The following is a 72,089-nucleotide window of genomic DNA, read 5'->3' on the forward strand; positions in this document are numbered from 1 at the left end:
TTATAATATATCGTTGGAAAGCTCTTGTCAAGCCCCATCCAACTACACTATTATTGGACCCATATCATGGACCAAAAAAACTGGATTGGCTGTTTTTTTAAAATAAGTTTTCAAAAACAGAGAGAAGAGAAAAGAAATTAAAACTATCCGCAACACTAAACTTTCCACACTTTCACTTCATTCGATTATGATTCGACGTGAAAGGTACTCATCACCGGGTTTGGTTTTGGGGAGACACAAATGGGTGTCTACAGGAGGGTTTTGACTTGAATAAAGACCCTCCTGCTGAATGTACCATTACCGAGGACGAATGTAGTGTGGATTTATATAATGCAAGCTTAGAAAGTTCAGGTAGATGTGTAGTTGGAGGAGTATGTAGTACCCCTAGAAGTAGGAATGGAGTTTAGTACTTGGGATGACATGAATAATTATTATCGTAGTTATGGAAATCAAGAGGGATTTGGTGTTGTGCGTATAGGTGGTGGGAAGATAAGATCTTATAGCACTTATGTTTGGAAGTGTGAGTGTTACGGTATGACAGCATACTGGAGGAGGGTTAATGGAAAGAGGGTTGTGGTTTATGATGAGCCATCTGTGAAGAAGAAGAGTAAAAAATGCAACTGCCCAATTTTGATGTATGGGCAAGGCAACGATGAAATTGGGTGGCAGATCAAGAAAGTAGTGAATGAGCACAATCACACAGTGAGTCCCGAGTTGTCAAGACACATTTCAATGTATAGGAAGGAAAAAAATCACTAAACATTTGGAGCATAGGATTGAAACTGACCATGCATCTGGTGCCCTGGTAGGTCAAATATTTAACAACTTGGCGGGCCAAAGACATGGTGTGGAGAATGTGGGATTCACGAAAAAGGATATTCATAATTCGGTGAATAGAGAGAGGAGGTTGAAGTTAAAAAAATGGTGATGTCGCGACTATGTTGGAGTATTTTGATAAAATGACTGCGGATAATCAAATTTTTTTTCACATGCATCGCCTTGATGAAAAGGGGAGATTGAAAGACATCATGTGGGTTGATGCCTGAAGTAGGGAGGCATTTTAGTATTTTGGAGATGTTTTCTGCTTCGATTCAACATACTTGACAAACAAGTATAAGCTCCCCTTTTCAAACATTGTTGGGGTGAATCACTATGGTCAGACAATCCTACTTGGATGTGCTTTGGTTTCCCATGAGAATGCCGAGACGTTTGAGTACCTATTCAAGACTTGGGTTTCTTGCATGGGTGGAAAGCCCCCTGCTGCAATCATGACAGATCAGGACCCTACAATGAGGAAGGCAGTAAGAGCGGTGTTCCCAATGCCGCAAACACGCCATCGGTGGTGTTTGTGGCACATCATGAAGAAGTTTGGTCAAAAACTTGGTGCTATTGCTAATTATGAAGATGTTAAAGAGGAATTGCAACATGTCATCTACAATAGCATTACTCCAGAGGAGTTTGTTGATTCTTGGTGGGAAGTTGTCAAAAAATTCAAGCTAGAAGAGTATGAGTGTTATGAGTGGCTGGAAGGTGCGTTTTCCTACTGTAATAATAGCTTTGTTAATATTGATGTTTTTGCTTATGCTGATGCTATTTTATTTTATGTTTGCTTTAAGAAATTCAGATTGTTTGCATGCTGAAATTCAGTCAGCATATATTATGTATGATGAAATTCAGTCAACGCATATATTATGAAATTCAGTCAGAAATTATTTAAGTGTGATGAAATTGTTTGGGTGATGAAATTGTTTGGATGATGAAATTCAGTCTGAAATTATTTTAGTATGATGAAATTGTGTGCAGAAAAAAATCTACCCATGTTTATTTATTTTTCTTCGGGTTCTTACTCCCTAATTTGTTTATAGGATTTGTGTTGTTACCGAGTTGTTAAATATTTGGGTATAATTAGTTTCAATTAGAGCTTGCTGGTACAAAAAATTCACATGAAATTGATACTTTTGATAGTAGTTTGTTTATGAGGCCGAGCCGATCATAACATACTCCTATTCTACATTATAACTAAGATAAGTGTTAATTACCTTATACTGTATAAATACCAGCATAGTATATAATAGTATGCTATAAATACTAACATAGGTTATGGTGGTATAAAGTAAATACCAACATAGGATTTGTTGCCCTATCACTTGAGTCCATCTACTAATGTTTCCTATCACTTGTTTGATATTATATCTTCCATGTGTATGAAATATAGATACATATACTATGATAGAATAGTACGAAATATTGTTGAGTCTTTACCATAGATACATATTTGGTGAACCCAAGACATAAATCTGTTAACACGAAGGCCTTTTCAAGTTACTATGGTTCCTATATTCACAATGTATAATGTGTGATGCTGATAAACAGGCCTAATTAGTTATTTCAGATTAGAGCACCACAATAACTCAAGTAATTTTAAGAAATTACAAGAAATGAAGCATTTTACCACAATATAAAACTGTTTATGCAGTAGATAATGTATTAGATAATTGGTACTCCAATATCTTTAAAATAGGATGTGTTTGCAAGAAATATAACAAACACTTTATCTAAATTCTCCTCTTTTCTGATCCCCTTCCTCTTCTCCAATATATATCTCTACAATCCATCCTACCCTCATTCTCTAGTTATATCTCGTCCCAAAACTTTTCCTATCTCCATATCCTGTTAAATGTTGAGTTATAGGACTTTAATTGATGGTTAAAGGGTTTGTTAATTGTTAAAATGCCATATTTATTTGGATAGGCCTATACGAGGAACGAGAGATGTGGATTCCCGCATATGTGAAAGGTGTGTTTTGGGCAGGAATGTAGACAACTCAAAGGGTTGAGAGCATAAATAGCTTTTTCGATGGTTATATTAAAAGGCACACCCGACTATGTGAGTTTGCTCCTAATTACTGTAAGGCGATGGAAAGCCGAGCAAACGATGAGAAGGAAGCGGATGCAAACTGTGCACGTTTTGTGAAGCCATTGATATCAGAATTTGGGTTGGAACGTAAATTTTAGAAGTTGTACACGGATGCAAAGTTTGTAGAAGTGCAAAACCAATGCAACCGAGTCGCATATGTTACTCTTGTATCAAAGAAGTCAGTGTCACATAAAGAGGAGGAGTATGTGTTCTCAGACCGTGTATGAATACATTACAAGAAAAAAAAGGAGACTCCTCTTAAAGGTTGGTTGAAAGGACTATACTGTTTTGTACAACACAGAGAGACAGGAGGCGTACTGTGATTGTCGCCACTTTGAATGTCATGGGATAATTTGTAGGCACATAATCAAGGTTTTAGACATGAGTGGAGTAACTAATGTCCCTCCCATATACATACTAGACAGGTGGAGAAAGGATATTAGTAGGAAACACACTCTCGTTAAAGTTGCCTATCATGATGCCTCAAAAACAGAAGAGGTTCGAAGATATGATAAGCTGATGTTAGCCCTTGAACCTGTTGTATTGCGTGGTTCGGCATCAGATGAAGTTGTTGAAGTCTTGATGGACTTGATTCAGCTAATGAGCATTAAGGTGGATGAACTTTATGTGTTGGCACAAGGGTCGGGCTAAGGTTCCGGTGGGGATGAAAGGCATAGTGTTGATGTGGAGGCAGTGAAACATGCTACACCTCCAACTCCCCAAACCCCAAGCTCAGTTAATAAAGCAAGAGTTGCAGGTTCCTTAGACACACCCAGTTCCACATGTGTGAAAGATCCAGAACCTCGAGGAGGTAATAATAACAAAGGTAGACCTCGAACAACACGGTTTGTATCCCCAGCCACTACAAGAATCAGGTCAAATAGCGACGGATTGGTTCCGACGGATTCCGACGGAAAATAAATTCGTCGGAATAATTGGACGTTCCGACGGAATAATCCGTCGAAAAAGGTCAATTCCGACTAAAAAATCCGTCGGAATTATAATTAAAAAAAAAAGGAAAAAAAATTTATATACTAACCCTAATCTTCTTTCTTCTGCCACTTTTTTTCCTTCTCCTCTTTCCCCTCTTTCTCTCTCTCTCATCCCTCCTTCTTTCCTACCTTCTGTCTCTCTCCTCCTGGTCCTCCTCATCTCCTCTTTCTTTCCCTGTTCATTCTCGATCCGCCCCTACTCTCCTCCTTTCCTTTTTTTCTTTTTCTTCTATTCTTCTCTCCTCTTCATTTTCATCCCCTCTATCTTCTATCACCACCAACAACGCCACCACACTGCCTTCACCACCAACAAAAACCAACATCGCTCGCTGCCATCACCACCACCAACAACACCGCAACCACCGTGCAATAACAACGACCACAACAACACCGGCAACGCCCAACAACATGAATTGCAAAGCCACCGTCGCAAGAATCGTCAACCGATTGTAGATCTAGTTTAAATTTAGGTTAGATTGTAGATCTAGTTAATTTTTATGTAATTGTAATGTTAATTTATCAATTTTATTGGATAATTGTATAATTATATATTTCCTTTATTTTTTGTTGTTTAATTAGCCTTTTTTTTTCTTATGAAATTCTTGTGAAATATGTAGATCTAGTGGTTTTGATTAATTTGTGTGGTATTTTTCGATTTTATTGTCTTTATTTTCCTATTTTTGTGTTAATTTTCGGTTTTTTTTTTTGCTAAGTTTTGTGTTTTTGGGGTTCATTATTGGTGTGGTGGTGTCGGTGGTGGTGTTTGAAGGTGGGAAGGGGCTGGTGTCGGTGGTGGTGTTTGAACGTGGGAAAGGGTTGGTGTGAATGTGGTGGTATCGGTGTGGTGTTTGAAGGTAAGATAGGGGATAGATCTACAATTGTGTGGTGGACTGGTGGTGGTTGGGGTCGGTTGCAGTGGGGGCTGGTGGTGGGGGGTGGTAGCTGGTGGTGGGTGGGGTTTTTTTTTTTTTAAAGAATTTTCCGACGGAATTTTCGTCGCCAATTTCCGGCGGTATACAGTTCGTCGGAAATTTCCGACGGACTTTATCGAGCCTGAAAATCACTTCCTACGAACTGAATATCCGTTGGAATAGTGTTTCCGACGGAAATTTCGTCGGAAAAGGCCCTACAAAAGAAAAGGCCAAAGCCAAGGTTCCAAAGACATGTGGTAAGAAGAAACAGGCCAAGGGGCATGATGATCACTTACAATATGATCATGAGACTGTGCAACATCATCCCTCTGAGTTCTTGCAACATCTGGCGGAGTTCCAACAAGTAAGGTTTTTTTGATTTGGGTATAATAAGTGTATCATGTATGTCATATGTTCATTGTTTTCATTAATCAATGTTGTTAACAAAGAGTATTGCGTGTAGGTTTGTTTCCCCAACAACGTGTTACCTACTCAGCATACTCCCATTTCTCATTTTAGGGGGGATATGTTACACCTCCAACAGCAGCATAACAATGGTTTAATTCACAATAGTCAGGTATTTGTCGGCTAGTTAAGTAATACATTTAGTGTCTTACCTTTGCGTTTTGATTTTGGTGTATTAGATGATACAAATAAACATTTACCACATATTTGTAGGTCAACCAAGGATATTATGGTGGAATTGGGAGCAAGGGGCCTTCAGCGTTGAACGGAAGGGTATTAGCTGGTGGGATTCATATCAATCCGCAAAGTGAGGCAGTTGGTTACTTTACTAACAATGCGTACCACGGAGAACTGCATTTTGGGAATGGTGGCCAATTTATCAATCCTGGCTTTGTCCCCAACATGCCCATACAAACTCATTATAATTTCTCTAGGAATAATAATTGATTAATTACTTAATATGCCTGTAACAAATTCATTTCACAAGCTATTGAGTACTGTTAGTACTGACATATTGTTATTGTACCCTATTTATGGCTTAGATAGTACTGACATATTGTAATTGTGCCCTATTTATGGCTTAAATAGTATGAACTACAAAAAAAAAAATAGGATTTTTGGACAGGAAGATGGACTTAGTTGTATGCAGTAATTTAGGTTTCATTAACCATTCATATTGCCTTCATCTATAGTTATACAATTTAAGCTCACTATAAATACCAACATAAGGTGTAATGGTATAAAACACATACCAATATATTGTGTGATGGTATGATGTGGTATGATGTAAATACCAACATATGGTTGACGTTATGATGTAAATACCAATATATGGTGTGATGGTATATGATTAATACCAACAATAGTTTTTTTTATTACCAACATACCGAGACATTATTAATTACCATATTAGTTGTGGTTGTATTCATTTGAATCATGTAACAAGTAAGCCTTGTGATGGTTGTATTTAATTTAATCACATCAATTTATTCACTTATGTTTCGGTTTGTTTATGATTTGGAAACTAACACACGTAATTCACGTTAATGAAATAGTTGATGGTATACCATATATACGAAACATAGGTTTTTTTATTTATACATCCAAGTGAAATGATATCATACCAAACAAAAATATTAATTAAGAATTACAATAAAACGTGATACCACATAGTAGCAACAATAACCGTAATACATATTATAGCACTAATACATAAAATTAGGCCGATATCCATAACAGATTATACAATAACAACAGAATTCCAGAAGCATAATTTTTCTTTTACTAAATTTTACAAAATACACCCTTTTATTGTGTCGAATGGTGGATAATCAACTGATCCAAGCATGTCCATACTTGAGTTGTTTTCAACTTTAGCCTGATAGTGCTGCATAAAGTAACGTTGGACATTAGTTGGTATACCAACAGAATGCATATATCATTGTTTTAGTAGCACAATTACCTGAGTTGGTATAACTGGACACCAACCAATTACCTTATAGAGAAAGAAACCTGAAACAACTCATTGTAGTACAGGTTGGTGGTGAGAGTTGTAGCATCTGCGAAACTTGGTTCAAATAGACGGTTCCAAACAACAAGGACACCCATGAGGACATGTACACATGACACGATACTTCCCTGGCATTTCAGCAACAAGTTTCACAAGGGTTTCCCGATCCACTCGAGATTCGGTAATGACCCACACAACTGTACAGAGCTCATTAAATAAGGTTCTAAAGTTGTGCATGAATAAAGGACGATCCACACCCCTCGCATTCCAGTGCAACGCAGTTGTATCTCTAGGGATCAACTTGGCATTATCCGCGTCGGGGCGACGTTCACAATGGAGATCTACTTGTAAGTAACGTCGTGGCTTGTAGTACATTCTCCTCTTTGCAACACCGAAGCATAACAAGTGGCAAGTGGAATCCACTCGAACTACATGGAGAGAATCGGTGCTGGGTGCCACAAACAGCGTAACGGGGGAAGTTGGGAAACTTTAGACCACTGGATTGTGAACCTGGAGATCGGGAGTAGGATCTAATACTGAAAGTAAATTTTGTGGAAACAAATAGCTAGAACCAGATTCTCGCAACTTAGTTGAACACCACTTGAAGAACTCCCAAACACTCGGATGGATGTCAGGATGATCGTCGACGTAAGGAAGATGTGGAACGGTAGCCTGTTCCCCATCAACCGTCATGACCCCAGCTATGAAACCATTCCGATCATTTTTGCTAGAGAACATAGCCTTGATTAAGTCGTCCGGATTGTGTGGGTTCCCATGATAGTATTCATTGTCACTTAGATAATATTTTGTTTTATTGTAGTCAATCTCAGGTTTGGTGTTTGATTTCAAAGGATTAAAGTAGATTAAAGCTTTAGGGTGGTAAAATATGTGGTTGCCACCTCGAATCTCATTCATGGTTGTTTGCTTGGGAAGGGAGTTGTGGTTTTTCCTCCTAAAGAACATTTTGTGATATTGAATCTATTCTCCCCTACTATAATTTCATAATATTTAGTGTACTATGTTTCTGTAATACTAATACATTGCCTATAAATGACATCACCCATTTAGTGTCCTTATTTTAGTACCATTCATGGTTGGATGGTATAGTGTAATAATACTTTCTACAACATACCCTTATATAATACTTGTAACATGCATACCCTTATCTAGTATTGCAACTGATATACTTTCAAATTAATTAGCTATATTTATCTAGTAATTTTAATATGCATACCATCCTTTATAATTGTACTTGCATGCAAACTTCCTGCTTCCATTTGGTATAATATAATCCAACGTTGAATATCATCCTGATTGCATTAGGTATAAGTTAATACAAACATCAACAACATCCTGGTTGTAATTGGTATTGGAACAGTGGGCATTGTGACGGATGCGAACTCAGATTCCAGCACCACCACTAATATGGATGGGAGTGAAGAAATATAATCATGCATTTTGATGGTACCGTCGTAATACCATGATACAAGCAGATGGTATCACTCGTAAATATATTGGTAGCTGAATTACAAGTTATTTTTTTTAAAAAAAAAATCAGTTTATCATGGTATTTAAAGAATTACACAAGTAATTACTCCAAATGTTTGTTGGTGCAAAATTTTGCATTTGTAATGGTTGTTATGTTTTGTTTTAGCAGAAATGGTGTCACAAGACGTTTATTAAAATACATTGCTTTCTCATACAAATCCACAATACTATGTTTACATAAATAGTATGATCAGATGACATTTTGAATACCAACATACCACAATGTCGGTATGAATTTCAAGATTCCAAGCCATCTAACACCATCAATTTCACAACTGGTACCAATTTTAACCGTAATGGTATGAAAGTAAGATACCAATATTCCTGTTATTGGTATCAAATTAATACACCTTTAGATTCATTGGTATAAGTCATAACACAATGATACCTTTATCAAACATACTGATATGTTAATATTTGTACACATAATTCCTAACATCATCATATAAATTGATACCAATATTTAGGGAAATTTTGTTCACTAGTAGAAAAAATGCTATTTGTAACGCTCTACTAGTAACTGACATAAATTACGTTAGTTACAATTAGCGTATTAGTAACTGGCATATATAGTGCGGGTTACAAATAAATTAGTAGTAGTAACTGGCATAACCAATGTCAGTTACAAATAGTAGGTCAATGATAGGCTAGCCAACTATTAGTAATGGGCATAAAAAAGGTTAGTTACAAATAATAAGTCAAACTTTATTGACCTTATTAATTGTAACGGGCTTTATTAAGGTTAGTTACTTTTTTTTTTGTTTAAGACAATTAAGGTTAGTTACTTATGCTAGCACAATACCACATCTGACTCACATTTCACTCAATATGTTTTTTTTTTTCTTTTGAGAAATATTATGCGCTTCCTCATTTAGTCATTTCGACATTTCCCCAATTTTTCATATATAAACCCACAACTTTTCTGTTTCCTCTTAAACTGCTCTAAACTCCTCTAAACCTTCTCCAAAAATCGTTCATCAGATCAAGAATATCGTTAAGGTATGCTCTCGATCTCCAATTAATTTATGAATATGTAATTAATTATAAGCAACTATTCTATTAGAAGGACTAAAAAGAATTCTAGGGTTTGTGCTTTTGTTTGTTAGATTAATTTAATGGAAGTATTGGGGTTTCGAATCTGCTCTAGTTTGTTAATAATTAATACTATCCAATTTGCTTGAATATGTATGTATTTTAACTATAAGACAGTTGAATCGGATAAATTTCTAGTTGAGTTTGTTAATGGTTGTGTTGCGATTCATTATCCTATAATACGGAAGTAAATTTTGATCCGTTTGAGTTTAATTTTCGATTATGCCTTTTATGTTTGAAATTTTATGGAAAATTATTTTGCTATTAAAGACTTGATAAATTGATAATCAATCTTAATTATAATAATGGGCAATGTGCTGATTCTTTCAACGTAAAGCCACACTCTTAAAACCTGATTTTTCCATGGGGAGAGTATTAAGCCGAACTAAACTTAGATTGAATCAGAACAACAAAGTTGAATGCCTCATTTCAACCTGCCTCTTTTTTTTTGTTTTCACAACTTGTTAAGTAAAATACTATCTCGCATCAAATTCAGTCCAAACATGCAAAATTTAGTTGTTTGCAACAGACTGTGATAAATTAAAATAAACAGAGTAAATTCTGCAATTCAAACTTGAACAATGGAACCTATGATTAAGATGATGGTATCGACGATTCTAAGAAAAAATAAAACAAATTTGAGGCCTATCCTACATGCTGACGACGAGCCCTTAAATATGAAATAGGTGAAGCACATTCTTTGAAAGTGGAGAAATTCTATGACTTAATATAAGCTCTTAGTATTAAGATGTCATAGTCTTTCAAGTATTCTAAATATATGACTTAATATAAGCTCTTAGTTTATAGAATTTGTGAGTTATCTTGTAATTTTTTCTTTGATTATGTCAAATTTGATTGTAATTGCTAAAATTGTCTTGTTTTGACAATGCTAATCCCTTGCTAATGACAAAGATTGGCCCTGATGTTATGTTTTGTGAAGCTCTTGTATGTCATCACTTTCACTAAAAAGGTTTCTCTCTCCTCCTCTTCTTTTGTTTCTTGCATTTTATTTTATATTATTTCAGTCTCATTTTCTAATGGTAGGTTTTCAGTTTTGATGATACATTATCAAGCAGGAAAAAAGTTCAAATCCATAAGTAAGTTTTGATTTTTTTTTTGTTGAATTTAACTTAATGATTGCATTGTTAATTATAATTCAAGTTACATTTGTGAAATGAGTGGAAATTTATCATGTTTGTGCAGAATGGTGAAATTAATTCTATTTTCTTGATTATGCAGCGTGTTACAAGGCCCAGTGGAGAAATCAATGAGTGGCTTCGTTGGGTTCCTGTTTCGCTCCATAAGAAATTGGGTTACATCATTAGACAAATGTGTGTTTATTCACATGTTTGGTTTGCGTCAAGAGAAAAGAAATCCATTTCTATTTCTTCAACTACCTTTGGCAATGTTGGCTTATCATCTGTTTTGGAAGCTAATGTGAAGCAGATAGTGAGTATGGCCCATAAAACTTTTGAAAAGTATACTCTTTTCCTCTTAATCATACTCCTATTTTTGTAAGTGTAACAATTGACTTGCACATAGTTTTAAGCATTTTATTTGACTTTATAAAACTTAGAATAATATGTAAGTGGGGTTTGTTAATTGGGGAATTAAAAATTATACTAGTAAAAAGGAGATAGTGAGTGAATAATTTATTTAAAAGTAAGTAATGTGAGAGAAATAGAATAAAAAATAAAAAATTAAAAGTGTGAGTGAAGAGAGAAATATTAAAAAAAAAAAAGTATAGAGGATTTCTATTTTTGGAATTGTTTCACTTAACAAAAAAAAGTTCTTTATGGAAATTTTTTCTCTTTTAAAAAAATAAAAATAACGGAGGAAAGTATTGAGAAAACTATTCTTGTTTTTAGTTCTGACATGCATGACTGTGATTCTTGTGAACATTAAGTGGAGCTTGAAGGAAATGATGTATGTAAAGCATAATCATAATTTGGATTTGGTGTGCCTTCAACAACTTTTTATTTACTACATTGTCTTGGTCCAAAGCTAGATAAAAGATGCGTGATTGAACCAATGAAAACCAGCTTCTGAAATTACAGTTTAGTGCCCACTGCCCAATCAAATGGTTTGAATTTGTCCCACAACCCATAAGACAGAGGTATTTGGAGGGGGGTGAGGTAGGGGATAAAAGAGTTTAGGAGATACTAGGAAAAATCTCAAGATTTCTTACAGGATTGGATACAAAAACATTAAATAATTAACCTCTAGGCCTAACTTTCCTAGCTCTAAATTAAGAAAAGCAATTGTGTGCTCTAAGCTAGTTGGAGTTGTGAGATTGTGCTACTGAATACTGGTAATTTTCAAATAGAAAGAAAATGATGACTTTCATGGAACTGTAGTTACTGATATCATAAGAGAGTAAATTTTTTCCTTCTACAGGAAGGCAATAGAAAATGCAGCTTACTTGATCTTCTTTTTGTATATGCTGGGTAGCATTTTGGAGTAGTGATCTATATCAAACAGCGTGTCTTCTTATGTGCTTCTGACTACATCTTTTTGTATTGCTAATCTTTGTAAACATAGACATCATCTTCAATTCTTGCTATGTTGGCCTTTTCTCTTTAATGGTAGTACTTTTTCGAAGGCATCTTTGTGTTCAGAACTATTGCTCACTTAGTAGCATTAGAAATTTTTGAATTGCTATATTTTTCCTTGCCTATAATATGGTATATATTTTCTTGTTAGTGTTGCTGAGAAAATTCTGGCAGTTGCTAATAGGGGTGTACAAAAACTGGACCGGACCTGAAACCGGACCTGAACCGACCTGATCCGGACCGGACCTGACCCGGACCTGTTGATTAAAAATCAAGGTTCCCGGTTCCGGTCCGGACCCGGTCTAAACCCGGGGTTTTCAGGTCCGGACCTGAAACCCGGAAAAATTGTTTTTTTTTTTAAAAAAAAAAAAAAAAAAAAAAAAAAAAAAATTAAAATAATGCTGCTGCTTCCTGCTTGACAGCTTGAGGCCTTGAGTGACGCTTGAATTCTCTTTCATTTCACTCTAACCCTAACAAACAGGCTGTCTCCACTCTCCCCCTCTCCCTCACGCAGACACGCAGTCACGCAAGTCTCAGCCGAGTCAGCCCAACGCGGCAACGCCCACCGCCGACACCTCCTGCCTTCCTCACTCTCTCAGGCGAAGCCCAGGCGCCCACCGACCACCGCATGAGACAGCTACTGCGCGATTTTCCATTTCTCCGGTAAGTTATTTTTTTTTTAATGTAAATCTAAATTATCTAATTATGTTTGGGTATTTTGTATTCGAAATAATGAATTAAGTGTTAGAATTTATATGTTTATTCATGTTTCAATTGCTTATAATGATTATTTGATGTTTGCATGTTGAATTTCTTTTTTTTACTTCAATGTTTTCGAATTTATGTTTTTTCTTTTTTGGTTTATTTTCGAATTTCTTTCGAATTTATGTTTTTTTTTTTTGGTTTTTTTTAGTTTAAAGTTTAGGGTTTTAGGGTTTAATGTTTAGAATTGATAACAAGTATGGTTTATCTTCGAATTTATTTATTTTTATGTTTTGGTAATGGGATTGTAGCAGAGGACAATTAGTTTTTCATCATGATTGCATTGTTTATTTTTGTCAAGTACCTGAATTTCTTAGACTCCTTTTGGTTGGACTTTGAAATTAGAGAAAATGCAATTATTTTGATTTCAAAATTAGAAATTGAGAGAAAGGTAGAAATTAGCTTGGTTGATATATGATAAGTTGGAATGTGCCTCTGAAATTGACATAAACTTCAGCAAGTAACGTGTAACACAAAAGAGAAAAATAAAAAGGAAGAGAACAAACAATGAGATTATGAGAGCAATGAAATTTTCTGACTGGAACTGCTAGATAGAGTCTGAGAGTTTCTGTCAATGCAGCATGTAAATACTGCATTCTTTCAAGTGATTCTTCTGTCAAACTAGCAGCAAGTTCTGAAAATTTTCCAACTCCTTCCATTTTCGTAATTTTCCTTACTTCTTCAGCAACCTTTTCCTGTATATTCTGGTGTTTACAAAGCATGTAAACAAACCATGAAAGTGTAACTGCTGTTGTGTCTTTACCCGCAATTACAAAGCTCAAGATTATATCTCTCAGATACTTCAAATCAGTGTCGCTCTGCTCCAGGAACCTTGACAAGATATCATCCTTTTTCATCTGCATTTCCTACAAATTCACACAGAAAGAATGCATTAATCTCCTCAGTAAACCGATATGATTACAGACTTCTAAGTTATGATTCACTTACTGAGACATTGCTTTGTGAACTTTTCATTAGTTCCACTTTGTTACTGATTAATTTGTAAACAAAATCATCAACAGTTTTGACACTTCTCTTAAGTTTAGCCTCTGCGCCAATGTTGAGAAATTTCTTGATAGGCCAAAAGATGTCTACATATCGTAACATGGTTGAAGCACTAGCATCATCAAAAGCCTGGCCAAATTTCTTCCCTTCTTCATTTGAGCCACACATACTGTCTAGATCAACTCCAAATGCAACTTTGAAAATAGAATCTAACGTTGACTTCATAAACAAGTCCTATAGAAAGCCATTTCAAGTTAGTTCGTTACTCCAAAGTCTCCAAAAGTACATAGCTCATCTTATCAGTAAAACACTTTTGTCCAATACAACCAGTAAAACACCATCTTACCTGAATATCCATAATTTGGGTGGAGTGTCACGGAAGGCGGCTAGGGGTGGGGCTGCCAATGAAGCTGGTTGTGTACTTGTGTTGTGTTGTGTGGGCAGTGGTGGATCTGGGTATTGACATAAATTTCAGAAAGTTGGTTGTGTTGTGTTGTGTTGTGTTGTGTGGGCAATGCCTCTCTCATTTTTTTCTTAACATAAATTTCAGAAAGTTGAAAGTATTTCTAATGTGTATTGATATTTCTAATGTGTATATATGGACACTTTTTAAGCTAACTTATACTTTAAAATTTGTGTTTATTCCTGCTAGGCTGCTAAAAGTATGGACTCAGATTATTAAGATTAAATAAGTTGGCTAACCTGTGTGTAGTTCAGGGGTTCTTATTTTTGTTTTTATTCTTGCAGGGAGTGAAGGAAGTCAAGGAACCACGGATTCTTATTCTTGCAATGTAAGTTGCTCTTAAATTTTTTTTATAAAATGGTATGTGTATATAATTGTTACTTTAAAATTACTTATATTGTATATAATTATATTGTAGATGGAGAGCTCTCAATCCAAACGGTCTGCTTCTTTTTCTGAACAAACGTCACAGCCACTTTCTGAAAAGGATATGGAAGAATTGCAATCTACTTTGCCTCCTGATAAGAAGCTAAAAGCGGGGCGGGAATATATATGGAACAGAAAAAGTAAGAGGAAAGCTGAGTATTGGAAATATTACTTAGAGTACGTCGAGAATGGAAAACTACGAGCTGAATGTAAGTTCTGTCCTAAAACTTTTGCTGCTGATGGTAATCTTAATGGTTCAAAAAATGTTAAAAACCATGCAGAATCATGTCTCGGTAATCCTATTAATATAGAAAAAGAAAAGGGCAAAGAAAAGCAAACTAAATTGTATTTTGATCAAGAACATGAGAGTAGTGAATTAAAGTGTGGGAGTAGGATTATTAACTTGAATGATGTTAGAGAGGCATTGATTCACATGATTATTGTTGATGAGTTACCATTTAAGCATGTGGAAAAATCCGGTTTTAGGCACTTTGTGCAAGTTGCATGTCCACAATTTCACATTCCATCTCGTGTTACCATTGCTCGTGATTGTTTAAAGTTGTATTATAGTGAAAAAGAGAAATTGAGAGAAATGTTTAAGACATGTCAAAGAATTTCTGTGACCACTGATACTTGGACTTCAATACAAAGAATTAATTATATGTGTCTTACAGCTCATTTCATTGATAATGACTGGAAATTGAATAAAAAGATCATAAATTTTTGTCCAATTTCTAGTCATAAAGGAGAGGCTATTGGAAAAGCAGTTGAGGCATGTTTAGAGTATTGGGGTATTGATGATAAACTTTTTACTGTCACTGTTGATAATGCTTCTTCAAATGATGTTGCTTGTGCACACTTGAGTAGAATGGTTAGAAGAACAGGATGTATAAATGATGGAAAAAATCTCCATGTTAGATGCATTGCTCATATCATTAATTTAATTGTGTGGGATGGTATTAGAGAACATGGTGTGTGCATTGATAGAGTTAGAAATGCTGTGAAATATGTTAAGAATTCCCCTGCAAGAATACTTAGATTCAAAGATCTTGTGCAAAAAGCAAACATAGATTCAAAATCTTCTTTATCCTTTGATGTCCCCACTCGTTGGAACTCCACATACATAATGTTGGAAACGGCTTTGAAGTTTCGACGTGTTTTTAGTGGGTTATCTCTTCCTGATGGAGAGGATTTGAATGACAATGAAAGGCCTCCCGAACCCGAAGATTGGGAAAAAGTGGAGAGGTTGGTTTTGTTTCTAGGGGGGTTTTATCTGTTAACTAAACGAATTTCTGGTTCCCATTATGTGACAGCTAATAAAGGTTTAGGAGAAATTGCTTCTATGTATGATATGTTGAATAATTGGGAACAAAGTGAGGACTTGAATTTTCAAGCCATGGCCATTGCAATGAAAAAAAAGTTTGATAAGTATTGGGGGGATGTGGATAAGATGAATAAGTTCATTTATGTTGCTCTTCTTCTCGACCCTCACTCTAAGATGGTCATTGTTGAATTGACACTAACGGATATGCATGGACCGGAAAAGGGTACAAAACTTGCTAATGATGTGAAGGAGTTCGCTTACTCTTTATTTGAGGAATATAGAAAAATGTATGCTACTTCTAATATTCCAGATTGTGGAGATAATATGTCAATGGATATTGATAATAGTAAAGGAGTGGGTTCCGATTATGTGAGGAAACTAAAAGAAAGAGCAAAACGATTGAAGGGGACAAGTGGGTATGCGATAAGTGAGTTGGATAGGTACTTAAATGATCAATTAGGGCCGGAGGAGGAAGAACAAGATGCATTGACATGGTGGGGTAAGAATGGTCAGCGTTATGTGATTCTTAATCGCATGGCACGTGACATACTAGCCATCCCATTGTCGACCGTTGCATCGGAATCTGCTTTTAGTACGGGAGGTCGTACTCTAGATCCATTTCGGAGTTCTTTAACTCCTAAGGTAATGCATCGTTATCTTTTTATTTTATAAAATCAAGTTTGTTTATATCTTAATATGACTTTGTTTATACATATTTGTGTAATATTTTTGTATTGAAGATGGTTCAAGCGTTACTTTGCACACAAGATTGGCTTAGAGCTAAGGAAGTGCCAATTGTTGATGTGGAAGAAAATTTGAAAGAGTTAGAGGAAATAGAGAAAGGTAGTAATAATTTTATGTATTTGAAATTTTGTTACACCAAATTTATTATTTCATTGTTATCAATCATTAATATATTCTATATTGTATTTTATTTAGAGGTGCAACGTGGTGAATCTAACGATGTAGACGATGAAGTTGTTTTCGTGGACTCATTAGTGTGAATCACGCGATCAAAGGGAAAACAACTCGTTGGAGAATTTATGTATTCCTAGTACTTGAGAGTTGAGAGTTGAGACTTAAGAGAATTTATGTAATTTTATGAGTTTTCGTGGACTTATTTGTATTTTCGGTGGACTCATTTGTATTTTTGGTGTTTGAGAATCGGGACTTTATAGACTTTATGTAGTTTTGTAATTGATAATTTTGGTTTGTATGTAATTATTAAATTATGCAACAGGTCTAAAAATCACAAAACAGGTCCATATGCAGGTCCATATGCAGGTCCAACAGGTTTTGTATTAAAAATAAAAAAAAAAACGAAAAAGACACAAAACAGGTCCATTCAGGTCCAAACCCGGACCGGACCTGATTTTTCAGGTCTGGCCCGGAACCGGACCTGTTAATTCAGGTCCGGTCCCCGGTCCTCATAATTACCCAATTCAGGTCCCCGGTCCAAACAGGTCCGGTCCAGGTCCGGTCCGGTTTTGGACCGGTGTACACCCCTAGTTGCTAATCCATTCTACAATTGGAACATGATCTCGATTGGCGACATTAATTCCTAGTCCACTGCCCCTTCAGATGTGATTAGCAAACTCACAATCGTGGAAAATGTTATTCAAGGTTTCCAATTTTCCCCGTGTTGTACTATTATTCTTCGATCTACAAAGTTGGTTATTGTACGTGATTTTCTCTTAGGCCACTTTTCAATCTTTCGTTTTCTACAGGTAACGGTTTGAATGTTCTACATTTGCTGACATTCATTGAATTTATATGTATAGTGATTACTATTCAAGATTTGTGCAGTGTGCTTTGATTAATGTCTTTAATTACGCTAGTGATTAATATTCTGTTTACATTTTGTGAATGAGAAAATTAACATTTTAAAATTTGTGTCAAAACGCTGTCTGATAACAAATCATCGAGAATTATCTAATTAATATTATAGTCACTGTCGATCTTTCAATTAGTTCATTACTATAATTTGAAAACTCTCATTTATTTTCAGGATGTGAATGTCAAATCGAGCTCAAGAGGCTGGTTGATCGAGCCGGTTCATGACTCCTAGTAAGTTTCCGAGGAGCTCTGATTTTTCGTGTAATTGAAAATTCATACAGAGAGATAGTAAGTTTCAAATTTGTGAAGTAGATAGAGACAAAATTGTCAAATTTTTGAAGATGGACCATTGTATCATTTAATTAACTAGCTTTTTTTAGTTATTTCGTATTACTTATTGTGAATTGTGAGAGACATATTTGTAATTTACAAGTAAATTAATTCAGTATTATTGTAGAGTTGATGATGTATATGTAGATGTGTTGCTTAAATTTGGCCTTATATTGGTTAGATTGATAATTATTGTATTTTATAAAAGTTTATTATTAACTTATGGACTTCACATTAAAAAAAATGTAGTGTACAAGTGGTGGAAGTATCATAATTTGCTACTCCTTCCATTATATTTATTTATTTATTTTTAAAGCATTAATCGTAACTGGCGTTAGGCTATGACAGTTACAAATAATACTCTATTTGTAACCGGCGTAACTTAATGCCAGTTACGAATAGTATGCTTTCTAACTTGGGAAAAAGACTTTTTTGTAACTGGCGTTATGTTAAGCCAGTTACGAATAGTACGTTATTTGTAACTAACATTAGTCGGTTACAAATAATATTCACTAGTTATAACGGTGGCATTCGCAACCAACAATGCCAGTTACAAAAAATCAATTTTGCCAGTTACAAATAGCATTTTTTCTACTAGTGGTTGTGTCCTATAAATGACACCAACATAATATAAATTGATACCAATAACATTTTTATTGGTGCAAAATTTCCTCCCTCTCACGAATTAATTGTAAATGTGTTAAGTTTTCAAAGTTACAACTAAAGGAATCTCAAATGTGTTAATATATAATATAAATGGGCTTAATTTGGTATACTTACAGCCAATACTCATACTAGTAGCCCTATGTTGGTAAGAAAACATATTTTCACATACATATTAACAAAATTATCAAAATGTGATGCATCGTAACCTGAAATAACCATAATGTAATAAAATCATTAAATGAACATGTAGTTTGACTTACATCCACGTACCATAATGTAATACAATCATCACCGATTACCATAGTAGTACTAGCAAAATATACATTATATTGCATTCTATTTTGGTATACCTATCAAAAAAACAAGGCATCACCTCTACTCTTAGGAAGCATCCATGGGTTGAGCTATATATTAACAAAATCATCAACCCATGGAACAATATACCAACTGAGCATCAAAAAATACCATCTTTTCTGTCATTGGGATACTAACGTAAAATGAACCCATCATCATCTAATACCATGATGTAAACCTAATAGCCTCCATAAACTACAAATGTATCGGCACCAAAAATAATTACAGGTTGCACTACACTAAGGAAATCAGTTTCCTACGTTGGTATCCCAATCTTGCACTAACTTGTGAACCTCCGCACGACGTTCATTCGACGAGCAACAAAGGTCACCCAACAAAAGTCTCGCCCTACCAATTTCTAATGTCTCCTGCAGAGCATTTATAGACAAGTCAAATATTATGTTACTACTCCTATTTTGAAATATTAAGTTAGTAATCCTACTATATAATATACATGGACTTATATAATCTTAAATAAGAGACAAAAACAAATTGTTAGTGACTTACCCAACTAAACTTGGTTTCAAACCGTTCCACAGAGTTCTTTATGCAAGCTAGCATTAATGGGCCGTCACTGAAGCTGTAACATTGGCACGCGGGATTGAAATAGTAACATCAGTTGACGTCAATAATCAACATACTTAAAATGTTAATTGGTTACAAAATACAAAAATTTCCTTACTCTTTAGTAGGTTCTTGAATGTTAATAGGTTCTACGACCCATTCCATCATAGGTCCTTCTTGCCAGTCGTCGTCCAAGTGCTTGAGAATTTTGTCCATTTCGGCCCTCTGATTTAATGAAAAAATGTTAGTTACCATTTCAATATAAAAAATGAAAGCAATTAAACCATGCCTTATATACACACCAACTCATCTAGGACATCATCGTGGATGAAAGCCGGTTCGAAATGAGAGGAATCTATAAGCCATATCTTTTCATCCTTCAGGTGAAAGGATGCACACCACCAGTGATCATCCTCGAGAACGGGAACAAATACCTTTTCCAAATGTCAGGCACATGAGTCTCTTCATATTAGTTATCTTAATATGTCATATAGTAATTCATTTATGAGAACTATAAATAGAGTATTCAACTCATAGCAGCGACATTCTTTGTCAAGACACTACGAAAAGCATCACAATATTTGTCAGTAATGTCTTTAGCCGAACCAGACTTATCCATTATGGTCATCTGCAAAATTGATATCCAACAAAAACAACCTTATATAAAATTGTGAATATAGCACCAAAATAAACGTAACAACATATAGAAATGCCACGTACTGCAACCAAAGGATCGAACATCAATCTGTGACTACGCCCCTCGAACTGCACAGACCACTCTTTTGTGTACATCTTTGCATCTACCCTAACATACTATGTCCCCACACGGCTGGTTGGAGTCATAACACCATGGCAGAAATCCTTGCATACCTCCTGGCCTTCACATGCAATCAAAGTAGGACCACTGCAAACATAGGACGCATTTATATTTTGTATATTAAGTGTAATGAAAACATACATCAGAGTTGCAGAAGTGGTCTAATACCTTCCCATATCTGGAGTCCATGAACGGACATAACTTAGATATCGCCGATCCTTCTTCGTTAGCACTTGACCCTTTCTACCAAACTGCAATCCCTTTTCAGAGGGCTTGCGGGGACTTTTGCTACACTATCCCTTTTCCTTTTGGGGCGTTTTGTTGAAACATCCCCAATGTCCTGGTCAACAGGCCCCCCTTTACCAGTACTGATATCATCCTCCACACCACCAACACCACCCGCACCCCCAAATACGGCACAAAAATCTATTGTCTCAAGTACCTGGTTCTATAGACATGTCACCAACACAACACATACCTCAAATATTAAAATATTAAAATAAAAACAAAACTAATAAAAGGCACCAAACAATCAAGATGTTCAAGAAAAAAATCATTCCAAACATTACTAGAGAGAGATTTAATCGCAACTAATAAAAACTAATAAAGCAACCAAGGTTATGTCTTTACAACAAGAACATAAAAACCAACACTAGAGTATTTCAGTGTTACAGTTGTGGGACCTCATTCCAGTTGACTCACCATATTTGCAAGGCTCATAAATGGTTCAGTCATTTGTTGTTCTACAGTAAGCTCTCCAGTTTGGCCACCACCTTCAGCACGGTTAGCCTCAATAGGCTGTCCCCCGCCCATTTCAGCTCCCTTAAACTGAGCCTCTGAGTTAGCAACACCATCACCGACCCTTAAAGATCCACCGTCGTCCTTTGCATTTGCATTATCTTGGTTCTATTGAGAGTCAACATTCTGATGATCAAGGTGTCCTAGTTGTCCATCAAGAGTGCTCATCTCTACATTGTGCTCATGAAGTTGTTTTTCCTCCGAAGACACCGAAACTACTATATCAGCGGCTTTCTTCTCAGAGGGTGGACGAATAACCACCCGGCTCCCACAGCTGTAATGTTGCTCAAGCCGAGTAAGCCACGGTTTGAACTTCTCCTCAAACCATTCAGGTGTCATAGCCTTCAATACCTACAATAAAATCAAAATAATTAAGTAAACACAAGTACATAAAGAGGGGGGAAATCTATCTGCAGCTTGGAAGGCCCTTTAAAAATAGACTTATTGCTCCAATATGAGCCTCAAAGATGCACCAAAACAATTCATAATTCCAACTCATAACTATCTCAAATAAATATATTCTATTGTCAATATTATCATAATGAAATATATTAAAAGGTATCTTCTGATCAATACTTAGAAGCTAAATTCATTACAAACATTTTCTGCAATTTGATGAAAGAGGAACAAAATCCTTCTACCTAAAACTTGTAAGTACTCTAATTGGACCATATCAAGATCAACCATGCCCATTAATTGTAGCCCTAATTAGCCAAAAGCCATCAGCCAATTTTGTTGTTGCCAACTACAGATTCTCATCAGATACCTCACATATAATCTTCTATGGCTAATAATATTTTATTTTAAATTATTGGTAATTTATTTTTTCAATAAGTTTAACCACTTTACAGATTTTTAAAAAATGAAAATTTGGAAATCAAAATAACTTAATAACCATATGGTTAATAGAAGACGAATACACCAGCAAGGACCCCCAAAATTTACAAGAAACAGAAATGACAGCTTATAAATATACCCCCATCATGTCCTACTACTAAATATAGTTTGCTTACCTCATTTGCAACCGTGACTTCAAAGGGCTCGACACTGTCTCGCGGGACCCAAGGATGCCTCTCCCCATAAGCCACATCCAATGACTACAAAAACAAGTGCACCACAATCAACACTAGCGGAAAACACATAAAATAACAACATATTACCGACTTAATTACAAACGAACTACTTACTTTCATCAACCCATATTCTTTGGTTTTCTTCACATCCTTCTCATATCCTTCCCTAATCTTCTCCACAGTCCATACCTCAATCCTCGGATACACACCCCACCTTATCGGAGTCATACAAAGTCGATCGAGGTAGAAAATCTGAAACGAATTTACAAAAATCTCAGCCTTAAAGAGTGTGTGATATAAAATAATGAAACCCAAAGACAGAGAAAAACCATTTGCATAATCATGTACATTTAAAAAGTAGCCTTACTTAAAAATTTACCCATAATGAAACATGTAGCCTTCACTTTAAAAAATAGCATGTAAGCAGCAATTTACTTAAAAAATAGAATGGTTCTAGTAAAACATTAATAAACATGTAACTTAAAAAAAAAGAACTTAATACAGGAGCATGTAACACACTTCAAATGAGACATGGAGATGGAGTTCAGGACTTTGAGCCTCTCCTATCCTAATTCTAAGACCATAACTATTCTCAATACACTAACACATACCACTATCGTTTTCACACAAATAACTATCAGTTGTAGCATAATCAAAATCTTTTACATCCGTGAGAGAGTAAACCATGAAATGTCAACGTAAAACCAATATATAAACCAAATAAACTACTATATAAACAATAACTAACCATGAGAAAAAGAGAACAACCACCCGCCCCTACAGCATAACCAGAAGGTTTAAATCTTGTAGCAAAGTCTCTAGCACATGTCATGAGCCACTCATGCGCCAAAGTGCACCAATCATAATCCTGTGCATCCACTCCAACACAAACTGGAGGACCCAGGGAAGCTGCCAAATGTTTTCCTCATGTAGTCGGGCATATCAGCCCCCCCCCATCATCGCTACCAAAAAACCAATCATGAATTCATCTTGGTCCTTCCACGTAATTATGGGCATTGTCAGAATTTTCTCAGCAGCCAGGTCCATAGACATTCCACACCTACCATTCTTGTCTTTAACACCATATAATTTATTAATTATAAAAGCAAATTTTTGTTTCAATGCCAAACCACCATCAGTTACTTTCCTTGGAAGATCCTTACTTCCGGCAGGAAGACCTAAGATGCAACGCCATTGTGTACGGCAGAGCGGCACCATCCTTCCGTCACCCATTTCAAAAAGTCCTCTCTGACCATCAACCCTACTCATCAGCCAATAAGCAAATCCCCGACAAAACTTTCCATTATGCAACTTAATGACATGGAAAAGGTCACCGAAGCCACATCTTTCGATTATCGCACGCCTATCCTTATCCTTTTTCAACTTTTCCAACAATCCACCTATTGCTTCAACTTTGCACATGAAGTTTGCGGACTGGAACAAAATATTACAAATGCATCATTAATATCACAAAGCCACCTAAAAAGATCATTAAATTACTAAATAAAAAAATTAACTTTATACCTTCCCAAACACAGTAAGTTTTTTGTGTAACAACAAGTATGCCTTTTTGTTTCACCATTTGACCTTCAGACTGAACACCTTGGTCTTGTGGCTGAAACACTTGAGGCTGAAACACTTGTGGCCGAAAATCTTGGGACTGAAAACTTTGAGACTGGAAACCATGTCGTTGCTGAAAAGCTTGTGGTTGAAAATCATGTGGTTGAAATCCTGGCAGTGGAAACCCTTGTTGTTGAAACCCTTATGGATGAAAACCTTGTGGTTCAAACCCTTGTGGATGAAATCCTTCTTCCTGCAACAGTTATATGAGCTAATTCAATTACACTAAGCTTAATAGTCTTATTAGTAAAACTGAAAGTTCAGTAAAGTGTTGACATTAATAAAGAGATTAAGCTATCACATGTCTTCTACCAATTATGAAAGTTGAAGCAGAATGAACAACACATAATAGGAGGGACAATAATCCAAGAAAAATTTCCAACAGCAAAGTGCACACATTTAAGGTACAAAAGCATAACAAGTTGCCACAGTAGGTTAACTGAGTCATATGCAAGACATGCAAACAACTAAACAAGTGCTATTTGCTCCAGTAGCAATCACAAAAGAGGTGGGGAAGGACTAGAGCATTAGTAAGGGACATAACAACTTATTAGGCTCTCCTAAATATATCACAAAAGTATTTTTGGGAATTTGAGGACAGGTATGGTTTGGGTTTTTTGGGGCTGTAAACACATTAATGATTTAGAGTTTCTCCATGCTTTTTAAATATAGAACTGGCTAATCATTAAAAGAAGTAGATCTCTAGATCATAAACACAAAAACCCGGGCAAATGTGTTCGTTAAATCATCCACCTCAATTTCAGGCATTCCAAAATAATCCACAAATAAGCTCTAAAAATCTAGCTAAGAACCTTAATCAAATCCAAACTAAGCCCTGACATGGTTAAACACAGAAGTTCACTTTAACTTTTTATTCAAAATAACTAATAATCTCTCCTAATGAATACTTGTCTTCACTAAAAATTGAAAAGAAATTGATTTGTCTTCCATCTTTGGTTCTAAATTTCTAATCTGCCTCTAATTTCTCTTATCTCCCAATAATGTTTTGGTGATTACCAAACGTTCCATTATTTCACCATCTCATTCTTAAAAATAATATTCTCACCTACCCTACTCAATAAGTTAATAAGTAACCATAACTACATATCAAATCACTAAGACCTTGACCCTCATCACCATAAATAATGATAATTTCACAATTATAAAGGTCCACGATAGCAGCAACCTCCACCATTTGATAAAGTTAAAGATAAGAATGACCCCATAGTAAAACAAATAAGTAACACAGTACAGCGGAATGCTATCAACCAAGTGATAGAATATGTATTCTGTATACAATAAAAAGAACTATACTAGCCGTAGGGCATAATAAATTGACATACATAGTTCACAAAAGACCAGCACTGAAAATAATTCCTTTAGCACATTATTCACAAGACTAGGATGAAGCACGATAGAATTACTCCATGATAGACAAGCCTATTCAATTATCAAGATTTGATGCCCTACTTGCGAAACCAACAAAACTTAGCAACCCCAAAACATAAAGACAACTCCCATATTATCCCAAACAATAACCTCAATGTAAGTAATGACTATAAATAAAAAAAATAAAAAAAAACCTCAATTTAAGTATTGTAATTGATCACAAGCAATTCAATATCAAAAGTAGCAAATAAATGCGTCCACACATTTAGTTTCTAAACAAAATAAACTAGCTTAAAATCAGCGATAGTGCAGAAACAAACAAACAATAATGTACATGTAGTTCACACACACCTCGCTTATCAACTGGTGTGGTGTACAGGAACTTCAGCCCGCTTCCTGCTACTAGACGGAAGTGGCGTGGGAGATGTCGTAGGTGGTGCCCTTGGTCGTGGCCTAGATGCTACCTTGGGTGGTGCCCTAGGTGGTAGTACAACAGATTTTTTCCGACCAACACCCCTCCGCGTTTCCTCAACATTTGGAATGCGTCTTCGCCGGACCGGGATAGTTTCCCTCATTGCTTCATCATCATCGAATGTAACATCCTCACTAGTAGCGACATAATCCTCATCTTGAGAAAAATCATCCTCACTGTTGGATTCCATATCATCATCATCATAAAGAACATTTGCTTCCGGCTCCAAATTAATTTCATGCTTCCTTTTGCGAGGAGCAGGATTGCTAGAAAAAGCAGGTTGATCCCTCATTATCTCACGCACACTGGCCTGCAAATACACAAATCAATAAAGACGTACCCTAAGGGACTAACAAACAGGTTAAAATATAACAAACAGGTTAAAATTACTCATAATACCAATAAAATATAACACTATCCAATTTACTGACCCCAATACTACTTCGTGGTCCAAATGAAGAGTCGCCCTTCTTAAACACCATGGATGCGGTTGTATGACACACACACAAGCCATTTAGATGTTTTAGGACGACACCCAACACAAATACACAAATCAAACACAAATACACAAATAAGACAAACACCAGCATCTAATAGAATGAATATCAAAAATTTTGATTCACCCCGCCTAATCATACATAATAAAAAACAACACAAGAAAAACTCCAACATACTTGTTCCATTACTTTTATAAAATACTTCGTACATCTACATTAAAATGTATTATAATAAACTCTTCTCATATAAACTTTTCTTACAATTTTTCGAAATATAATTCAGAACATACTAGCTATGATTACAAGCGTTGTTGATGGTACAGATTACCATACCAACAACATAATTATATACCAACACAACATAATTATATGTACCATACCAACTACATAATTATATGTACCAACCACATTATTAATGGTACAACAATAACTTTAATTACATATTCAACAAAAAAAGGCACTACCAACCAACAAAAAAAGTCCATGTATAACAAAAAAATTCAATTTGGTAACGGGAATAAAGGGTACTAACAGTTCGAGAAAACCAGAAAACCTATTAAAATAAAGCTTTTTATTATTATAACAATAAGGGAACCCAGAGTCCGAGAAACCCTAAAAAAATAACTAATCAAATTGCAAATCACTTACTTCTACATGAATTTGGGTTATATATTAATACTATACTCAGATCAAGCCTTCGAAAATACTCTATTTTAATACCACTGTCCACCATTTTACGACAACAACAATTTTCCTCCAAATTTCAAGACACCACTCCATTTGTAACATCAAAACCCTACATACAACTATATAGCATAAACACGCATAATAGAACACAAAATTACTCAAATTCCCCCAAATTACCCAAATCCCATAAACCCTAACTTCGAAATTGCATGTAGAAAAACTTACAATTACGGAGGAGATTCACCGGAATTAAGTGGTCGTCGTCCTTCGCCGTCAACACGCCGTTCACCGTTCGCCGTTCACCGCCGTTTTCTTTGCTTTCTTTCTCACTCTACGTTGCTTTCTTTCTCACACTTTCTTTCTCACTCTTCTCGTGTTCCCCTCTTTTATATGGGATATTTTCTCTCTTCCCTTTTTGTTTCAAATTTCAAAACCTTTTGTTACCTCTTTCTCTTCCCTTTTACTCCCTTTTTTTTTTTAATTTACCTGCTGCTTGCTTGGGCCCCACCAGTCCTTTTGGTTTATTCAGATAAAACAACAAAGACAAGGGACAATTACTACTTTGCCCTTAGTTGAGTCCAAAGTGGACTCAACTTAGTAAAGACCAAGAAATGCTCGACTTACTCAATGTGGTTCCTCTATGCTAATAATAAAGAAGGAAAGAGTAAACTTTTGATAAACTTGATAAGTTTGGGTTGAAGGTTAATTGCTTAGTTTCTCATTTTATTGAGTTAATCGTTGACTACTTATATAAAAGATAGTCTAGTCATACTCGATTATTAGGAAACAACCCTAACACCTACAACATCCTAAAAAATTTCTTGTGAGACATTGTCGAAAATTCTAAACATAACTCCGTATTCTTTAAATTATCTCTTAGTGTAAAACATCTTTAAAATATTATTTACTTAATATCAATATAGAAAATATATCCTACGTTTACATTTTTCGATTGATTAAATCTCATATATATGGTAGTTTCACTCTCAAATTGTTATATCTCAAATACAAAAACATAATTCTACATAGTAATACTGCATAAGATAAACGAAACCTTAAATTAAAAGACCCTATGTTGGCCACAAATAGGGCAATAAATTGTAATTGGTTTATGGCAAACACGACTAATATAGCTTACCAAGTGGATCTAATTAGTAATTGTAGGAGGACCTTAGCCTTTGTAGAGGTTGGTTCTATAGTGTTTTTTTTAAAAATAATAATAATAAAGGTGTAGGGAATATTTCAAGCATTACCCTAAACTTGAACCCCACTATGATCATACACTAAAGTACGGTGACGTCCAAAGGGAAGGAAACTACAACAAAAGAGTCGCCAACAAGTTTTAGGAACTTGTAAATCGTTCACAAGATGAAGGTTACACCCCATAACGATCCAAGAGATCGTTAACTCCAATAGGTCTGGAACCAAAACTGGAAGTTCGGGGATGAGGGTACGAATCCAATCTAAAAGAGAAAGAACTCGCCCTATAAAATAGGCCTCTACTTTATTCTACTCGTATTCATGTGCGCTTTCTGACTAACATGCAACATTAGGTTTACCTTAAACCTGTTTAATCTATGTTGGTTGAATATTAATGCACAAATAAATCTATTATTGGCGATCACTTGAATTATAACCAAATTAACCCTAAACAAGATTATTAATTATCTTATTAAGCGTGATTTCAAATACAAATTCCCTTTAAACATGCATAAAGGTGTGATCAAACAATAATAATAAATATAATATACATCAAGCAACATAATAATCATAATAATAATAACCATAATTGAAATAATCATGTTAAAGCATAATATTAATAGCAAGATCCTAGGCATGATACTAACAAGATTAATAACAAACCCTAGCATGTCACTAAACATTAAAGATCAAAGTTTTAACCCTAACATTATACTAACATGCTATTAAGAAGAAATAGAAAGCATCATAGAAATCATAATGGATTTAAGAAACTTAATCATTGCCCTAAACATGATACTAGGAAGCATTCTTTTAATCATACTTGATATTAGACGAAATTACACTAAACATGATTTCTATATCATAATATCAATTAAACAATTAAAGCACTTACTTGGATGCCTCGTACCTCTTTCTAATAACAAAATACACACGTTAGTAAATTCAAGGAAAATATTGAATCAAAACAATGAAATTAAATAATTGAAATAGAGATTTGGGACCAAATCCTCAGAAATACCAAACTTTTCACGTCTAGGGCGAAGATAACTTCGAACTTGTTTAGGTGTGTCTAGTGCTAATGTATAAGGAATTGTGTTTGTAAAAGGGCTAGGCTAGAAAGAGGGAGAGAGAGAGAGAATAAGCTTTAGCTTAGAGAGAGAGAAAAAACTTTAGCTTGAGAGAGAAGAATTAGAGAATTCTGGTTATTGAAAAACGATGGTCCAAGGACACTATTTATAAGAAAATAGTCCGGAATTGATAGAAACGAATCAGAGTTCGAAAATGAATAAAACACGCTTCTGTCGCCAGGCGACAGGACTCGTCGCCAGGCGACGAAACTGTCGTTTGGCGATGCATAAGGTTTTCCACGCGTTTTCAACGCGAAATCTATTTTTCAATAAAATAAATTTGTAAAATCCGTACGAAGGGTAAAATCGTAATTTCATTTAAAATACTTCTTTTTTTCCAAATAAAACTCATAAAACATATTTATCAATCGTTTAAAAGAACTTTCTAGAAGATTCTAGAAGATTATATTCAATCCTAATTGCATTGGGAATGATAATTCATAATAGGCCCTCCTCTAGATCATTGGGCCACATATAAGAACCAAACCGGGCCCAATTTAGTATTTTGGCCATAACTTCCTCATTATTCATCGGAATTGGGCTTATAATATATCGTTGGAAAGCTCTTTCGAGCCCAATCCAACTACACCATTATTGGACCCTTGTCATGGACTAAACAAAACTGGATTGGCTATTTTCATAAAATAGAGCAAGTTTTTGAAAACAGAAAGAAAGATTTTTTAATAAAAACTAACCACAACATTAGACTTTCCACACTTTCACTTCATTTGATTATAATTCGACGCAAAAGGTATTCATCACTGGGTTTGGTTTTGGGGAGACACAAATGGGTGTCTACAAAAGGTAAGGGGAAGGGACCTGTCATATGTCAATCCGCCCCGAGCTAACAAACAAGGCCCTTTAGGAGCGCGGAGAGGAAGGGCGAGGAATTTCCTGCCCTAAAGAATTTTTAGTGGGGTTTGATCCAACAACCTTTTGGTTGTGAGATTACAAACCTTATTATTAGACCAAACTTTGTTTGGTGGCTAGTTTTAGAGAACAGAGCTAGTAGAGTTTAGTTCTTCATAATTACTTCGTTTTGTTTTTTGAAAGTTAATTACTCCGTATTTATTTTGCTTTGTGTTTTGGTTTTTTAGACTTCTTTGCAATTTCTTAGCCACGGGGCTTGCCCTCTCTTACTATAAAAATACACTATTCATTCATGCACGCAAATACGCAATGTGTGTCGATGTATGAATACCAATATTGATAAAAAGTGTTATGTTATCTCTTTTACAATTCAAGATTTAACGAATGTGTATAATTTCTGGTAAAAGTGTCAAATAGATGAATGTTACATGTAACTGGATGGTATTTAAGATTTACGTTGTGTACTTTTTTCCACTTTTGGGTCGGGTGAAATCAGGTCGGGTCGATTTTGGGTCATTGTTTTCAAGATAAGTTCGGGTCAGGATTACCAAGTCTAAGCAAATGGGGTCATTCAGGTCGGCTCAATTTTGAGTCAACTAAATTCAGGTGGGATACGTGTAGGGCCAATTCGAGTTTTGGGTGTGTTTTGAGTTAGGTATCAGCTCGAGTTCGGTTTGGGATGTTCGTGTCAGAGCAATTATGGTTTTTAGTATGTTTCAAGTCAAGTGTCGGGTCGAGTTTGGGTCGAGTCAATTTCAAGTTGGGTGTGTTTGGGTTGGGTCAATTTTGGGTTGAGTATGTTTCGGGCAGCCACGGTAAGGTCGGGTCATGTTCAAGTTGTTCTATTTTGTGTCGATACTGTGGATCAAGCTCAAATTGATAATTTATCTGTTGTTAAATTGTTATTGTTAAAATAAGCATTGCAAATTTGGTTTGTGTGTTCGGTTATGGTTGAAGATGAAATTGTTTGAGTGAATTTTGGCACTAGGCATTTTTAGTTCGAGTATAAGGTAATTTTAGTTTGAGAAATTTTGGGTATTGGGCCTGTTTGGGTCAAGAAATTTAGGTTAATATCATATTAGGTTAACTTCATTCGGGTCATTTCGGGTATCAGGTCACTTCGAATATTGGGTCAAGATTAGGTTATTCCACTTTCTGGTCGGGCCAAATTTAGGTTGTTTTCAGGTCAAGTTTTAGAAAGGATTGCCAAGTTTAGGTAGACCTAATAAACGGGTCATTTGGGTCGGGTCAATTTCGGGTGAGCTAACATTCGAATTGGATATATATTAACTTAATTCGGGTTTCGGGTATGTTTTGAGTTAGATATCGGGTCGAGTTCAAGTAAAAAATGTTAAGGTCAACTATATTTGGGTTTTGGGTATGTTAAGGTCAAGTGTTGGGTTGGGTCAATTTTGGGTTGAATATTTTCCGATCATGTTTGGGTCGGTTCACAATCAGGTCAGGTCATGTTCAGGTTGTTTATTTCTTGTCGTTATTATGGATCAAGCTCAAATCAATATACTTTTATGTTTTTATCATTGTAATATAATAAGCATTTTCAATTCGGTTTATGAGTTCGATTATGGTTGGAGATGAAGTCGTTTGAGTCATTTTTGGCACCGGGCATTATTATTAGTTTGAATAAGGTAATTTTAGCTCAGGACATTTTGGGTATCGAATCTTGGGTCAAGCATTTAGTGCTAAAATCAGATCGGATCAATTTTGGTTTGGTCATTTCGAGTATCGGGTCATTTCGAGTATTTGGTCAACTTCACTTTCGAGTCGGATTGATTATGGGTCGTTGTTTACGAGTCAAGTTCAGGTCAGGAATAAGGATTGCCATGGCTACCTAGGCTTCGAAAATGGGTCCTTGGGTCGGGTCAATTTTGGGTAGGGTCATTTTGGTCAATTCGAATTTTGAGTATGTTTGAGTCAAGTTCAAGTCGGGTCAATTCAGGTCGTGTTTTTTTGGGTCGGGTCAATTTGGGTTTTGGGTGTGTTTTCATCAGGATTCAGGTTCAGTTTGGGTCGGGTTTGAAGGAATTATGTCTTCGATAAGTGCAATTACTATATATATCAAGGATCACTATTATGGAAATAATAAATTCATTCTTTTAGGACGTCATTGTTTGGTGCTAGATATGACAAATGATCTTTGGGCTAGTTAAATAGTCCAAAAGCCAATATAATGGATCCTATGAGGTCACACAACAAGGGTAGTGGGTTAAACAAGTAAGAGGCAATGGCCTCATGAGATCATGACATACCACAGGAGTGTTGGGCTAGAGTAGTTTGATTAGGGTTAGGACTTAGGGCTTGACATGGACTATTATTATTTAGTAATATGATCTATAACTAAGATCCATGCCTAGGGTTGAATTAAGTCACAATTAAAAGTAAGTGAATTGTGAAACAAGGCAACTAGTTTTCCCAAAACCCTAAACTCCCTTTTCTCTCTCCTCACTCACGGCCTCCCCTCTCTCCTCACTTTCCTACGAACGGTGCCCCTCGTGGTGGCTCGTGGTGTTCATTGTGGTGGTTCGTGGTTAGTTCGTGTCTCTCTTCTTCGTTGAAGGTTGATTGAAGCGTTCAATCATGACTAACTAGCATTAGTGGAGGTTTAACTTGTGCCTGTGGACCAAGTAGAGGAATCACGCTTGAGGTTCTTTTATCTCCCATTGTTCTTGATCGATCGCACGTGGAATCATGCTTCAAAGGTACAATTATATGTTCTTTATGAGTTATGCAATGATCTTGGTTATTAGATGCTTATGAATATGATTCATTAAATTCCGCTTAGAGTATCTAAAGTCCTACCGGGTCAATATGTTCAAGTAATGGGTTGGGTCCAGTCACAATCAGGTTGTTCTTTTCGGGTCAAGTTCACGTCACAGGTTAGGTCATTTTGGGTCAGATAACATTCGAGTTAATTACGTGTTAGGTCAATTCGGGTTTCAAGTATGTTTCGAGTCGGTATTGAGTTCAAGTAGTATCAATTTTGTATTAATTATCTTCAGTACGGGTCAATCATAGGTTGTTGTTTTCATGTTAACTTTGGGTCACATATTGGGTCAGGATTGCTAAGTTTAGGTAGACTTTGCAAATGGGTCATTTGAGTCTAGTATGTGTTGGGTCAATTCGGGTCTCGAGTATGTTTCGATTCGGATATCGAATCATATTTGGGCATGTTTCGATTCGAATATTAGGTCATTCATTTTATGTCGGTTTTGTGAAGGGATTTCAATGGGGCGGGGTGGGTCGGATGTTGGCCTTCCCATCTCCATCCCCACCTAACATTTTCATACCCATCCCCATCCCCATCCCACGGCGGGTCCAATATTCATCTCCATCCTCGCCCCGGCGGGCAAAACTCCAAAACCATCCTCGCCTCACCCCCACTTGGATATACATCCCCACATTATCCTCACCTCCTAATCCCCACCCAAGACCCACCTAATCTCCGTCTCTCAAATACACAATCCTACATGATTAATACGGATTATAATAATAAAAAAAAAACATTCTTAAAATTACACACCTTTTTATTTATGATATAAGTATAGTATAAAGTATTGTAATTAATATTTTATTTCATGTAATTATTTTATAAAAGTATATAATTTTGATTTAAAAGATATATAGATGTGGGTATAAGGTGTGGTTGGGGCGGGTACGAAGTGTGGCGGGTGGGGTGGGGTGGGGCGGGGATGGGGAGGGTACAACTTAAAATCCACCCCGTCCCATTACCCATGGCGGGTATAGTTTTTATCCCCATCCCTGCCCCACCACTCGCCAAACTAAGACCCATCCCCGCCCCATCGGGGCGGGGATGGGGCAGGTCTCCCACTTGACCCGCCCCACTGACATCCCTAGTTTTGTGGATCAAGCTCAAATCGATAATTTATTCGGATTGTCAATTTAGTTAAAACAATTTGAGTCATTTATGTAGACCTAACAAGCATGTCATTCGGGTCGACTATGAGTCAGATCAATTTAGGTCGGGTTATCTAACATTTGGGTCGGGACAATTCGAGTTTCAAATATGACTAACATTTGGGTTGGGTCAATATAGGTTTCGGGTATGACTTAGATCAGGTCAATTTTGGGTCAGGATGTTCGGGTCAGACCATTTTAGTTTGGGACATTAGGGGTATCGGGTCTGTTCGGGTCAAACACTTTGAGTTTACTTTAGGTCAAGTTAATTTCGGGTTGGGTCATTTCGGGCATCGAGTACAATCGGGTGAGATTGCCAAATCTAGGTCTAGGTAAGAAGTCTTTTTACAGAACCATAGTCTCATATCGAGGAATTCTAGAACTCTAGCTATTAGAGTCATCCATGACTCTAATAAGGGAAAAAAGGTAAATAAATAAAAAAAAACAATTATAAAAAACATTAAGGTAAAATAAAAAAAGAAAAGACAGAACAAAATCTATAAAAAAAAAATGCCCTTTTCAATTTTTTGTTTAATTCAGAACAAAAATTAACTTCTCAAAAAAGAAATTCTAGCAAATTGAGTTCTTCTCTTGTTATTTCCTCAAATGGAGTTCTCAACATGTGACATATTTTGGTGCCAAAACATGGTGAGAACAAACTGTTAGTGTTGTTCTTGTTCTATCTTTGTTATTGATGGTATTTCTTATGATACCAATGGACTTCTAGATGATATTCTTTTAGATATCAACAACCCTTGATGATATTCTTCAACAATTCTTAAAGGTAATTTTTTTTTGGCAAATTGAGTTATGCATTATGCTATTTCCTCAAATGTAGTTCTCAACATGTGACAAATTTTGGCGCCAAAACATGGCAAGAAAAAATAATTAATGCTGTTATTATTCTATGTTTTTACTGTTGATGGTATGATACCAACAATCATTGATGATGTTTTCCAAAAATTCTTGATGAAATTCCTTTTTTCAAGTTGTTTTAGATACCAAAACTTGACGAGATGTTACCTGTAGGCCGTAATTGGTATGGACTTTAGCTTAAATTTTGGCCGGAAAACGATCGTCTTTATCAAGGATGTTGCCGGCGTGATTTTAGAGAGAGAAACCACTAGAAGAAAGACCTCTCTCTTACAACTCATTTCTCTACCCTTACTCACTATCCTTTTCCCAGCATTGGTTTTGATTCTCCTTTTCATTTCCTTTTTTTTTAGTAAAAAGGACGAGTATGCTCTTATTAAAGTCATGGACGACACTAATTGTTTAAGTCCTAGAATTCTTTGTCTCATGCTACCTCCGTTTTTCTTTAGTTGACATGTTTTGACTTAAGCACTATTCACACACCTCTCTTTGACCTTGTTTTGTATTTTATATATAATGAAAAATATAGTCATGTGAGATCTTGTTGATTCGTCACGTTATATACTTTCAAAATACCCACTTTCATTATTTTTACTTATCAATAATTAAAGATATTAATAATTAAATAAGTGTATTGACAAACGTATAAATGTGTCACTGAAAAGAAACCAAGAAAGTATCATCTCAACCTCACCCGGGAGTACATTCAAATTGTCCTTCCATAGACGAGCATTTCCTGTATCTATGCCAAAAATCCTGAACACACAATCACGGCGGGAAAATCCAAAAATTTGGGACATCAAAGAGGAAATTGGCGGGAACAATTCTACTCCCCTATAAATTAACAACCCCTCCACGACACTCTTCTGCTTTCAAATTCTAAATTCTAACTTGCAAATTGTAAACTTATTCCTTTCTTCATTTCCAGATTATTCTTTATCCCTCTTTTCAAAAAACAAACTTAATCTTCCATTAAAATGGCGAAGAAAAAGAAAACTAGGGTTTCCGAAGAATCTACAGCCGAACAAGGTGATTCTGATCATCATCAAGAACACGCTAATATGGACGATGATAGCGCGCAGAAGAGTCTTTATGAGGTTAGGATTATTCTGCAATTTTTACATATTTTTGATTAATTTTTACAAGGGTTTTGATATTTTGGTTGTGATGTTGTTTTGTCTGATTGATTGATAATTTGAGGTTAAAGTTTGATTGGAAGCCCTAATTTTTAATTAGTTTAGGGTTTGGTTTCTGCTCAAGGAACGAATTTGCGATTTCTAGTTTGAAGCCTAATTTACTGTGGTTTTTGCTGTCAATTTGTTAATTTGTTTTACTTATACGCTGTAATTTATTAGGTTAGATGATTGTTTTTGATTGGGATTAAAGATGTTATTTTGCTAAAACCCTTTTCAATCGAAAACTGAACTGGTAATAATCTCGAAGCTTTGATTTATTTACAAAACTTATAGGATAACCAAATGCATATGTTCCACAAGTTAAGTAATTTAGTTTGTTCAAAACATTATGGTTAAGCTTTTGGTTGAGTTGGTCTATTAACATGGTATCGGAGCTTAAGCTGATGGTTGAGTTCTAGCAATATGTTTTATACTTTATCATGGTCACATAACCTTGATCGAATTTTTGAAAAATGATAATTCTTTTAAGCAAGTTAATGTCTTTGCGATAATTTTATATGATGGTCCAAGAAGTTGGTAGGTGTTGGACGCCCTAATTGTTGGCTATATCCATGACCAGCTTTGGCAAAATGCTATTCGAGTTGATTACTGTGTTTTTGGATTACGGTTCAATTTTGCTAAACCTTTTTAATTGAGAATTGAAATACAATCATGCCAGCAACATGATTATATTGGATAAACCAAATGCATACGTTTCCCAATTCAACAGTCAGTAAGAATTTATGCGAAGTTTAGTGAATAGGAAGAACTTTGTGGAATGGGGTGGATTAGTTTAGTTGGGTGCTTGGTTCACATCACCAGGATCTGAACTAGTTCACCATAACCATGATTGAATTCTTGAGAAATGAATTGTCTTTAATTAAGCAAATGAATGTTTTTGTGAGAACTTTATATGACGGTCCAAGAAGATGGTAGGTGTTGGACGCCCCAATTGTTGGATATATTCCTGACCAGCCTTGAGAATTGCTATAAGAGATTCAGTGTATATTACTAACTTTTGGGTTAGTGGTTCAATTTTGCTGAACTTTTTTTATTAAGAATTGGAATTTGATCATGTACGCAACATTTTCTGATTAGGAAATTTATAGTACTATCAATCTTAAAATATTCTATGTAATACTCTGATTTACTTCAAACACCTTACTAGATAAAGCACATGCATATGTTGTTGAGCCACACCAAGTATACTACATTAGCTGAGCCACACCAGTCGCAAGATGGTGTTGTTTTGTCTGATTGATTGAGAGATTGAGGGTAAATTTTGGTTGGAAGCCCTAATTAAAAGGCTTGAATGCTTGATTGCTGCTGAAGATAGAATTCCTATTCTATGTTGAAGTGTTAATTTAGTATAATCACATGGGGATGCTTTATTAATTATAAGTAATTTATGCAAAATGTGATATGGTTTACTTTTAAGTGATTGGATGTTGTATGCTTTTGCTGTTTATAAACTATTACGTAGTAAGCTCTAATGTTTTAAAGTAGATGATTGCCATTCATTGGGATAAGAGGTTTTTTTTTTGTTTGCTTAACCCTTTTCAATGTAAAATTGAAGTCTGATACAGAGTATGTAGAATTTATCTCGAAAGTCTGATGCATATGTTGCCAAATGCGACAATCAATAAATATACACGAATTACAGTGAATGGGAAGAACTTTGTGGAACGGGGTGGAGTTGCTTGGTTCACATCAGTAGGGTATGAACTAGTTCATATAACCATGATTGAATTCTTGAGAAAGGAATAGCCTTAAAGCAAATGAATGTTTTTGTGAGATTTTTATATGATGGGTCCAAGAAGATGTTAGGTGTTGACGCCCCAAATGTTGGTTACATCCCTGATCAGCTTCGCAAATTGCTGTCAGAGTTATGGTGTAGATTTTTACTTTTTGGATTAGGGGTTCAAATTTGCCAAATCTTTTTAATTGAGAATCGAAACCTAATCATGCCTGCAACATTTTCTAATTAGGTAATTTATAGTATCAATCTTATATATTTAATGAAATACTTTAATTTTCTTACAAATATCTTATTAGATAAAACAAGTGCATTTTCTGTGTGATGATTAATCATACAAGTATACTAATTTAGCTGGATCGCAACAGTCAGTATTATTGTCTGACTGCTCAAGCTAGTTCACATAACCATCAACAAGACAACAAGTGCATGGCTTTGTGAGAATCTCCCCCAAAATATGTAACAGTATATATTTAAAAAAGATGGAAGGTCGTTGATGATTGCTAGCCTTTGAAGGAACCAACTCCAACCATAACTCTCTTCTATGGCTCCTACATAATTGCAACTTAATCTAACCATGCTATGAACTACCTTATTGTGATCACGTTTAACTAACATTAGAATTGTTTTCAAAAAAACATTAGAATTGCTCTCTAATTGTTAGCTTAGCTGTGACCTGCTTCAGCTTATTTTCTTTTATTGGTTGTGATGATTGATAATCATAAATTTGTAGGTTCTTGGTGTGGAAAGAACTGCATCTCAACAGGAAATTCGAAAGGCGTACCACAAATTGGCTTTACGACTCCATCCTGATAAGAACCCTGATGATAAGGTATTGCCCTGCATTCCTTTTCCAGGCGTTGTTTGTTGGAGTCTTATTTATTTATTTTATTTCTTTAAACTTTCAATAATTATGGTTTGTCTTTCTTGCTCTTATCAAAGGAAGCAAATGAGAAATTTCAACAGCTGCAGAAGGTGATGTCAATTCTTGGCGACGAGGAGAAAAGAGCTCTTTATGATCAGACTGGAGTGGTTGATGATGATGTGAGTTAAATTCTTATAGCACTTGCATTCGCATGTTAGGTGGATAAGTAACTTGTGAATACGTTTACACTTTGTTCCCATAATATGACTGCATGCAAATGAATGAATGATATTGTAATGGTTAGAACTCACCTAGCTGGTGAGGATACAAAATGATTAGTGCATTTTTGTAAACATGCCTGTAAATTGAGCTATGAAATTGTCATTTTGGTCTTGTCTTGGAACTCTATTATTTATGTTCTTTAGATTACAAGATGAGAAGTCCTAAGTCTCATAACTCATAAGTACAGGTGTCAGGTTTGTCGGATTGTGAGGACTAATGACTGATGTTATGCTTTTTGTTCCCTATAATTGGTAGGATCTTGCAGGGGATATGGCTGCGAATTTGCAGAGCTTTTTCAGAACAATGTACAAAGAGGTATATTTTTTAGTGCAATTTAACATCCTTGAAAAGCTACTGCCTTACAAAATTGCAGAATTCAATTTTCATTAGATCAGGAATTGAGGTTGTGTGTGCTTTCAGGTCACTGTGGCTGATATTGAAGAGTTTGAAGCAAATTACAGGGGATCTGATTCTGAGAAAAACGATCTGATTGACCTCTACAAGAAGTACAAGGGCAATATGAAAAGGTACCTATCCTTCCCTATCTGCCTTCCCTCCTCCATAGACACACGAGCTTGACATTTTGCTTGCCTTGGACTCTAGGTTATTTTGTTCGATGCTATGCTCAGACGCTAAGCTGGACTCTCATCGCTTCAAAGATATACTTGACGAGGCAATAGCTTCAGGTTAGAAAGTTGATGCTGTCTATTAGTGCAAAGTTTTTAATTTGATTCTGGTGGTCAAAGGGATGGCATATCAAGTTTGTTCTGCAGACCTTTGCGTTCTATTTTAATAAAAGATAATTTGTTGGTTATTTTTTATTTTTAATTTGAAAATATTTTCATGATCTGAATCATGACATGTTCATTGCTACACAGGAGATCTGAAGGAATTCAAATCTTACAAGAAATGGGCTAAGGAGGTATCTGAAATGAAACCACCTACAAGCCCTTTGAAGCGGAAAAAGAAGTAATTCCATTTTCCTTTGCATTTCCGTTGCATTCAGTGTATAATGTTTTTCTGGAGCTGTAAAGCACTTAAATCATGAGCTTACTGTTTCTTTTTTGTGTTTGCCTGCCTTCAGGTCAGAAAAGAAGTCAGATTCTGATCTATTTGCAATCATATCTCAGCGAAGAACTGAGAGGAAGGACCGATTTGATTCTATGTTTAGCTCTATGGTGGAAAGATATGGTGGACAATGTTCTTCAGAACCAACAGAGGAAGAGTTTGAAGCTGCACAGAAAAAATTAGAGAAGAAACTGTCGTCAAAGAAATGTAGAAAGAAGTAGCTTAGACATCTTTCGTCAAACAAAGTTCAGGTTTTGTAAAATTGGTACTTTGTAGTTCTACTTGTTTTCTCCTTATTTTCAATGGAAATGTAGTGGGTTTTGATCAGTGCCTTATCGCACAGAACCTCTGGGCCTGTCAAAGCCTATCTACTTCTTCCCTTCCCTGTGCCATGAGGACTTGATCATGTATTTATTTCGTCTACTGTTTATGTGAATGGAATTTAGTAATGCTTGTTCAAGATTTCTCGTGTATCAGCAATTGGGTCAGGAAATGCAAACATTGAAACAGCGTATTCTGTATCCTGTTTTGAACTTCATCTTTGAGGAGAATTTGAAAGTTCCTTGAACTAACAAGCAAGGTTTTTGATTAGGTTAGATGATCATGAGATTCATGACTTACATTGGGTTGTCGTCTGATATATGTTCTACCTGTCACATAAACATGATCTTTGTACGACTGATATTAAAATGGCGATTGGAGGATTAATTGAAGCGTGAAATAAACTTGGTGCTTTTTCAAGGGTATGAAAAATCCTAGGAATTGGAAGAATGTCAAGTTATTTAGTTAAACTTCCTAGGCTGTTCTATATCTCACCAAGGAGAGTTATTTATCAAGGTCAAACCAGGGAACTAGGGAAGTGACACTTCTTGTAATCACTCAAACACTCAAGCTTGGGTCTGATAGTTTGTGCTTGAGAAACAAAGGTTATTCACATAGATGTAGCTTGGAATAAGAACACATATGGAATGAGGATAGGATGGTACATTTACATCCCTTTCGAATTTCGACCGATAGAAACGTGTTTCAAGGTGCGTGGTCTTGGTCTAGCGAGCTCCGTCGTCCAAGTAGAATTCATATCCCTCCGTCCCTAAATTACATTCCTATCTAGCATTTATTCCTCACATAATAGAGGAAAGTAGGAATGTAATTTAGGGACGGAGGGAGTACTATGTCTGAATTGAATCCGACTTTACAGAATAGGTAGTTATTAAAATTCATTTTTGTATGGGGAGATTACATTAATTCAAACCAAATACAACCCAATATGAATTATATTCTGAATCCAAACCGAATTATACTACACAATTTGGTAATCAACTACGGAGTATCAGATTGTGCTAACCATTTATCCATTATTTTAACGTTCATTTTTCTTTGATAGATTCAGTCTACACTCACTTGCACACATGCAAATTGATATGTACGTAGTACATTTGTTTTGAAATAATTTTAAATTTTACCATCTTGATGTTTTGCACTATTAGTGTTCTCACTTTGACCACGTATATATATTAATATGTAATACGAAATGTGATATGGAGGTATTAATAATCAAAATTGTGTAATGCAAATTATATTTTAATCGATTAATGTTTGGATGGTGCTTGTCTTATCAGAAAAGTCAAAATAAAAAGAACTTTTAGAGACGAAGGGAGTTTATGGTATTATAAATCGGACTTTTGCATTGATCACTTTTTTTACTCAAGATATTGACAATATTTATAACATTGTTAATATATAATGAATTTAAATCCAACATTACCCACATGTTATGTACAAAGTATATCTCATTGGAATAAATTAATGGTATGTGATGGAGTATCTTTCAAAAGTGTCCTATTTTGACAAATTATATCCACAACCAAACATTTTTTTTCTAAGAATATCATAAAATTTTGTGAAAAAAAAAGAGTAGCTTCACACAAATGTACTATGGACTATAAATCTATAATCCAATAAGTTTATTATTTTATGTAGCATAAGTTGATGCTAAACACCCAAACAAAACAATAACTAATTTAAATACATACTTTATAAGCAATTAAACAACCACTTAAACCATAAAAAATAATCAATTGGTTAAAATCAACAAAAGTGAAACAACCAATTAACACTTATAATAAGAGGTCGAAAACACAAGACTATTATTGTACACCGTATTATGTAATTAAGGGTGTAGCTATATTTAATTATATTTGTCGAAAAAGTCTGCAATAAAATGTTGAACAACTTGACCTAGGGACCAAATTAAAATGAATAGGGAGTAAAAGTTACAATCACAATTATTCCAATAAATTGGAGTTAAGAGCATCTCTCCAAAATATACATGGAAATTTGTATACCGTACGACTAAGGAAGAAGAAACTGGATATCATAACATCTTTTATTTTGGTGTTGATTGATTTTAGAGTACAATATTTAAAGAGTTGGCACATCGTGTAATTGACTATGACACCACAACCACATCCTTGGAATTTTCCTGTATCAATTTAAAGTTTTCTCACCCTCTAAGATTCCACCAATATAACCAACCAAAGAAATTTTTTGTTTCATTCTTGGACTAAATGCGATAGACTTCATCCATTTTATTTTAGTTTGTTTTCTTATATTACATAGGTTTTTTTTATTAATTTATTAATTTATTTGTTTATTTATTTTATTTTATTTATTTATTTTTAAGATAAGAAGATATTGCATAGTATTAGCCTATTAGGTGGAGTTTAGAAGTGTAGTCATTAATCATTATTTAATAATAATAATAATAATAATAATAATAATAGATTTAATGAGAAATATTGAAACAACTTTTTACAAGTAGTTGAATGAGAGAGAACATGAAACTAACTTAAGTAACTTTTATTAGTAAAAAGTAATGGTTTTTTTTTTTTTATATATATATATATATATATATATATATATATAAGGAGAAAAACAATTTTTTTTAAAAAAAAACCATAGTATAACCTAAATTGAGACAAAGGGAGTTATTTCTCACTCATAATTTCATTTTAATTTAAAAAAAAAAAAATACACTTGATGAGTTATACTTCCTCCGTTTCTTTTTAGCTGACACGTTTCTTTAGTCACGTTTGCCAATGCATAACTTGAACAATTCATATCTATGATTACCGATAAGAAAAAATTATGAAAAGTTGATATTTTGAAAATATATATCGTGACAAATGTAACAAGATTCCGCATGACTATATTTTTCATTACGGATAAAGCACAAAACAGGTCAAAGAGGAATGTGTGAATAGTGTTAAAGTCAAACGTGTCAACTAAAAAAACGGAGGTAGTATATGCTTGAAGAAACTTATTAGTATGCTCGAGCTAGAACAAATGAATTGAGAAATGGGGATCACAATAAAGCAAGCCACCGTAGAAAGCGCAATACTACTATTGAGGGGTTGGAGGATGTAAATGGTAATTGGGTTGATTGAGCCAAAAGGTATTGAAAAGATTGTCACGGACTATTTTCATAATCTTTTCACATCTGAGAACTCCGCCGATTTTGATGAAGCTCTTAGTGGAGTGGCGCACCTTGTTTCTGAAGAAATGAATGCTGAATTGAGAAAAGACCCCACGGAGAAGGAAGTTAGAATTGCCTTTTCGATATGCATCCAAATAAAACACCCGGTGTCGATGGTGTGCACGTTTTTTTTTTATCAGAAATTTTGGCATATAATTGGTGGTGATATTTCCGGGTCGGTTAATTACCGATAATGCTCTTGTTGCCTTTGAAGTTTTTCATGCAATGAAGAGTCGGAATGGTACGATGTCTTTGAAGCTTAATATGATGAAAGCTTATGATCGTGTTGAATGGAATTTTTTAGAACGGATTATGCACAAGCTTGGTTTTTGTGGTCAGTGGACTCAAAAGATCATGACTTGAGTTTCCAGTATGTCTTTCTTGGTAAAGATGAATGAATTGTTAATGACATCATCACTCAACGTGGCTTGCGACAAGGAGACCTAATTTCCCCCTATCTCTTCCTTTTGGTGGCTGATTCTCGAGGTTTATTACTAAGGCGGTTAGGGAAAAAACGATTCACGGTGCTGAGGTCTGTAATGGAGCTCCTTGTATTTCCCACCTCTTTTTCGCAGACGATAGCATATTATTTGCTACTGTCTAAGAGTGTGAAAAGATTGTTGATATTCTTGGGATTTATGAGTGTGCTTCGAGGCAAAAAAAATTAATTTCAGCAAGTGTGAGATAACCTGTAGCAAGATTGTTCCTGCAGAAAGAAGGGTGATTATTTGTGATATTCTTAGGATTAAAGAGGTGGACAAGCATGAGATATATCTTGGACTCCCAACAATCATTGGCAAGTCAAAGAATGCTACTTTTGCGGATCTCAAGGAAAGAATTTGGAAGAAGCTTCAATTCAAGGTTGGAAGGAAAAACTTCTTTCTAAACCGGGGAAGGAGATTTTGATAAAGGCGATTATTGCACAAGCCATCTCAACTTATCTTATGAGTGTTTTTAAGATTCCGATGGGCTTCTTGACGAGATTCACTCTATTTTGGCACGCTTTTGATGGGATAATGGTGGAGAGAAGAAAATGCATAGGAAAAGTTGGGATTCTCTTTGTCTTCTTAAGTCTAAGAGTGGGATGGGATTCGAAAATCTAAAGATCTTCAATCGAGCATTACTTTCCACGCAATAATGTTGGATATTTTTGCAAGGAGGAGACACTTTACTTCATCAGACTCTAAAGGCGAAGTATTTTAAGCAATCTGATTTTCTGGATGCAAGACGAGGCTTTACCCCAAGTTTCACTTGGCATATATATGACGGAGTGATTGAAATGGAGAGTGGGGGATGGTAGTCAGATTAGGGTGTGGGATGATTTGTGGCTGCTGTCTGGCGCTTCGAATGGAAGACTCATGCCTCCTTCTAATGGTTTACATGATCCTGATCTTTTGGTGTCTGATGGGACCATAATTCTATATCCTTACATTGTAGAGATGAGGATGCAAAGCATATCTTTGAGCTTCCTCTGTTGCTGCCCAATGCTACTTGACAAAAGGTTTTGGTGGCCTTGCTCTGATGGTCTTTTAACAGTTAAATCCGCTTATTGGTTGGGAGTACTTGGGGTGAGTGACTCTCATGGTGCAGCTGATGAAAAAACTTGAAAATTGGTGTGGAATGTGGCTGGACCACCGAAACTTCAACATTTTCTTTGGAGGGCCTAGCACAATTCTCTTCGTGTCGATGAAACGTGTTAGACATATTAAGGAGAATGGGGATTGTGTGCTTTGTGGCAATGATCAAGAAACAATTAATCATGCCCTTTTTGCTTGTAATGTCACTTCTCAAATCTGGTTGCTAGTCCTTTTGCTAGTCTCATGGTTGATGCACCTTCCCCATCTTTTAAGGATCGAATTATGTGGATGGTAGGGAAGTTAGCTAAAGACGATCTCTCTCTCTTTGCTAGATTTGCTTGGGCCTTGGGTTGCCTGGACTAGTAAGAACAAGTCTATTCTTGAGCACAACTCATATGAGTCTTGGTGGACATAGCAGAACTGTGAAGTCTGTTGTTGGATGGTTGAAGCCTTCTTTGGGCACTGTTAAGGTCGATACTGATGCGGGTATTATTAACAATAGCAAGGTTGGGCTGGGGGTGGTTATTCGAGACTCTACTAGGACTATTTTAGCCACTGGTATTGGAAGAAAGGTGGGACAACGGGATCCTTGTGTGGCTGAGGCTGCTGCGTGCTATGTGCTTTGGAGTTGAGATTGCTAGGAGATTGGGGTATATATGAGAAGGTGCAAATGGAGAGTGACTCTCTCAGGGTTGAGTAGAAAGTCAGAGGCAAAGCTGAGGGTCCTAGCTATTTTTATCTCTTTATTGATCGTATTTTAGAGATGTCTTTGTCGTTTAATTCCTTTTCTTGAAGCCATGTTAAAAGAGCGGGAAACACTATAGCTCACTTGGTTGCTAGATCTTGTTCCTCTGCCCTTAGGGGTGGAGGAGCTTGTATCTTTTGAAACTTTTTCGCAAGGTGTTCTTACTCTTGCGGATTTGGATGTTTCTTAATAATATTGCTGCTCCATCCTCTATTTTCTTTCAAAAAATAAAAAAGTACTCCGTATTATTTAATTAAGGGATTAAACAAATTAAATTTCATACTCCCACAATCTCTAAAAAATCTTGTTTAAACTTGTTTTTTTGGTGAGATAATTAATTACGGTATAAACTAAAAGAACTTTTAGAGACAAATGGAGTACAAATTTAAAATTTCGTCCATAAAAGTCCATCAAATATACACTCACAAAAATGAAGTATAGAACATCTATTTATTTCTTACATCTTATTGATATAATACTCCATATTATATAATACATTACCTTAATTCTTAAACGTACCTTCGTATAAAGTAGGACAATGCAAGTTGAAACGTCATCTTTTGTAACTTTCACCTTGTGATAAAAATAGGTATAATTAAGGTTCGGGTATTTTCATTTTTACCACCTTCAAATAATGACTTTGTCGAATTTACCACCTCCAAAAAAAAAAGATTTACTTTACCACCTCATAAAAAAATAAAACATCAGTTTTACCACCAATCACCTCCAACTAACGGATTCCGTCCATAAATCCGTTAGTGGGGCCTACCTTGCACACGTGTCGCCATATTATTGGGTAAGTTTTAAAAAAAAATTAAAAAAATCCCCATTAATCAACCGGTGTTGCTGCCACCGTCAGGACCCCCACCGCCGACCAGCCACGACCAGCCCCCACCACCTAACCGCTACGACCAGCCCCCACCACCTAACCGCGACCAGCCCCACCACCGCACCGCACAGCCACAACCACCTTTCCACCAATTTTTCTTTATTTTTTTGCTCTGTTTTCTCGAAAGCCACAACAATGGCGTCTCTTCCAATGGAGTTAATCACCTCCATTCTTTTCGATTACCCACTAAATCACTACTTCGCTTCAAATGCGTTTCCAAGGCTTGGCATTCCTTAATCAATCAACAACACCCATTTAATCAAACTTCATCTCGCTCATTCTCTCTCCTCTGACCGTCGTCTTCTTATCCTCAACCATGGAAGTCACCTGGAATCGACTCCATTGAAGTGGGGTTCTGAGCTTGATGCTAAAAACGATTGACAAGGTTTGATTTACCCAATTCTTTTTCTGGTTTTGAGGTTTCGATTTGTGGGTATTGTAATGGATTAATTGCTTTGGTTTGTAGAAATGTTGATGATAATCGATTTGTATCCTTGTTGTTGGTGATTTGGCTTCTTAGTTTTTGGCAGCCACCAAATCCCGACCACCCATAAATCCCCTTCTAATTCCGACCACTCTAAAAACCCTAGCCACCACCAAATTTCGCACTCCTAAAACCCTAACCACCACCTAATTCCGACCACCTCCCTAACCCACACACCAAATTCCGGCCCCTCCTTAGTCACACACGAAATTCCGACCAACCGAGGTAGTTGATTTCGTTGCTGGTTGGTTTACACGGAAGATCGGGGAAGATGAAGAAGAAACGTCAAAAAGGTGGGCCCTACTAACGGATTCGTGGACGGAATCCGTTAGTTGGTGGTAAAATCGATTTTTTGGAAATTTTGTTGGTGGTAAAGTAAATCTTTTTTTTTTGGAGGTGGTAAATTCAATTAAGTGGTTATTTGAAGGTGGTAAAAATGAAAATACCCTTAAGGTTCATCAATGGTTGTTATTTCTTGTCCTCTCCTAATTGAAAACAATCCCTAAAGGATAGAGCAAACTTTCATTTTAATTGTAGTTGGAAGTAGGTCAAATAAGTAAACATTAGTACTAACGACATTTTAGCATCACAAATTAGGTGTTAGGACAAGTTTCAATAATGCCTTTTAAATAATGTTACATATGGGCCAATTCAAGCATAGAAAAGTCAAGGTACATTTTATTAATATGAACATAAATATTAACCTTAGTACAAAATTCTAAAAGGATCAATAATTCATAATTGTCGGCTAGATGTTATAAGTCCCCACCAAATGATAATATGTGATTTCTACAACTTCCACTAATGACTAATTAATCTTTTTAGGTACACCATTTTTGTTCCATTTTTCTTTTCTAATTTGTTAAGATTATCATTTATATATACTAATTTCAATCTAATCATTATGCTTAATGCGCCATGTCCCTTGCTTTAATTAGGAAGAATTTTTTGCCACCTCTTTCTTGATTTAATTTTTCTTCTTAGGGTCCTACCAATTTGGGATAGGGCTACTAATAAATTTTAATTAATTTGTGCGTGCAAACTACAAAGCACACCTATTATTCACTATGTATAAAACAAAGTACAAGTGTAAATCTCCAAAATTCCAAGCAATTGATCTAATTTGATTACGTTAGCTTATATGTTATCCCAAAATTAAACATTAGCATGCACTGTTCGACATTTGTCATGCAAAATGATGTATCAGTTTTATTTATCTTATTTTCATTTTTTTAAAAAGAAAAATAAGTTTTGATAAGATCATTTAGGAAAAAAAATAAAAGTTTTGATAAGAGTTATCTAAGCTTAATATACCACTAAAATTATTTCTAATAACTAATAAGTTTTGATGAATTCAGATAAGATAAAATAAATTTAGGCATGTAAAAATCAGGTAAAATAACACATTGTTATCTGAAACTCGGTTAAGAGTTTGTTTTAGCCGTAATTGAACTTAATTAATCCTAATTAAGTATCCATTATAACAACTTAATTATCTAAATGTATTTTCCTTTACTTATATCTTATGTGAAATTATTTTAGTAACGAAATAAAACAAACAAGACCAATATGTTATGAAGTGCTTCTACAATCAAAATAAATATCTTGTTTCCCAAGTTTATGTATGGCTCTATTTTTTTCATGCGCTCTACTGACTTAATGATTGATTGATCCAGAAGTGAAGCACTTATTTAGATACAAAGAAAATGAGAGAGCAATTTTAAAATAATTGATCCAGAAGAAATTTAAATATATAAAATGCATCGCGTGCATATAAATCTAGGATAGACACGTGCGTAATTGTCAAATGCGACTATACTTGAGAACAGAGGAAGTAGCTTAAGTTCACATGAACGGAAATAATTAACCAAAAATATATATATTTCCTCTATTTTTTTAGTTGACACCTTTCTATTATCACGCTTGCTAACACGTGTCTTTAACAATTAATATCTCTAATTATAAACATTGTAAAATTATAAAAGTTGATATTAATAAAATATACTTCGTACATCGAAACAATTCAAATAAGATCTCAAGTGAATATGTATTATGGTATCTATAAACCATAAAAGCGAGTCAAATTGTATTGTATAAATAGTATAAAAGTCTAACAGTATCAACTACAGGAAAAAAAGACGGAGAAAGTACTTATGTAGTACTCCGTATTAGTTATTACAGTACGATTTAGGGAGTAGTTAAGTTGATTAATACAAAATTAAGGAGTAAAACAGACGACTCAACAAATCACCTTTGTAATTAAATAGTCATAATACTGCTGTTTAACACTTTTTGTATTCCAGTCTGCTACTTGCTGCTGCTCCTGCTTTTCCTGCTTTTCTTCAACAGTTGAACAGTTGAACTTGTGGATGTTCTTTCTCTTTCTCTCTCTTCTCTAATAAACAGACCTTCTTTCTCCATTTTACAATCTTGAGCTTCTTCTTTGCGAATTTCTTACTATTGTATAATTTCAATTTCTGGGTATTCTTCCTTAAATCCTGTTCTTTTGGTGAATTGGTTTGAAGGTAAGGCAAAAAGGTTTGATTTTTAGTTCATTTTTATATGTAACTTTTTATGTTTTTTGCTAAAATTTTTGGGTTGCATACCAGGAGTTCGCTGAAATTTCCCAGAGAAGAGTAGATCCTGAAAAGGGTTTTGGGGGGTTTAAAATTTTCTGGGGTTTCAAAATGGAGGCTGAAAATGGAGAATTTAAGTCTAAAATGGAGGATTATGAAGTGATTGAGCAAATTGGAAGAGGCGCATTTGGGGTTGCTTTTCTTGTTCTCCACAAAGCTGAGCAAAAGAAGTGAATTTTCTTTTCCTTCAAGTTTAAATCTTGTTAATTACTTTGCTAATTATTTTGTTTGAATGATTAACACTTAGATTAGCTGATAGGATCAATTGGTTGAATTTGCTTCAATTTTATATAAATTTTCCAACGTTTTGTGGGGTTTAAGGAAAGGGATCAATTATAGGGTGTTGAAAACAGGTCAACGATTTCAAAATTGATAAGAAACATGCCAAATAATGGAGTATTGTATTTTTAATTTTTTTTGTTGATTGCTAATGATTTGTTTGTCGGTGTTATATGGGTTGCTACCCATATTTCTTATGGTTGCTGATTATTCATTTATTTTTTAGGTATGTATTGAAGAAGATACGCTTAGCTAAACAAACTGAGAAATTTAAGAGAACAGCTCTTCAGGAGGTTAGTCTCTTTTATCTCTAATTTGTAAAATTTCAACTGAACATGTTGGTAGTCAAGATCTAATTTAATTTGGTGTATTAAAAATGTTGATTATGTTTACTTCGTCTTATCACAGCTTTAACATACGCAGCCTTATGGTTATGAATATAATATAATATAAATATCCTCAAATGACATTAGTTTAGGAATGTATAACAAAATCACACATCCACTAGTGTTGTTGTATTTTTATGTTTCATACCACCAATTTTAGGCGTTTTAGTTCATGAATCTATGATAAAATCACTTATTGATCAGTGTTATAATAGTTTATTTTAGTTTAGTTTAGTTATTATCTCTTTGTATTGTACTCTCTATGTTCCTTAATGTTTGTTCCATTTGGAATATTCCGGTTGAAGGGAGAAAAACTTTGACCATGACTATTTATGGATATATTATACATTGATCTATGTAAGAGATAAGATGCTTATGTGGGATCTTGTTAGATTCGTTTCGATGTGTAAGTTCAAAATATTATCTTTTCAGAATTTTTAATCTTAAACAATAAAGATATTGTTGTTTAAAGATGTACATTGGTGATAAATGACTAATGGGACAAGCATTGAGGAATGGAGGGAGTATGTTTTACGTACCTTTTACATGTGGAACTGTGGTTAATAGTCTTAGTACCTTTTGCTGCATTCTTTGATCTTGGTGTGTCTTATTGTCCAAATGTTGCATTTTGCTGAATTTGTTTCTTTTCTCTTTTTTAAAGGACTAGAGCTTTCGATTCTCAGTACTTACCATTTTTACTTTTGCTCTGGCTCTTGTTGTTTTGTTCAGATGGAGCTGATTTCCAAGCTAAACAATCCATACATTGTTGAATATAAATATTCTTGGGTGGACAAGGTAAATATAGACATCACATACTGAGTATATATTAGTGCCATTGATGCCATATTGGCAATTACTGTTTGCTACATATCTTGATTTGTCATAGTATAAAATTTGAACACTACTGCATGTCCGAACCAATAAAAACTCAACTTCTCAATTAGGAGGTAGCATGGCCATTACATGTGCTGATTTTGTTGAAAATGATCTGTTTGAAACTATGAAATCCCTTCATGACATTGCTATGGTTTTACTACTGAGGCTTCATACTATCATTTTTCCTCTTTGCTGTAGGAATGCTGCGTATGTATCGTAACCAGCTATTGCGAAGGAGGTGATATGTAAGCAGCTAGCATCCTTGATTATTGTCATTTATGTACTCATCTCTTATTAAAGTATTGTAGGATTTCAAATTTGTATGACTGGCATGAGAGTTGCATTAGGCACTCATCTTAAAAAAATAGCGGGGCGTTCACATCATTCATTACACTTTGCCTCAAAAGGATCTTTCATCTTTGTGATCACACGAGGCAATGCATGCATGTCAACAGTACTGTGACTTCTATCCATTTAGATTGAAGAAACACTTTTATAAAATTATATTTTATTTCAAAAGAAAATATGCAGTTTCCATTCTTTTTGGATGCAATTAACAAATGAATTATGACTAAGTGGGATAATATTCTGTATGATCAGGGCTGAGATCATTAGGAAGGCTAGAGGATCACATATCTCCGAGGAGGTAGCAATTAAATAATTAATTACCAATTCTCTTTATATTACTTGAATGAGTAATTAGAAACCTATTTAAATTCTTGGTATCTACAGAAAATCTGCAAATGGATGACTCAGTTGTTGGTAGCTGTGGATTACCTGCACTCCAACCGCATACTTCACAGAGATCTGAAGGTTTGTAAATCTGCATGTGCTTGCAAAATTGGTACTGGTTTTGTTTTTCAAGGTTTGAAACTATTTTTACGGCCCACTAATGTCAATCGTAATGTAACTATGTTTATTTCAGTGTTCCAATATCTTCTTGACAAAGGAAAATGACATTCGGCTTGGTAAGGGACTTTCTGCCAAGGCTTTTTTCCTTAAAAAATATCCATTGACATATGAAAATTGTACCCTCTTATGGGTTAGAATTGTATTGAACTGGATTAGTGCTCACAAATTTTTTTTGTGTGGAGGTTATAGGTGACTTTGGACTTGCAAAACTTCTCAAGCCTGATGATCTTGCTTCATCGGTATTGACTTCTGAGCATTTCCTCTAATGATGTGTATTTGCAAACAATAAATTTATTTTGCTGATGAAAGGGTTTTTGTTGAAAACTTACTGTACTTAGGTTGTTGGTACACCCAATTATATGTGTCCTGAGCTCCTTGCAGACATACCTTATGGCTACAAATCAGATATATGGTCACTTGGTAAGTAACAAAGAGTATTACGGTGTCACTTATAACTCTGTTATCTTGTTCTGTGCTGATGTATTTTGTTCCTTTAGGATGTTGTATATTTGAGATTGCTGCACATCAACCAGCATTCAGAGCTAATGTAAGTCCCATGCTGAATTACCTCCGTACTAAATTATCTATTGGATAGAAAGAAGTTTTAGTTTGATTTTTGTACAATTCGTTATTAATTCTTCTGGTGAAATGAAACAGGACATGGCTAGTCTGATCAACAAAATTAACCGATCAATTATGACCCCACTTCCAATTGTCTACTCCTCCACATTGTAAGTGCCACAAAATCCAAGAAATGGACTTGGTGCTTTATAACTTCACCACATCTATATCTTCATTTAATTTCAGTTGCATGTTTTGTTATTCCATTAATCCATTATAAAATAAAGTCGCCTTATCGTTATTTCACAATTTATGTTTCTGCTATCCAGGAAACAAATTATAAAGACCATGTTACGAAAAAGCCCAGAGTATAGGCCTACTGTGAGTTTCATTGCCTTTTGCACCTGCTTTTAAATGCTAGAGTAGTTTGCAGCTCTTGGATCCTCTCTGATGCATGTTCTGTATTTTTTTTTTTACATTACTTATCAGGCTGCAGAAATTTTGAGACATCCTCACCTGCAGCCATTTTTAGTCAGGTGTCGTGCTACATCCCCATCCTATCTTCCCGTCAAGTCGCCAAACTCAAAGGAAAAGGCAGAAAAGACATCTAGGAGACTTTCATCTGGTAAAACTAATAGAAACAAGGATGGAAGAGAGAGTGAACATAGAGCAGTAAAGCTGATTGGAAATTTTGATCAATGTGACAAGGATGGAAGAGAGAGAGAACATAGAGCAGTAAAGCCTATTGGAAATTTTGATCAATGTGACAAGGATGAAAGAGAGAGAGAACAAAGAGCAGTAAAGCCAATGGGAAATTTTGATCAATGTGAAAAGATTAGTGATGCTATGCCCATCAATCAGCAGAATTGTTGTGACAAATCATCCACATCTGCTACCTCTGAGGAAAACCTTGAAACGAAGAGAGTTGATCTGGTGAGCTACTTTAAGGATAGATGTGATGCCAGTGAAAGTTCCAAATGTGAGTCTTCAGGCTGTAATACAAGCTCAGATGAGCTAAGTGGCTTAAATGCTTCCAAGGAAAGTGGTGTGGAAGAAACTACAGCCGCAAATACATTTAGTAATGAATCCCTTCAACAATGGGTAGATGTTAATGTTGAGAATGAGAACAAACTAGATTTATTGGAGCTTTATGACGTACAAGACCTTACTGACGAAAGTGAACATATCAATCAAGTCATGCGACAGAACAATGGAAACACGTCAATTTCCTGTGAAGAGCATCATTCGTCTAACAGCTCTCCCGATGATGGACCTACACCATTGCCAGTGACGCAAAATGAGCATGTTGAACCAAGCTCTCAAAAGGAAACAGAAAATCATGATATTTGTATAGAAAATCAACAAACAGAGACATCGCCTTCTGAGAATGGCAATTTGCTCCCATCCAACTGTGAAGTTGGAGTAGAGACTCTCAACACTAGTTGCACCTTACAGTCAAGTAGTGGTAGTGATGAAACAATTAACCCAACACCAGCTGAATTGTCTTTACTGAGGAGAACCCTAACAGCAATGAGTGGTGGTCAAACCAGAGGGACTGAAGTTCCGACCCACCAAAGAGCTGATGCTTTAGAATCTCTCCTTGAGTTATGTGCACGGCTACTTAGGGAGGATAAGCTTGATGAACTTTCTGGTATTCTGAGACCTTTTGGTGAAGAAACTGTGTCCTCTCGGGAAACCGCTATATGGCTGACAAAAAGCCTGATTGCAGCACATAAATCAGCCAAAGCTACCTCAGCCTGATGTTTTAGAGCATTTGATTTGGATTTGCCTTGTTCATGACATTGTGATATGTAAAAATTTTGTGTGTGCGCGTGTGTGAGATTCAGAGGGTTGGGTTCATTCAATGTATTTGTGAATTTTCTGAAAAATGGCTGCTGTTTTGAATTCTGTAATCGTAAACCAGTGGTTGCTTATTCTTAATTGGAAGTGGCCTTCAACGAGAGGAAATTAATTTGCCAAATTTGCTGAAAATAACTATATCAATGTGTCAATTTCATTTATTTTTAAAGCTGGTGATGTTTTCAAAGAATTATATGGAGGGAAAGAGGAAGAATTGTACTATAAGATTCTGCAAAAGCAATCTTAGTACAGAAAATCTGCTGCTTTGTACTATTGGTTCCCCCGTATTGTGTGAAATGAGATCTTGAGCATGTTTGAGAAATACTAAGTTGAACATGGGGAATTCTGAGCAGTTATCCACAATGCTGCTGTAGTGGCCTTGGAGGTGAAGTGTGTCTTGTATCTGATGTAGTACAATACTCTGTCATCGATAAATGAAGGATACTATGGAGGGCTACAGTTTTATGGAAACTCATAACTGGCAAGGTTGCAAGAGAACATTATGGGGGCTCGCTTGAGTTGTATGGGTGGAACATTCATTCTCAGCCCCTAATCCGGTAACCCCTATGTCAGCCACACCACAACAGTTGACGCTGGTGTTGCAAATAATGATACAGCCTTGCTGGTAATATTTTGAGAATTTGTATTTAGTTAACTCGGGTTGTAACTCTGTAATACTTCAAATCATGGGGATATATATTAACGACTATATAACAGAGAATAATATCAAATATATATATCTTAAAATCTCTAATACGAAGTGATTATTATTTTCATAATCTCTCAAATATCAATCCAAAACAAACTGTTATTGACCCTGCAACACACGTTATTTCATTACACAATCCCTTGTTTTTTTGCTAAAGCATCAAACCAGAAGAGGCGGAGGTGGAGCAGGCGGAAGGTTACAGGATATAGCAGCATGATGGACAGTAAAGTCATAACCAGTAGGACTGTAGGAAAGATAAGTGAAGCTGTAATTACTATTATAGGGTATGTAACCTATACCGCCTTCATTCACATAGCATGTATTGTTTACGATTGTTAGTACTTTTGGATCTAATGGGCGATAAGGCACGAATCCAGTACAATTCAATCGGACATCAAAGAATACACAATCTTTACAAGTATTGATGATTGATACTTTCCATCCTCTTGGTTGTTCATCTGTTCTTTCCTGCATGAGTTGTACATTCTTATAATAGTTGCAGTCATCCCAATTGCTTATTCCTGTTTACAAGTATGTGCATGTTATCGGTTTTAAAAACATAGACGAGTAATTAAGAAATCGAGTTAAAGTGTTGAGACTATCCTTCACTATTCGAATGTTGAAAAGAAATTTATTACGAGGTGGTAAAAGGGTATGAAAGGTTACAACTTTACAAACGAGTAATTCATGGAAAAAAAAAAGGGTCTTGGGGTGATAAACAATTCTTATTTAAAAAGCAAATTTAATTTCAAATTGAAAAAGAAAACTTGGATGGCATAATTGTTAAACATTAATGTTTAATTGGTAGCTAAAATAAAATCAAATAGGTAAGACCTTGTTTGACATTATTTTTTGTTTTTTTAATCATTATTTGACATATACTATATGATTTTTAAAAAGCAAAAAAATCAAAAAACAGAAAATGTAAGAAACGTTTACAATAAAAATTAGTATAGTGATGCGAATAAATAACGTACCTTGATGAACAAAAGAGATAAGCAAAAGTAGAGACAGAAAATTGAGAATGGAAGCCATTTCAGTGCTTGTGGTTGTACTGTTTTTGGACATAAAATTTTATGTCATGAATTCAAAACTTCGTATTTATAAACATAAACAAAAATTTGAATATACGGAGTATATTATTTTTTTGGGAATTGTCTCTTTTTTCTTGTTCTTTTTTATTTATTTATTTATTTATTTATTTATTTATTTGGTTGTCCTATTTGTAACAAACTCTATGATGTTTCTTCCATTCATTTACTTTGCATGTAACAGACCCTTAATATCCTCTTCAATTAAATGGCAACTCATATTATGCGAGATATAACATCTTTAAATTGATAACTCACATTGTGATATTGATAGGAAATGAGGCTATATTCAATTCAAGTTACTTAAGCAAATAATTGTTAACTTTAGAAATGATCAGACCAAATCAGACCATATAAGGTTAGATTAGATTTGATCTTTTTATTTGTGTATTGGAGTTGTCAATTCGAATTACTGAATCGGGTGTAATAGGTGATTCAAATTTGGTCGAGTATCAATCATCAATAATAAACATATACTACAGGCGAAACCAGAAATGACATTAAAAAATTTCCCGCCTGTTTTTTCCCCCTTTCGTTTTTAATTTTTTTGCCATATTTTAATGACATCTATATATTTTATAACCTATAATAATAGTTATTTCCATTTTGACAACATATTTAATCCAGTATTACTCAATTAAAATTTTTACATATATTCTATATATACTAGGAAACTTTTAATTACAAAAATACTAACATAGATTAAAAAAAAAAAAAGTATTGGAATATATTGTTTTCCAAAATTATTATAATATCATCAATATCAATTTTTTTTTAAAAAAAATCATTTTGGTAGCATACTTGGTACGGAGTATTAATCTTAAAACTATACATAACGTTTATAAGAACAAAATAATTTTGTTATAGTATACTTCGTACATAACATATATTGGAATTTTTTTAAATTTGAGTGGTGTTAAAATCAATTTTTTTTTTATGATGGTGTTTAAAATCATTTTCGGGTTTTTGTGAGGTGGTAAAATCTAAAATCAATCAATAAACATATACTAAAGGCGAAACCAGAAATGACACTTGTCATTTCTTGGTTAAAAATTTTCCCGCCTTTTTTTCCCCTTTCGTTTTTAATTTTTTTGTAATTTTTTAATGACATCTATATATTTTATAACCTATAATAATAGTTATTTCCATTTTGACAACATATTTAATCCAATATTACTCAATTAAAATTTTTACATATATTCTATATATACTAGGAAACTTTTAATTACAAAAATACTAACATAGATTAAAAAAAATAAGGTATTGGAATATATTGTTTTCCAAGATTATTATAATATTATCAATATCAATTTTTTTAAAAAAAAAAATCATTTTGGTAGCATACTTGGTACGGAGTATTAATCTTAAAACTATAAATAACGTTTATAAGAACAAAATAATTTTGTTATATTATACTTCGTACATAACATATATTGGAATTATTTTTAAATTTGGGTGGTGTTAAAATCATTTTTTTTATTTTTATTTTTTTTTATGATGGTGTTAAAAATCATTTTCGGGTTTTTGTGAGGTGTTAAAATCTAAAAACTATCTATCTATATATTATACTAAAAGACAAGCGCCTCAATGTGAGGATGACAAATGTCACTCTCTCATTGGCTTATCTTAAGTATAAAATATATCTATATAATTATTGTTTACATATTCAAGTATAGTTATTTTTGTTAAACTTCAAACAATAAAAGCAAGTTTCTATACATGTATAAGATTTTCATGATTTCCTAACATAAATATTGATTTAATTTTTTTTATAATAAATATATAATTTCCAATACTACAAATAATCCATAAAGTCTTTCCAATCTTTATTTATAGTCAAGTTAAAGAATAATACTGTAACTAATTTGAAGCAATATTAAAGTGGCATAATTAAGGAAACAAATATTTCGTACTTTGAAAGGCTAATATTGTTTTTTTTTATATGAAAATTAAATAAAATCTGTAAAATTTAGTTTGACATCAATTATGAAATCAATACAAACATTTAAAAAAATCAGATGTACAATAAAATATTGTGCACCTATAATGAATGAAAGTTATTTATGCTTTATTGATAAAAGTTACCCAAAATAGTCTACAAGTTATCCTAAATTCAATTCAAGTAATCGGTTGAATACAAAAGTTTTTTATAAAGATATAAAATAGTGTAAAAATTACTTTTATCGTTTGTTGTACTCCTTGACAAATACTGAATGCTGAGCCAAAATGTTGTCTTGGAAAAAAATACATAATCTTGAAAAAAATACATAATCTTGAAAAAATACATAATTTTAAACGGTCTTTCATTTTCTATACAATGTCCTTTTGTTGTAATATTCGTATTAACAATACTATTACTTATGAATTTATTTTAGAAAAACTAACATTTTGATTTAAAAATTGTGCATTGCTCATGTACTATACTAGATATACAACAATTATGTGCAATAATTTATGTTGTTTTATACATAATAATACTTTTAACTATAATAGTATGTTTATATAATATAATATTTTTTATAATATAAAAAAGTATATGTATATAATATAATATTTTATAACACGTGTCCTCCATACCAAGTGTTTGGTTGTTGGTGTAGTGGTGATTGAGACTACACTTGGTAGGGAGGACCTGTGTTCGCTCCCCTGCAACAACAATCGGAAAGGGAGTGGAACCTAATAGCCTAGAACAGATCCTCAAATCTGGATTAGCCCAAAGGGTGAACCGGATAGAACACCCAAAACTCAATGCATATATGACGGGAATTAACTTATCCTTTATCTATCTTATACAAAACTCCAAAGTCTAAATTTTTTTTCAAAATATAATAATAACATTTGTAAATTTTTGTTAATATGAAAGATATAAACCTACCAAAATGTATATATAGTTAAATTGTTTAATAATTTATATTGAATGCGTAGTTTTATTAAAATTATTTGCATGTAATCATTAATTGTGTTGGATGTGTGTGTAGCTATGCAATGTCCAAAACTTTAGTTGAGCGACTTTGATTTAGTGATTGTACGGCAAAAAGATATTGACTTCGATCTTGAAACCTAATAGTCTAATAAATTCTAAATAGAAAAATTAAAACAAAAGGAAATGAAAATTGTAAATGGCTTTAAATATTGAAATAAACATAATCTTTTAAATCAATTTAGCGAATTCAAGAGACAATTTTAAGGCTTTTAAAATTAAATGGGGGGAAATATATGTAAAAAGAACATTTTTAGATATATAAATGTCTATGCACTATTATAAGAGTTTTGTTAACCATTTTATAATTAACGTAGGGATAAATCTTAGTAATATATACTCCGTATATTTATTTATATAAAATTATCAGTATCCATACCTATATACGAAGTATTTGTGTTGTATACTATATTTAATCAGTTGTTGGTTATATATATGACTATTATATAATATACAATTTTTGGCATAATGCTTAACTTAGGAAAATATATGTTTTGGTAGGTCAAATATAAGGTTATTATTGTGTCTATAGATTTAATGAGTGCGACGGGTAAATAAAACATGTATATATTAGATTGATTGTAGCTACTGATGCGGATGGTATGATAAGAAAATTTTAGTTTTTTCTCAACGGGAGAAATAAATAAATTAGCCCACTTCTTATATAGCTATGTGGAGTATTATTCAATTAATTTTCAATTAATAAAATAACATTATAAAAATTAAAAGAAATTCAAATAACATAAAATACTATTCAAATAACGTTCCTTTAATTTTTTTATTTTTTTTTATTATTGACCATTAGTAACCAAGTCCTTTAATAGTAAATGAATTACCTTTGTTTTTATTTTAATTTTTCCTACGGGTTTAATAATTTTATTTATAAACCGTGCATCGCACGGGCACTATGCTAGTTTCCTACTAATCAATAATCAATAAACATATACTAAAGGCGAAACCAGAAATGACACTTGTCATTTCTTGGTTAAAAATTTTCCCGCCTTTTTTTTCCCTTTCGTTTTTAATTTTTTTGCCATATTTTAATGACATCTATATATTTTATAACCTATAATAATAGTTATTTCCATTTTGACAACATATTTAATCTAATATTACTCAATTAAAATTTTTACATATATTCTATATATACTAGGAAACTTTTAATTACAAAAATACTAACATAGATTAAAAAAAAATAAGGTATTGGAATATATTGTTTCCCAAGATTATTATAATATTATCAATATCAATTTTTTTTTTTACAAAAATCATTTTGGTAGCATACTTGGTATGGAGTATTAATCTTAAAACTATACATAACGTTTATAAGAACAAAATAATTTTGTTATAGTATACTTCGTATATAACATATATTGGAATTTTTTTAAATTTGGGTGGTGTTAAAATCATTTTTTTTTATGATGGTGTTAAAATTCATTTTTGGGTTTTTGTGAGGTGTTAAAATCTAAAATTTCCTACTAATCAATAATCAATAAACATATACTAAAGGCGAAACCAGAAATGACACTTGGTTAAAAAAAATTCCGCCTTTTTTTTCCCTTTCCTTTTTAATTTTTTTGCAATATTTTAATGACATATATATATTTTATAACCTATAATAATAGTTATTTTATAACCTATAATAATATTTTAATCCAATATTACTCAATTAAAAATTTTACATATATTCTATAAATACTAGGAAACTTTTAATTACAAAAATACTAACATAGATTTAAAAAAAAAAAAAAAAGGTATTGGAATATATTGTTTTCCAAGATTATTATAATATTACCAATATCAATTTTTTTAAAAAAAAAAAATCATTTTGGTAGCATACTTTATACGGAGTATTAATCTTAAAACTATACATAACGTTTATCAGAACAAAATAATTTTGTTATAGTATACTTCGTACATAACATATATTGGAATTTTTTTAAATTTGGGTGGTGTTAAAATCAATTTTTTTTTATGATGGTGTTAAAAATCATTTTCGGGTTTTTGTGAGGTGTTAAAATCTAAAATTTCCTACTAATCAATAAACATATACTAAAGGCGAAACCAGAAATGACACTTGGTTAAAAAAAATTCCTCCTTTTTTTTCCCTTTCCTTTTTAATTTTTTTTCCATATTTTAATGACATCTATATATTTTATAACCTATAATATTAGTTATTTTATAACCTATAATAATATTTTAATTCAATATTACTCAATTAAAATTTTTACATATATTCTATATATACTAGGAAACTTTTAATCACAAAAATACTAACATATATTTTTTTTAAAAAATGGTATTGGAATATATTGTTTTCCAAGATTATTATAATATTATCAATATCAATTTTTTTTTTAAAAAAAATCATTTTGGTAGCATACTTTGTACGGAGTATTAATCTTAAAACTATACATAACGTTTATCAGAACAAAATAATTTTGTTATAGTATACTTCGTACATAACATATATTGGCATTTTTTTAAATTTGGGTGGTGTTAAAATCAATTTCTTTTTATGATGGTGTTAAAAACCATTTTCGGGTTTTTGTGAGGTGTTAAAATCTAAAATTTCCTACTAATTATCCTAAAGTAAAATGAACTCAAATAAATTTTCATATTATGCCGATCAAACTATGTCAAAAATTTAAGGAAAAATGTATATGAGTTCATATATGGGTACTAACTTAATTACCTAAGCAAATAATTTAATTTTCTTATACAAAACCTTACATCGTCTAAGTTTCTACTACTATATATTTTTTTTATACAATCCCAATTCAATAATATTTACATTTAATTTAAGTTATTTTGTTACAAATAATTTTTTTTGGTTAAATTACTGTTGAATTAACACCATATTTATTATTTTATTTATTGTAAAATTTAATTATGACCGTGCATGGCAAGGGACTTAACCTAGTATTTCAACTTTGAATCATGCTAATTCACTATGAAATAATTTAGATTGGGTTAACCAATAAGATAGCTTACATTCACTTTTATTCCAAAAAAATGGTTGGCATCCAGTTACTAGTTACAAATTAGTGTGAAATATGGTTTGGAAAATCTTAATAAGGCCCCGTTCACTTCACTTTTTTTTTTTGAACTGGAATTATTTTTACTGAAATAAAATTATATTTGCCGAAGTTAAATTATTTTACTGATTTTCTATTATAATTCTTTTTTTTAAGAAAATTGAATTTTATTAAACTAGACTTATTTTTGTTGAACTGAACTTATTTAAACTGAACTGAAATTATTTTTACTTAATATTATTTTTTAAGGTGAAGTGAATAGGGCCTAAATTGTTAACAAATCATAAAGGATAGTTTATCAATAAAATAATGATTCTTCTAAAGGTAGAAAATCTTCAAAATCCCACGTTTACCTGTCCTATTTGTTACAAAATAGGAATGGATAATTATTAGGAAAAATTGATATTTTTAATCCTAACTTTACATCATTTTCTTTTTTATAAACTCAACTTTTAATCCAACTTTGGAGCTGTTTACATCCTTTAATCTGAATTACTGTTTACTTGTTGAAAAGGTTTTTTTTTTAAGTGCTACGTGTCAAAAGCTAATTAGCCAACTAAAATAAAAAAAACAAATTTTTAGAAAACCTGGCCCACCCCTTCCCTTCCATGACCACCCCAGCCCCACTGCCCACCGGAACCACAGCCACCCCAATCACTTCCCGCTCTAGAAAACTCACCCCTCCTCTCGCCTGCCAACCGCCTCACCTCCTATCCTGTTGCCCCCTCCTTCCCCGGCCCCTTGAACCACCACCACCCTCAATCCATGTAACCCCCTCTCCCTCAAAAACACCCACGAAACTCCTCCCCTTACCCTTGTAAAACCTCTTAGTTTTTTCGAGGGTGGAGAGAGAGGTTTTGTGGATGTTTGGAGGGGTGGGCTGTGGAGGCGTTTCAAGGGAGAGAGGGGGGTGATGGGGACCGAGATGGTGGTTCAAGGGGGAAGGAGGAGGGGCAACGGGATGGAAGGAGGGGGTGGATTTTCCGATGCTGGAGGGGATATGGGGTGGTTGGGGTTCTAGTGGGCGGTGGGGAAGGATTTTTAGACCAAATACAACTTGACACATGTTACATAACCTGTGATAAGTGATAACATGTCATTGATTTTTGTTGACCGGTTTGGAATTGAAGAAAGTAAACAGCCTCAAAGTTGGGATTATTCCAAAATAATCCAAATTTGGGATTATTAAAAGAAATGGAGCAAAGTTGGGATATTTAATACTCCGTATCAATTTTACCTTATTATTTAACAAAAGGCCATTCTGAAGAAAATGGCTTCTGGTAAAAACGACGAGCAAGTCCCTACATCATACTACGAAGTATATTTTATGCTAGCTATATGGTTTCCCATATGATCCCTAATAACTATTCCTGCAATAGCAACATTATTTATAGAAGAACCATCAAAGTTACTTAACTTTAATAGTAGATTTCCTTAGACTAGAAGAAAAAAGAGAAATTTAAAAAGATAATTGTTGTTTAGCTTCATTGTGAGAATACATAGGGGGTAAATAGTAGTACAAATATCAAATTGATGATGAGGAAGATTTGCTCTAGAGTGAAGACTATAATGCAACATTAACCATATGAAAATCTTTATTATTTTGGGAGGGACATCTAGTTTCCTAATCCAATAAAATTCCCATTTAGAATTTAAAGAGATAATACCTTGGGCAAAGTCAAGTAGCAGATTTAACTATAAATTGATCATTAATTAAAAAAAACACCCCTAAAGTTATCTGTAATTGGAGAAGAAGAGAGGAAAAAATCCTCAAATTATATTTACCAAATATATGGAGGAAGAAACTTGGAAAGTTTCACATTACATTCCAAGAGTTATCTTCTTGTATAATATAGTTACAATTAAGTTTAATATTTTGACCTAGGATCCATTGACGTTAGTATGGGCACACCAAATATCAACACAAAAACAGAAAATTAAATATAAATCATTACCAATTTCCCACCAAAGGCTTTATTTGTAAATCTTTTGTACAAATTCAAGAGTCTTTGGTTTGAGGAGTGCATTCTAAAAATGTAATATGATGAAATGTAAGGTGTATTTGGTTGTAACAAATTGTACCTTAAAATTGGAATTATCACAAAGGATTTCCCATTCTAATTTTGCCTAGAAAGCAGAATTAATTCCTTTTGTTTTACATAAGCCCATATTAAACCTCTTTAATTGGTTTTTAGTAGGGATGGCAATGTAGTCCGGATCCGACCCTACTCCGCCCCGATCCGAGGTAAAATATCCGCTCCGAGTTCGACTCCGTTAAAATAATCCGACTCCGAGTCGGAGGAGGGTCGGAGTCGGATCCTACAAAAAATCCGAGAAAAAAATCCGACTCCGACAAATGTCCGACTTTAACGGATTATCCGACTCCGACTCCAATAGATAGTGGATTTTTGTGTGGGTCATGGTGGCATTGGGTGTGGGTTGTAAAGGCCCAAATAGCCCAACATCTCAAAGTATATTGAATAATGAAAAAAAACTCGGATTCGGATCGGATCGGAGTCGGAGGTCGGATATTGAAGTCGGAGTCGGATGTCGGAGTCGGAGTCGGATGTCGGATTTAACCTCCGACTTCCTGTCGGGTAGGAGTCGAATTTAGCATAATCCGCTCCGAGTCCGACCCGTTGCCATCCCTAGTTTTTATTAGGCTGAAATATATGAAACCAGCAGGAAAAGCCTTTTTAATGGGAAATTCCTTTTTAGTCTCTTTGATTGTTTCAAAATGTTAATCTAGGAGTACTTTAGGTATTTTCATCAAAATGTGGATCACTTGGTCATTTTAGTTGTGTGACATGTTAAAATGCCCACATTTTGACTGACTCTGCGGTACACGTCATTAGACAGAGTGAACCCATTTCCTTCTGTTAAACCACTTTTCCTTCTTTATCCTCTCTCCTCAAACTTACCTTCATTCATCAATGATAGCTGCATAAAATGACCACATCTACCTTGCTCTCCCCACCAGATCGTAGGAGTTTATAAGTACGATTGCGGAAACCATGAATCATATTCATATAGCACCTAATCCCAAGATCATGCATAACACATAAAGAATTAGAATTAATACCTTTGTAGCGTGATTCCACGTGTGATAGAACAAGAACAAGGGAGACTAAGAACCTCAAACGTGATTCATCTACTTGGTCCACGGGCACGGATTAAGACCTCCACTAATGCTAGTTAGTTGCAATTGAACCCTTCAATTGACCTTCTAAGGAGAAGAACGAGCAACGAACCAATCACGAACCACCACACGCGCCACTAGGGGTGGCCGACCGTGAGTCCACGGGAGAGGAGAGAGAGAGAGCCGTGGGTTAGAGAGAGAGTGAGAGGGTTTTTGGGATTTGGTTGCCTTGTTCACAATCTACTGTTAGTTGATTATGACTTAATTCATTAACCCTAGGCATGAATCTTATTTATAGATCTCATCTCTAAATAAGAGTCCATGACAAAGCCCAAAACCTCATTCCAATCTAACTATGCTAGCCCAATCCAATTCATGATTAGTTACTTGCTCATGAGGCCCATAAATGGGCCTCTAATCTTGCTTAACCCAATACCCTTGTGCGTGACCTCATAGGATCCATTCTAGTGGGGTTTGGACTATTTGACTAGCCCAAAGATCATTGGTCATAGTCTAGCAACAGATAATGACGACCCAAAAGAACAAATTTATTATCTCCATAACAGTGATCCTTGATATATCTAGTAATTGCACTTATCGAAGACATAACTCCTTCACAGATCTCCACCCACCATTCACTAACACCACGTTTTTGGTCACCCTTACCCTTTGGGGTTAACCAAGCCCTTAATTTCACCTTTGATTCCTAGGGTTTTTGTTTAATTTGGAGGTGGTGGTGTTGATGGACAGTTTAACACAGGAAGATGGTGGTGTCGGTGGACATGCTGATGAATTGAAGTGGTGTTGGTAGTAGCTTCAATAATGGATCGGAGGAAATAAACGGCGTTTACTAATCGCTTGCCTACATGTCCATGTGCGAGCTGACTCATCACGATCTAGCATCAAATGCTGAGTTGGCGAAATAAATTGACTAACTAAAGCAATAAAAAAGATTAATTGTGCATCCCTCTTTTTTAATTGACAATTGTTTGCCAAAAAAAAGCCTTTTTGATTTGATTTGAAAAAGTATGTAGTCACAAAACCTATAATAGCGTAGTCGTAGACGTAGTATAAGATAGAATGGTTTGATGAGTAGGTTTCAATTTTTTTTGTTCGACCTTTTTTTCAAATGTTGAAAATTTTATTTGTTAGATCTAATTAAATGGAAAAATACTTCCAAAAAATATTTATGGGTCATTTGAAAGTAAGTAGCAAGTTAGCATTATTTTTTACATATGGACTTTAAAGGATAGTTAAATAAAATTTATACTATGACGTATATTTTTATATTTCTAATTTGCATGTATGCTGCGTAATACTCCGTACTTCTTATGTGCTTAACTTGCAACAAGACCCTACTTGGATCTAAATTTGAGGTAGTTTCAATCTAAGTTGATGCCATTTTCAATTTAAATTACGTACGTTAAATGAACTAATAAAATCAGTTATTGAATTGAATGTTACCTTTCTTCCTATTTTCCAAGGTCAATCAAGCATTGAATATTTAAAAGGCTTAATTAGAAAATAACACCTGTTAAAAGACCTAATTTTGTTTTTAACACCTTAAGATTTCGAAGTTTAATTATAACACCTGTTAAAAAATAAAAATTTTGCTTTCACCACCAGATAACAGAAACTGTGACGGAATTTTTTGGTGGGGCCCACAAAGTCGTTTACCCTCCAAATTCCATCCCCTTCAATTCGAATTTATCTTCTCTGTCATTTATTACCACCCAACTAATTTTGCTTCATTGAATTTCGTCTGCAAATCTTGAACAACCAAAATTACTGCGAACATTCAAACCCTATACTGATTATTGTGATTGAGAAATTGAGTTGGAAGAGGAGGTGTCAATATTGGAGCGAAACAAGTCAGCGAGATTCCGTCAGCCATTTCCAACATCCAAAAAGCTTGGACTTTTTCGTGGATTCTGACAGCAACAGGAGTAAGATTCCAATACAGGTACCTTTCGAACCCTTTAATGTAGTTTTCAACAAGTACTGTGTGCTGCATTATGCCATTTGTGTGGGTGTAGTAGGGTAATTTGGGAAAAAAATTAGGAACCCTAAGAACAGTAAAATGGGTTAATTTGTAATTAAAGTTGAATTTGATTAAATTAAGTATGATTTAGTGTAATGTGTGAATTATTTAGTTTAAATCATTGATTTTATTGACTGTTGACTGGTTTGTCATTGTGTTGGTTTAAATATGTTTGATTCTGTTGATTAAAGTATTGCGGTTGACTGTGTAATGGGGTTAGCTATGTTGGGTTTTATTGATTTGCTTTGCATTTGTTTATTAGGTAGAAAAATGGCCGACAACGAAGATGGATTAATTGATATAGTATTTAGAGTAGGGGGTGCTTTTGTTACTAAACGAGTGTCAAAATCAAAGCATTTGCTTTGTTGGTGTGGTGGGTTATGTTATTGGAGGAGGGATGTGGTAGTGGATAAGATAGATTTGCATTATTTGAGGGTAGCTGCTGTGCATGGGTTTGTGAACTTTAATGTCCATGTCCCACCTAACTACAGACTTTGGTATAAAGAAAGAGGTAGGACCTTTAACACAGGGAGAAGGGAGTTAGTAAATGAAGAGGAAGTGAAGGGGCTGCTGGAGACAGTGAATGGGGAAGGGTATGTTGAAGTATTTGTGACTGCTAATGAAACATTAAGGCCCATACATGAGATCCAGGCCCAGTCCACTCCAGTAAAGGCTGAGAGAAAGGGGAAGAAAAGTTCAGGTAAGCCTGCTGTAGTTAGGAAGAGCCCAAGAATTAACAAAAATGTGCCTAAGGTGAGGGAGGGTGAAGAATCTCCTAAACCTAGATCTAGACAGGGGATAGAAAGGGTTGAAGGGGTTTCTGTTGAGATTAAGGGGGTTCCTGGTAAAGGGAAGTTGTTGAGTAAGGGGAAACAAAAGGGTAAAGCTAAGCTTGAAAGGGGTTCTGGCAGTGTGAAGGTGTTGGATAAGGGAAAGGGAAAAAAAAATCTGTAGGCAAAGGATTGATTTTTGAGGATAGTAGTGAGGGCAGTAAGACTGGGAGGGAAGATGATTTTTCTTCAAGTGATGGGAGTGAGATTGACATAACTTGGGAGCCTGGAGAGGAGGAGTATGACAGTGGGGATGAGAGGTGGTTTGTGCAGAATTCTGAAGAAATTTTAGCTAAGGTAACAAGAAGTCTTGGGAAGCAGTTTGATGTACATGATGAGGGGGTTTCCAAGGATCCAAAGGCAAGGTTGACAGATAACTTGGATGTGAATGAGGTACAACTACAAGAAGAAATTGAGGGAGAATCAGATGACCTAAGGAGCTTGGATGGTTCATCTGATGAAGAGGACAAAAGTCCATGGTTTAATGACAAATCTGACTTCTCAAAGCCTGTTGTACTTGTTCATAGGCTTAGGTTTAGCAATGCTACAGTGTTGAGGAAAGCTTTAAGAGTGCATGCCATACAGAATAGGTATGAGTACTATTTTTTACACAATGATAGTACTAGGATTACTATTCAGTGTAGGAATAGGTGTGGGTGCAAGTTTGACACAAAGACAAGTAGGATGCCTTTGTGTATATGCAGGGGTGGAGTGAAGTGTAGTTTCAAGATCCATGCTACTAAGTTAAAAAGACAACAGACTTGGCAAATAAAAACCATGACGTTGGAGCATAAATGTGTGAGAAGCAGGGAGAACAAGAAGGTCACAGCAGAGTTCATTGCTGAGAGGTATCTTGAGGATTTCAGAACTAACCCATCATGGAAGGTTAAGCAAATCAAGGATAGGGTGCTTCATGACTTGGGGGTAGAAGTGACCTACTACAGGGCTTGGATGGCAAGATGTAGAGCTAAGTTGATCATTTTTGGTTCAGCAAGAGAGCAATATGCTAGGGTATGGGATTATGGGAAGGCTGTACTGAAATACAACCCTGGGTCTGGTTGTAATGTTGTGATTGATGGCATTGAAAAGCCTGAGCCTCCCTTGTTTATGAGGATGTTTATTTGTTTAAGGCCTTTGAAGGATGGGTTCTTGAAGGGTTGTAGGCCAATTATAGGGGTGGATGGCTGCCACTTGAAAGGAGGTTATCCAGGCCAGATTTTAGTTGCAGTCTCCAAGGATGGGAACAACAGCATTTACCCCATTGCTTGGGCAACTTGTGAGGTTGAAAACAGGTACATGATGAGGAGAAATAATGAGAAGTGGGAGGACTCCAAGGAAATCACAACCAACGTCACTCCATATGTGCATAAGCTATTTCAGAGGATGAGCTATGTGGCTAGGAATTGCATAATTGAAGCTGCCAGGGATGACACTTATGAAGTGCAGCTGAATGATGACCAGGTTCTAGTTGACTTGCCAAATTGGTCTTGTCCACCCCTATTACACTATGGACACTTACAGAGCAGCATATGAGCCTGCAATTCAACCTATGCCAGGCCCAAAGCATTGGGAGAGAGTGAACATGAGAGAGCCTCATCCACCAGTATTCAAACAGCAGCCTGGAAGACCTAAACAGAAGAAGAGGAAGCTGGAACCTGGGGAGGGAACATCTGCAGCAGGAGGGGAGCAGGGAAGAAAGAGGAGGATAAGTCAGTGTAGGATTTGTGGTGGATTTGGCCACTATCCCAAGACTTGCAAGGGCCCACATGAACCTGAACCAACTGAGCAGAGAACTGCAGGAAGGCCTCCTTTAAATGTACCTTGGGTAGTTGAGCAAAGGAAGAAGAGGGAGATCAAAGCTGCTAAGAAGGTATGCTGTTGGATTTGTAACTTTTCTTTTAAAATTTGTGATGAAATTGGATGTTGATACTTGTTCATTGGTATTTGTGTTTAATAAACAGAGTGCAATAGGGGCTGGTCCAAACAGCATTGGGAATAGGACTTTTCCCCAAGAGCAACCTGGCTGTGAACCATTGAGTAAGAGGAAAGGTTCACACAGTCAACAAGGGCAGCCACAAGCCAAGCATCACACCACCCCCTCTTCCAGCCAACCTGAACCCAATCCTACTGGAGTGCAGACAAGGAGGGCTAAGCTGCTGACTTCCAGACAAGGAGGGCTGACACAATGATGTTTGAATTGTTTTTCTGAACTTTAGTTGTTGGTTGTATTTTCTGAACAATCAGTTGCAATATTTGTAGCTTTACTTTTGGGTATAGGACAAGGATCCTGTTTTGTTAAATTTATACTTTGCTGTAAGGCTTTACCAGCCAATTTTGTTAGGCACTGCAACAACAAATTTGATCAACAACTTAAATGCAATATCAACTACTTTGCTTTCATAATTGTGTACATTAGTTTGCTTGCAATAGTGGTTCACTGCCACTTATAAATCATTACATTACCATATTACTGTTTCATGCAATTACTAGCATTACAAGTTATACTTAATGCATTACAAACCCCCTAATAAGAAGGATCACTAATATGACCAAACTAATCCCAACAGCAAGACTAAGAACAGAGTGATCTGATCTAGCATTCCTTCCATGCATCTCTCTGTTCATTTTGTTCCTGTCAGAGTTTAAAGCCTTGCATTTCATTTTCAGCCTGTCCACTTCATTCAGCAAGCACCTCAACTGTCCACCAAGATCATCAACTTCCCTCTTGTAATCACTAATTTCCCCCTTCAACAGTTTCTTATCTAGCAACAAATTGTTGATCACCTCTGTTTGCCAGGCTGTCCCATCTTGTTCATCCACCCATTCAAATGCTTTACAACCTCTGCTCTCAGTTACAGGATCGTAGAACTTGCATGTTCTGAACTTACGACCAGGGTTCTCCCTTGTCCAACTGGTAAGCTTTGCAAAGGGAACACCACATTTGCACTTCTTCTCCTTTGAAGGTGAGAAACTTGTAGAAGACATTTCCTGCACCAATTTGCCATCCATAATAAGCAAAACCATTCGTACTATGAAAAAAATACAATTGAACCACGGGAATTAAACAGTCACTCCTACAAATCAAAACCCCCAAATTATTTCTACAATGAACCCTAATTTCATTTTCTCGCAAATTACAGCACAATTAACACACAATGAACCATAACTATTTACGAATTACATGACTATTGCCAGATACGACCTGAATTATGCATTTAAGTCAACAACATATAGATTAATTTACGCCTTATTTTTGAAAGATAAATTAGGGTTTCTAAAGTGCTATTGACGCAATTACCT

General features: G+C 34.7%; 5 protein-coding genes across 5 annotated transcripts; 2 read left to right on the forward strand and 3 right to left on the reverse strand.

Moving 5' to 3' along the window:
• Nucleotides 1-12,875: 12,875 nt before the first annotated feature.
• LOC110691445 (cytochrome P450 704C1-like) lies at nucleotides 12,876-14,191 on the reverse strand. Its single transcript, XM_021868382.1, has 3 exons — nucleotides 14,100-14,191; nucleotides 13,697-13,987; nucleotides 12,876-13,614 (listed from the first exon to the last, which is right to left on the reverse strand). The coding sequence occupies exons 1-3, from the start codon at nucleotides 14,109-14,111 to the stop codon at nucleotides 13,147-13,149; spliced, it is 771 nt and encodes a 256-aa protein (XP_021724074.1). The 5' UTR covers nucleotides 14,112-14,191; the 3' UTR covers nucleotides 12,876-13,146.
• Nucleotides 14,192-35,749: 21,558 nt separating this feature from the next.
• On the forward strand, nucleotides 35,750-40,742 carry LOC110691446 (chaperone protein dnaJ 6-like). Its single transcript, XM_021868383.1, has 8 exons — nucleotides 35,750-36,172; nucleotides 38,740-38,838; nucleotides 38,949-39,050; nucleotides 39,409-39,468; nucleotides 39,574-39,680; nucleotides 39,757-39,839; nucleotides 40,032-40,122; nucleotides 40,238-40,742. Exons 1-8 carry the CDS (start codon nucleotides 36,053-36,055, stop codon nucleotides 40,440-40,442), a joined length of 867 nt encoding a protein of 288 aa, XP_021724075.1. The 5' UTR covers nucleotides 35,750-36,052; the 3' UTR covers nucleotides 40,443-40,742.
• An 8,980-nt stretch (nucleotides 40,743-49,722) lies between these two features.
• Nucleotides 49,723-55,130, forward strand: LOC110691447 (serine/threonine-protein kinase Nek6-like). Its single transcript, XM_021868384.1, has 14 exons — nucleotides 49,723-49,976; nucleotides 50,061-50,257; nucleotides 50,593-50,659; nucleotides 51,482-51,547; nucleotides 51,827-51,873; nucleotides 52,229-52,274; nucleotides 52,361-52,441; nucleotides 52,554-52,596; nucleotides 52,730-52,779; nucleotides 52,879-52,960; nucleotides 53,038-53,087; nucleotides 53,198-53,271; nucleotides 53,431-53,482; nucleotides 53,591-55,130. The coding sequence occupies exons 2-14, from the start codon at nucleotides 50,139-50,141 to the stop codon at nucleotides 54,860-54,862; spliced, it is 2,049 nt and encodes a 682-aa protein (XP_021724076.1). The 5' UTR covers nucleotides 49,723-49,976; nucleotides 50,061-50,138; the 3' UTR covers nucleotides 54,863-55,130.
• Nucleotides 55,131-55,258: 128 nt separating this feature from the next.
• On the reverse strand, nucleotides 55,259-56,965 carry LOC110691449. Its single transcript, XM_021868385.1, has 2 exons — nucleotides 56,648-56,965; nucleotides 55,259-56,191 (listed from the first exon to the last, which is right to left on the reverse strand). Exons 1-2 carry the CDS (start codon nucleotides 56,736-56,738, stop codon nucleotides 55,830-55,832), a joined length of 453 nt encoding a protein of 150 aa, XP_021724077.1. The 5' UTR covers nucleotides 56,739-56,965; the 3' UTR covers nucleotides 55,259-55,829.
• Nucleotides 56,966-71,001: 14,036 nt separating this feature from the next.
• Nucleotides 71,002-71,813, reverse strand: LOC110691357. The gene is made up of 2 exons (XM_021868275.1): nucleotides 71,340-71,813; nucleotides 71,002-71,133 (listed from the first exon to the last, which is right to left on the reverse strand). Exons 1-2 carry the CDS (start codon nucleotides 71,811-71,813, stop codon nucleotides 71,002-71,004), a joined length of 606 nt encoding a protein of 201 aa, XP_021723967.1.
• Between the last annotated feature and the right edge of the window lie 276 nt (nucleotides 71,814-72,089).

Source organism: Chenopodium quinoa, unplaced genomic scaffold (genome assembly GCF_001683475.1).
Source record: "Chenopodium quinoa cultivar QQ74 unplaced genomic scaffold, ASM168347v1, whole genome shotgun sequence".
Classification (NCBI taxonomy): domain Eukaryota; kingdom Viridiplantae; phylum Streptophyta; class Magnoliopsida; order Caryophyllales; family Amaranthaceae; genus Chenopodium; species Chenopodium quinoa.

Coding starts and splice junctions, on each gene's coding strand:
- LOC110691446 (XM_021868383.1), top strand. CDS start 36,053: ATGGCGAAGAAAAAGAAAACTAGGGTTTCCGAAGAATCTACAGCCGAA. Junction 36,173..38,739: donor CGCAGAAGAGTCTTTATGAG/GTTAGGATTATT, acceptor ATAAATTTGTAG/GTTCTTGGTGTGGAAAGAAC. Junction 39,469..39,573: donor TCAGAACAATGTACAAAGAG/GTATATTTTTTA, acceptor GTGTGCTTTCAG/GTCACTGTGGCTGATATTGA.
- LOC110691445 (XM_021868382.1), bottom strand. Junction 13,615..13,696: donor GTTCACAAAGCAATGTCTCA/GTAAGTGAATCA, acceptor GTGAATTTGTAG/GAAATGCAGATGAAAAAGGA.
- LOC110691357 (XM_021868275.1), bottom strand. CDS start 71,813: ATGGTTTTGCTTATTATGGATGGCAAATTGGTGCAGGAAATGTCTTCT. Junction 71,134..71,339: donor TTGCTGTTGGGATTAGTTTG/GTCATATTAGTG, acceptor TTGTTGTTGCAG/TGCCTAACAAAATTGGCTGG.
- LOC110691449 (XM_021868385.1), bottom strand. CDS start 56,738: ATGTCCAAAAACAGTACAACCACAAGCACTGAAATGGCTTCCATTCTC. Junction 56,192..56,647: donor TATCTCTTTTGTTCATCAAG/GTACGTTATTTA, acceptor ACTTGTAAACAG/GAATAAGCAATTGGGATGAC.
- LOC110691447 (XM_021868384.1), top strand. CDS start 50,139: ATGGAGGCTGAAAATGGAGAATTTAAGTCTAAAATGGAGGATTATGAA. Junction 50,660..51,481: donor AGAGAACAGCTCTTCAGGAG/GTTAGTCTCTTT, acceptor TGTTTTGTTCAG/ATGGAGCTGATTTCCAAGCT. Junction 52,961..53,037: donor ATCAGATATATGGTCACTTG/GTAAGTAACAAA, acceptor TTGTTCCTTTAG/GATGTTGTATATTTGAGATT.